The sequence below is a fragment of the Rhipicephalus microplus genome, unplaced genomic scaffold, assembly GCF_043290135.1.
Source record: "Rhipicephalus microplus isolate Deutch F79 unplaced genomic scaffold, USDA_Rmic scaffold_21, whole genome shotgun sequence".
In the NCBI taxonomy this organism is placed as follows: Eukaryota; Metazoa; Arthropoda; class Arachnida; order Ixodida; family Ixodidae; genus Rhipicephalus; species Rhipicephalus microplus.
This window is the reverse complement of record NW_027464594.1, coordinates 4778490-4850578: the sequence shown is the minus strand read 5'-3', so window position 1 is coordinate 4850578 and position 72089 is coordinate 4778490. Positions and strand designations below refer to the sequence as shown.

Genomic DNA, 72089 nt, shown 5'->3' with positions numbered 1-72089 from the left:
CCCCGTGGGAGAGGTGCACGTACATTGAACACGCAATTTTTTGCAGTAGAGCTTAGACTTTCTCTTTTTCGTAGGGCAGGGCTCGAGTTTTGTAATTATCGAGTGAGACAAGTCATAGAACAATTGGTGTGGGAAAGACATTGTTAAAAAGACTGTGAAGAGTTCAGGACGTAGGGTTGGTTTTAAAGTGGACCCAAGTGTAGAAGCGGAAAGAGAAGAGGCCGACGTGCCGTGTAGGCAATGTGAGGTCGAGGAAAAAATGGAGAAAATGATGGTTACCCAGAGTGACATCTTGATGAGAATCCCCGAGCTCGAGACTGCGTTGGCGACAAAGTAAGAGAAAACGAGGGCTATGGGAAAAAAGCTGAAGTCCGCCGAGGAAGCACTAGCCAAGGTAAACAGAAGAGCGGCCTACGGAGAGAACAGTAGGGAACCGGCAACCAGAACGGCGGAGAAGAAGGAGCAAGCAAGTTTGGAAAAAACAGGTTCAGCCGGTTCATTTGTCGCAAGGCCCAGCTTCAGCGAAGTAGTGGTGGGGCTGGGAGGGGACAAAGCAGCCGGCGTCACAGGTGCAAGTAACCCCCAGGTGCAGGACGCTCCAGCTCAAAAGTCACAGCATGTGATAATCGCCGGGGACTCGAATTTAAATCGATGCACAGAAGCCATCAAAGAGAAGGTAAGAGGTGACAAGAGGGTTGCAGTAGGGGCGTTCTCAAGTCGCAAGCTGGAAGCAGTCATGAGGCAAGCGAGCTTAAAACTCAAAACAACAGCTGATAGACGAAATCTCGTGATAATTTCAGGCGGTTTAAACGATGTCCCTAATGAATATACAGCAGGACAAGCAACTACACTGGCGAAAGGCGTCGATGACATGCGCGCCACTTCTCCTAAGGTACAGGTAGCGATGTGCACAATACCGGAGGTACCAGTGCGTGATAGCAACCAGCAAAGAGCGGTTGTCAACGCAAACCAAGAGATATGGCGGATGAGTCGAGAGAAAGGCTTTGAGGTGGTGGAAATAAACAGAGAGGTGCATAGGTGGGGTGGTTTTCAACGAGACAGAATTCACTTCGATGGGCGGCTAGGTCATGAGGTGGGTTGGCGACTTGCAGGACGCGCAGTAGCTTTTTTGGGGGGTAAGCGGGCCCTTCGGGGTGCAGGATAGCTAGTAACGAGGAAAACAACCAGGGAGACTCTTTGACAGGTGGTATGGACAGATACGATTCCAAATTGTCACCAGTATCTAAGATAGGTAGACTCCGGGGCAGAAATAAACATAGCCACGAGCGCCGAGCCAATTCAGACATAAGGTATATTAACATGCAGGGTTGTAAAAACAGGCTGAAGTGGGAAGAGATAGAAGAACAGCTAAGGAAGTAGAGGCCGATGGTATACGGTTTTGTAGAAACACATCTCAGGGACATGTAACAATCTCCCAACAATGCGGACTACGCGTGGGAATATTGTAATAGAACAGAAGGCAGCAGAAAGGGGGGTGGTATTTGGGAATTCATTCATAAAAGTACAGACTGGCAAAGGGTCAAGCAGGAGTGCAAGGAACATTTATGGCTAAAAGGAAAAGTGGCAGGGCAAATGACACTCCTTGGTTTCGTGTACTTGTGGACGGGAGCAAAGACAGAGAGGAAAACTAGGCAATGGTAGAGTGTATATCAAAGGACATTCAGGAGTTAGGAGGAGAGTGGGAGATAATTATACTAGGAGATATGAATGCACACATAGAAGATATACATGGGTATACCGACCCGACAGGCAAAATCATCATGGATATCTGTGAAAGGCTGGATTTGATTATTTGCAACAGTACCGAGAAGTGTGAAGGGCAAATTACATGGGAGGTAGGAAGGCTGCAGTCGACGATAGATTACGCAGTGAGGTCACATAGGATGTATGACAAGCTCAGGGGAATGCGCATAGATGAAGGTGGCTCCAGAAGTCTGGGTAGTGATCACGAACGTATCAAGCTAAGTTTTGGAAGAGCAGTGAAAGTGGGAAGGAGACAAGATGAGCAACTACAGGAAAAATTTTATTCAGAAAGGCAAATAGAAACAGCCACTAAACAAAATGAGAAAGTAGTCACTGAGGATAATAAAACAGTGTGGACATACACGAATCTAATTTGAATGTTTGAGCTAGAGCTTGCTAAGGCACGTGACAAGTCACCCCGGAAAAGAAGACACAAACCCAAAAGTTGGTGGGATGAGGAAGTTAAGAGAGCCATAGCAAAACGTCAGGAAGCCTCTAGGGAACACAGACATGCTAAGCAGCGGGGTGAACCAACAGATGATGTTGAAAGAAAATGGGAAATCTTTCTAAGCTGTATAAGGGATGCATCCCTTCTGATCAATGAAAAGATTAGAAGAAAGGGAGCCTAGTGGCTGGCAGAAGTACATAAAAAAATAGAAAGGCAGCTGCGAAATTTTGGAACCGTCTAAACTCCATAAAGAAGAATACGAACCTAGAGCAGAGGTTTATAACTACACCTCAAGGTGCTAGGCTAGAAGGGGACGAAGCTATTGAATATATAAGAACAAGGGTGACAGAAAAAATTTCGCCAAAGAAGTGCTTTATGCACCACAATAGACAAGGATGAATCAAGTGGCGCAATGGCTCCATTTTCACAACAAGAGTGGGAAAGGGCTGAGAAAAGGGTTCCTAGTAGTACATCAACAGGCCCAGATGGCATTCCAATTATGCTGATAAAGACATTAGGTCCGAAGTCTAAGCAGGCTTTGAGAGAGGCAGTGAGCAAAATAATAATCGATGGAGAAGTTCCCGATGGATGGAAACTTAGCAGGATGAGGGGGGGGGGGGGGGAGGTAAACAACAACAGGGAAGGCAGGGAGGTTAACCAGGCACATGCCCGGTTTGCTACCCTACGCTGTGGGAATACGAAGGGGGCATAAAGATGAGAGAGAGAGGAAAGATAAGAGAAAGAAAGAGAGAGAGAGAGAGAGAGAGAGAGAGAGAGAAAAGGAGGATTGTAAGTCAATCGGCTGGCGCGTATGCAGCGGTGGCACTACACAAAAGTTAAAGGTGGTCACATAGGCCTGTAGTCCTCAAAAAGCACAAGACAGCTTTGACTGCTTTTTGAGCCGACGAGAGGCGATGACGGTGTTCCAGTAGCATCTGCACAGAGAGTGGCCGATCGTTCAATTGTCGCAATGCGTCCGAAAGCTTCTGTCTTTCAGAGGCAAATCGAGGGCAATGACATATCAGATGGTCGATGTCTTCTTTGGTGCAGCAGACGTCGCATTCCGCATTGTCGGTCAATCCGATGAGGGTTCTATATGCTTTTGTGAAGGCAACCCCCAAACATAGGCGACAAAAAAGTGACGCTTCACGTCGACAAAGTCCGGATGGAGGTCGAAGTTCCCGTCGAGGGTTTATTTGGTATAGTCTCGTATGTCTTATGCTTGGGGTGTTCCACTCCTGCAGCCTCAGACTACGTGCCAGGTGACGAAGTTGATTTGCAGCGTCAGCCCTTGACAAAGGAATCGGAAGGGTGTGTTCTTCTTGGTGCGATGTACGAGCCGCGTTGTCTGCGGAATCATTGCCACTGATTCCACAATGGCCAGGAAGCCACTGAAACTTGACCTCGTGGCCTGTTTCTGTGACGTGGTGAACGAGCTTGACAACTTCGTAAGTTAATTGTTCATGGCAACCTCGTCGAAGGACTGACTGCATGCTCTGTAGGGCTGGTTTTGAGTCGGAAAACACAGCCCATTTACTAGGTCTTTGGGATTTGATGTACTCTATGGCGCCACGCAAAGCCGCAAGTTCTGCCGCTGTGGACGTAGTGACATGTGACAGTTTGATTCGCAGAGTGATTTAGCTGGAATCACCACCGCACCACCAGAACCAGACGCTGTGGTTGAACCATCGGTGTATATGTGCACGTGGTTGTTGTACATTTCGTGCAGATGGCTCAAGCTCAATTGTTTTTGGGCTGATCAAGGCAATTTTGATTTTTTCTGTATTCCTGGAATTGAAACACGTACTTGTGGATGTGTCAGGCACCACGGAAGATACGCCAGTTTCTCAGCAGGCGTAAAACCTGACGTAAACGACGCACGATGAGCGCAGACAATTGCACTAAATTTCGTGCGAGGCCTCTCAGTAGCGAGGGTTGCCAAGTGGTGGGAAGGATACCTAGCATGCTGCCTGAGGTACGTACGCATCGTTTCAATGGTGATGTGCGTCATGATCGAGTAGTCCTGTGCAATGGCAATTGTTTCAGCTGCCGATGCGCAGCGGGGTAAACTAAGGCATATCCTAAGCGCTTGGGCTTGAATATTTTGGATTGTGCGCAGGTTCGTTTTGCATGTGCAAGATATAACAGGTAGGCTATACCGCAGGAATCCAGTAAATAATACCTTGTACAGCTGTAACATACACTCGACAGACATGATCTATAAACGAAAGGGGGACAAAGCTGACATAAACAACTACCGTCCTGTAACAGTGACATGAGTGGTCTACAGGCTGGCGATGCAGATTATAAAGGAAAGACTGCAGGCATGGATAGAGGATGAGGGGGTGCTGGGGGAAAAGCAGAATGGGTTTCGGAAAAACAGGAGGTTGGAAGACAATCTGTTCTCACTGACGCAGTGCATCGAAATAGCAGAAAAGAAACACAGGCCCCTGTGGCTATTCTTGGATATCAAGGGAGCGTACGAAAGCGTGATTCAAGAGGAATTGTGGGGAATACTGGACACACTTGGTGTGGAAGATGGAGTTACTAATCTTTTAAAGGCTATCTATAAAGGTAACGAGGCAGTTATAAAGTGGGAAAAACAGGTATCCAAGCCTGCAGAGGTAAAACAGGGGCTTAAGCAGGGGTCTCTTCTGTCATCCTTGTTATTCATGATGTACCTACAAGGATTAGAGGCCAAATTACAGGGAAGTGGACTGGGCTTCAACCTGTCTTTCGTCAAACAAGCAAAAACTCATTCAACAGGCACTACCAGCATTGATGTACGCAGATGATATAGTGCTAATGACCGACAACAAGGAAAATTTGCACAGATTGATGGACAACTGCGGTAATGAGGGAGATAGGTTAAATTTCAGATTCAGTAATGAAAAATCAGCAGACATGATCTTTAATAATAATGAAGGTTGTGAGCTTAGGATACAGGGAGTCACGCTAGAAATAACAGATAAATACAAATATCTGGGCGTATGGATAAGCAATGGGACCGAGTACCTAAGGGAACATGAAATATACGTGTCGAATGTAGCAGGAATGCAGCGGTAATGAAAAACAGGGCACTGTGGAATTACAATAGGTATGATGTTGTGAGAGGAATATGGAAAGGGGTCATGGTTCCTGGTCTGACGTTCGGCAATGCGGTCTTGTGCGTGAGATCCGAAGTTCAATGAAGATTAGAAATTAAGCAACGTGGAATAGGTAGGCTTGCCTTAGGAGCTCACGGGAATACACCGAATCAGGGAGTACAAGGTGATATGGGATGGACATCATTTGAGGTCAGGGAAGCTAGCAGCAAGACAAAATTTGAGAAGCGATTGAGAGAAATGGGGGAGGAGCCTTGGGCTAGGAACGTATTCAGCTACTTGTACATGAAGAATGTCGATACAAAATGGCGGAAGTGAACCAGAAAATTGACTGGTAAATACTTGGAAAACAGCAGGGGCCAAACCAAAAAAAAAAAACTATCGGTTAAGAAGAAAGTGAAGGAAGCTGAGAGCGATATGTGGAGAATTGGCATGATTAAGAAGTCCGCACTAGAGATCTATCGAACTTTTAAGCATGAATAGCCAAGGAAAGGATCTATAATAATACTCGGGGTAGTTCTCTACTGTTTGAGGCCAGGACGGGAGTATTGCGAACAAAGACATATCGGGCCAAGTACGAAGGGGTAGACACGGTATGCAGTGCGTGTGGAGAGGAAGAAGAAACTGCCGAACACTTGATAATGTTCTGTAAAGGGCTTCACCCTTTAGTTCAGGTTGATGGCGCAGAGTTTTTCAAAGCACTGGGTTTTAGGGACAGTGAGGGCAAAATAGACTTTAAGCAGGTAGAATTAACTAGGAGGTTATCTGATTGGTGGCTAAAGTCAAGGCACGAGTGAAAATTGAACCCTTCGCTGGAAAGTACGAATCCTCGACCTCACTATTTAAGGGAAAAAAATAAATCTAGTTTTTGGTTCATTAAGTATTACGGCTTAGAGGCGCTAGCCACCGGCCGTTCTAAAGGGTACAGCCATATCCACCCATCCATCCATCCATGATCGGACGAGCCTATGTGGTTCACAATGTCTGGTGGTAGTGATCGGTGATCGCTCCCCCCACACACGTGTCACACCCTCACAGCACATGTGTCAGCGTTGCCAGTTCTCGCGCACAGATACTGCGCTTCGCACTTTCGTGGAGTCCGGGGCACACGTGTCGGGCCAGGGTGGACGTGAGCACCGTGCCGCTCTGTAGTTGTGCCAGGAGGACCCCCTCACGCAGCCCCAGCCTCGGGTGAGCCCCGGGAAGCCCTCGGCGGCGCTCTCGGTACCATTCAAGAATGCTGGCGTAGTCGAGCGGCGGGTCCGAGTCTGGGGGTTCGGCTTCTTCCACGTTTGAGGGGGGGGGGGGGGCGCCGCACGGTGTGCGAGCTCGCGTGCGACGGCGTCCGCCCTTTTGTTGCGGTTGGCCGCTCCACCCGGAACGGCTCCGACTTGGGTCGGGAACCACCATAGATGTGTCGCCGCCGACTTGCTTCTCGGCAGCAGGCTTGCTGCCGGAGTCCCGATGGACGAACAGAAAAAGAAGGGCACGTTGGGTCAAAATGCACACAGATGGAAGGGAGCAGTCAACCTTCCACAGTTCTATCCACGGCACGTTTGATGGGACGTGGGTTTGCAAGGTCGCTGGCTTGCAAGAAGTGGCCGAGCCAGGGAGACAATGCAGGACGCCAGCGAGGGGCTTAGTGGGGTTCGGAGGCGAAGCAAATTGCTTTCGCGATTGTTGTAGTCCCCATTCAATAAGAAAGGCCCAGAGAGTGTGACCACCACGTGTATGGCTGAAAAATGAGCGAACAGCCCTTAGCTTTGTAGAGACGGTCGCTCGCGGATTTCTTTGTTTTAGGGGCGAAGCTCCTTATAGCGGCACCTGTTCATCCCTCGTAGCCTTTGTAGTGTGTAACAAGTGTACCATTTTGACCTCCAAGGTGGTGCTGGTGAGAGATTTCTTCTGTGCATTGTTGAACAATAAAAAATAGTGCTCAACGTACATGCCAATGGCTGCTAATGGGGAATGAGAGACAGGAGCATTCGGCTTTTAGTTTACGCGCACGCGGCGATCCCCATTAGCAGCCATTGGCTTGTACATTAGGCACTATCTGACAAGAAAGGGTTGCTACGTTACACTCGCTTGGTGTAAACTCCTTAGTTTTAAAAAGGTTAAACAAGCGTTGAGCCGCAGTGCCGTGATTACAATGAACTAGTATATACCATGAACTCAAGGTGGTTAAAGGTGGGAAGGAGATACGAAGCGCAAGCCGTAAGAAAGTAAAAGCCGAATACTCCTGTCTCTCATTCCTCATTAACAGCCATTAGCATGTACATTGAGCACTATCTGACAGGAACAAGTTGCTACGTTATACTCGCTGGGCGTAACCTGCTTGGTTTTAGAAAGGTTTAGTGAGCGTTCGGCCGTAGTGCCAGGAATACAGTGAACTAGTATATACCATGAACTCGAAGTGGTTAAAGGTGGGAAGTAGACCCGAAGCGAAAGCCGTAAGAAAATGTGCGTGTGCCACCTCTCGTTTAGTCCTTGGAATGTCCGCTGGATGGCGGTGCTTCTATATGGGGAATATATGATGAAAAGATGCGAAATGGTGGTACTTGGAGTGTTGAATACATGGACGAACGGACACACAGACAGATGCATGAATGGACGCCTGAACGGACGCAGGGGTGGATGCATAGACGAATGCAGGGATGGACGCACGAACAGACGCACGCACGGACGGCGGATGGACGCATGGGTGATCCCACAGATGGAAGCATGGACGGACGGAAGCAAGAACGAATGGACGGACAAATGCTTCACCCCACTCTCCATCACTCACTCCGTGGATATGCTGTAAATTTTTTCGTTTGGAAGTTCTTTTCTGAATGTATAAGTAGGTTTTCCTTTTGGGGGAGTGTTCTGTAAGTATTTCGGCTACGAGCTAGCGTATAGTTAACAAGTTCTAGGTTTTGTTTATTTATTAAGCAGTGTAAGTCAAGGTTTGAAAGGTGAGCGCTGTGCGGTTGCATAACGACACGCCTAGGAGTGTTTGATGAGTAAGAGCGACATTAGAAACTACTTTTGAGTGAGCGCGTAGACGCAAGAATATTTTTTGTGAGATTTTTAGAATTCATGCAAAAGTTTTTCTTGTTATTTTTTGTTTTGTTCGCATGTGTCCGGTGTGGACATAAAGAAAGTGAGTTCGTTGGTTCGGGAGCAAATGTGTAGCCCTTATGAAGACGGTAACCGCTAGGCAGAATTAGTAGTTAATACACGCAGGGGCACTATGACGTCCGTTTGCGTACGTGTAATGTGGATGCTCCTGATGCAGGCGCAGCACGGGAGTTATTTTTTCGTCTGCTCAAATGAAATCGACGACTAGATTTGGTGGCACAAAATTTTAGAGACTAAAAGACAATGTGAAGCAAAAGTATTTATTTTAGGAGTACGAGGCCTGGTAGGTTATAGCGCATTGCTAACGCTGGCACACATGTATGTCACGGAGAGCGCATGACTTGGGAGTTTATTTTTCTGAGAGCAGTTTAATAGAACAATTATTTTCGAATAGAGATTGGGAGCTTCGGCGAAAGCTCGAAGAAACGCTTTGATTGCGGCTTTGTGCTTTAGTTTTACTATTTAGTAATGTTATTTTGACATCAATTTTTAGGACTCGATGTGTCTCAGTGCGGGCAGGGCGCTCTTCCGTGCTTGTGGTTGTGTGTACTTCTGTGAAATTCTAGGGAGGAAAGGCCCATGGATGATTGAAGATTACCAAATTGCGTCATCGCCAGTGGCCTAGATCATGCCACCAAACAACGACGCTTTGGGCAACCTGTACAGCTGGTCACTTTCAGGACGCTAGTTTCCCACCGGTGGACGAGCTGTTGCGTTTGGCGGGCCACCCTTTTGCCGCGGCCGTGAAAACGGAAGAAAGGCAGCCGCCTCATTATGTGGAGGTAAGGAGCAGTGCCAAGACGCCCTGCTGTTTCCATGTGCTTTGCGCTGCGTGGCTGAAATTACTCTATGGAGCACCGCTGTCCTTCGAGTAGGCGCAGAGATGCGACACGTGGCGTCTTGGTGCCCCGGTAAAAGCCACATTGGCGAGCTTCCGCCGATCACGGACGTCGGACCATCACGCTGTGCGTCGCTGACTGATGAGCCGCTGACGCTCGAATCAGCACCAGATGTCCAGGCATGGCCCCTCAGAGGAGCCAAGACCACGATTGCCGTTCGACAAAGCATGGGTGGTCGGCCCGAGCGGCGAGATGACAGACTCGTTTCACCCCGCTCAAGCACGATTCGCCGAAGGAGGCAGCATCGCCGGGACCATACACGTGTATGTCACGTACATGTGTATGTGTGTTTGTTGGGGGCGGTGCCGGCATGACACTGGTGTGTGCTGCAGGACATGTTATTAGACAGTGCCGTATGGACCTAATCCCCAATTTAGGGATCTGTGGAGATGAGACTGTGTTTAATCAGCACTCGCGGGCTGCTTAGGGTGGTTCACAGAGCTTGTTCAATAGACAGCCTTTTTCAATGTAGAGCTTCGGGCCAGAGAGCCCTTGCCATGTAAATAATGTAAATAACTGTAAATAAACTCTCTCTACGAGCTTCAACCTCCTTCTGCCTCGACATCTTGATCCCGGATCGCCGGTGCCGCCAACCCCGGTCGCAACAACTGTGAGGAGGTTTATTAGCCGTTAAAGACAGCGACGAGACAACGTCAAGAACCGTCCAGCGATCGGCACAGCAACGAACCGAAGCACGAGCCGAGAGAGCCAGGCGTTGGCGATGCTGCTCGCTGCAGGTACATCTTCTTCTTCACAATCGCCCCCGCTGAAAAAGGAGCCATCCTGGTGACTTAAGAAGTTTCAGGCAAAGGCTCATGGTACGGTTTCAGTCGGGAAACATGGACTATGTCACGTGCACGCCGGCGCATGTCGTCCGATCGGGAAACTGGTTCAATTAGGAAATTAACCGGAGAGGTTTTCTCCAAAACGGTGTAAGGCCCCTCGTACCGCGGGACAAGTTTCGAGGAGAGTCCCGGTGTTTGGTATGGGATGGCAAGCCACACAAGAGACCCTGGGGCATAGTTGGGATCCGGAAGAGAGGTGCTACAAGTTTCTTTCTGGCGTTGTTGTTCTTCCGAGGTGAACGCACGGGCGAGCTGGCGGCACTCTTCGGCTTGTCTAGCAGCATCGGAGATAGGTGGACACTCGGAAGCATCAGGACGGTAAGGAAGTAGGGTATCAATTGTATGGGAAGGCTCACGTCCGTAAAGAAGAAAGAAAGGTGAGAATCCCGTGGTGGATTGTATTGCGGTGTTATATGCGAACGTGACGTATGGGAGAACACGGTCCCAGTTGCTGTGATCAGATGCCACGTACATTGAGAGCATATCACCATTTCGTTAGTCCGTTAGTCTGCGGGTGGTATGCTGTCGTTTTCCGATGAATGACGTGGCATTCCGAAAGCAGAGTTTTGACGACCTCGGAAAGAAAAGCGTGGCCTCTGTCACTAAGGAGCTCTCGAGGTGCACCATGTCGAAGGATAAAGCGTTGCAAAATGAAAGAGGCGACATCCTGAGCTGTAGCGCTCGGCAAAGCGGCTGTTTCGGCGTAGCGTGTCAGGTGGTCGACCGCCACTATAATCCACCGATTACCATCTGGTGTCAATGGAAGGGGACCGTAGAGGTCAACGCCGACGCGATCAAATGGCTTGGCAGGGCATGGAAGTGGCTGCAATGCGCCAGTCGCACGTGGCAGTGTTGATTTACGTCGCTGGCAGTCAGGACAGCACTGCACGAATTTACGTACAAAATTGTACATGCCGCGCCAGTAATAGCGATGGCGAAGGCGTTCATATGTTTTGAACACTCCGGCGTGGCCACATTGCGGATCGTCGTGAAGGGAGGCGCATACTTGCGATCGTAAAGTGCGTGGAATGACCAGCAACCACCGGCGGCCATCGGGAGCGTAGTTGCGTCGATGAAGAAGTTGATCGCGGATGGCGAAATGGAGAGCTTGACGTCGGAGGGATCGAGATACTGGAAGGTTGGGCGTGCCAGATAAATATTCGATAAGAGAGGCGATCCACGGGTCACGACGTTGTTCGGTGGCAATTGATTCAAGATTTAACGATGACAAGTACTGGAGGCACGTGTTTCCGCACGTCGGATCTGGTGGCAAAGGTGAGCGGGACAGGGCATCAGCGTCAGAGTGTTTGCGTCCGCAGCGGTATACGACGCGAATGTCGTACTCCTGGATGCGGAGTGCCCATCGCGCAAGGCGGCCAGAAGGGTCTTTCAATGTGGAAAGCCAGCAAAGCGCGTGGTGATCAGTTACTAGATCGAACGGGCGGCCGTATAAGTACGGCCGAAACTTTCCAAGCGCCCACACCAGAGCCAAACACTCTTTTTCTGTCACGCTGTAATTAGTTTCGGCTTTCGTCAGAGTGCGGCTAGCGTAGGCTACAACGTATTCTGAATAGCCGGGCTTTCGTTGAGCGAGGACCGCGCCTAGCCCGACGCCGCTGGCGTCGGTGTGCACTTCGGTAGGAGCCGTCGGGTCGAAGTGGCGAAGAATAGGTGGGGAAGTAAGCAGACGGCGCAGAGTAGCGAAGGCAACGTCACATGCAGGGGACCAGGAGGTGAGGTTCACGTCACCGCGAAGAAGCTGCGTTAACGGTGACATGATAGATGCAAAATTGCGAACAAAGCGCCGGAAATAGGAGCATAGGCCTACAAAACTGCGAAGTTCTTTCATGGTCGTCGGCTTGGGAAATTCTGCGACTGCTCGAAGTTTTGCTGGGTCTGGTAATACGCCGTGCTTGGACACGATGTGGCCTAGGATGACGAGCTCGCGTGCAGCGAAGCGGCATTTTTTTAGGTTAAGCTGCAAACCAGCGTTGTTCAGACCACTTAAAACGTGCCTGAGGCGAAGGAGGTGCGTAGGAAAGTCATGGGAGAAAACCACGACATCGTCGAGGTAACACAGGCACATATTCCATTTGAGGCCACGTAGCGTATTATCCATAAGACGTTCAAACGTGGCAGGCGCGTTACAAAGCCCAAAGGGCATGACGTTAAATTCATATAGTCCGTCTGGTGTAATAAATGCCGTTTTTGGGCGATCGGCTTCTGCCATTGGGACCTGCCAGTAGCCAGACCGCAAATCTAGCGACGAGAAAAATTCCGCTCCGTGAAGGGTGTCAATGGCGTCATCAATGCGCGGCAAAGGATAGACGTCCTTGCGGGTTATCTTATTCAAACGACGATAGTCCACGCAAAATCGGATAGATCCGTCTTTCTTACGCACCAGGACGACGGGAGACGCCCAGGGACTGTGAGATGGTCGAATGACGTCCCTACGAAGCATATCTTCAACTTGATCGTTGATGACGCGGCGCTCTTCAGCGGAGACACGGTATGGTCTTTGACGCAGTGGCTGGTGTAGGCCGGTGTCAACATGATGTTTGACTTGTGATGTGCGGCCCAGTTGAGGTTGCGACACATCGAACGAACTCCTGAACTCATGGAGAAGATCCAGCAGGTCGGCATGTTCGGTAGGAGTGAGAGTGTCAGCGATGGCGCTGGAAAACGTATCATTGGACGACTCCCCAAGTGCTGACAGTGCTTTTGGGTGGTCGCAGTAGTCGTCCGGGACATCAAACAAAAACGAAGGGTCGAGATCCTGCACGCGGCCGAGACATTCCCCCGCAAGCAATGTGACAGGTGTGGAAAGCGGATTGCTTACGAACATGTTGCTTCTTCCGGCGGCAAGGTCAATTGTTGCGAAAGGCAGCGGCAAAGCTCGACGACATTTGAAGATATTGGAAGGCATAAAAAGAACTGTAGCGTCAGTGTAGGCGTTGCATGAAACGGGAACAAGGGCGAAATTTCCAGGCGGAATATCGGTATCTTCAAGAACGAGCAACTTCGGCGGCTGATGAGGAGCGTCCAGTAATGGGACATCACACAAGGGCGAAAACTCAACTTCGGCGCGTGCGCAGTCAATGACGGCATTATGGCGGGATAGGAAGTCCGACCCGAGGATGACGTCATGCGAACAGACAGGAAGAACAATAAACTCCACGATGTAAAGAATGCCTTCGATGGAGACTCTTGCAGTGCAGGCTGCGAGAGGCGTTACTTGCTGTGCGCTTGCGGTGTGAAGCGACAGTCCCGAAAGCGGCGTCGTTACTTTGCGTAATAAACGGCAGAGATTAGCGGCAATAACAGAAACAGCGGCGCCAGTGTCCACAAGGGCGAAAGTACAATAACCTTCAACAGTTACTGCGACCACGTTAGCAGGAGAGGAGCGAGGGCTTAGACAGTTCTAAAACGGCGCAGTTCTTGCCTCTTGAACTGCGTTGCTTAGTTTTCCTGGTCGGAGGGTCCGGGCCGGCGACGCATGGGGGAGGGCGATCGCCGACGAGGAGAGGGTGCGCGTTGCGGCTGAAAGTCTAGGTGGTCAGTAGGCGCATAGCGAGGTGGCGAGACCGGCCCGTATTGGACGAAGGGTTGGCTGCCGGGATGCGACGACCGGGCATAGTTGCCGAACGTCTGAGGTCGACGGCGGCAGTAGCGAACAACGTGTCCGGGAGTGAAGCAAGCGTAGCAAATCGGTCGGTTATCGGGCGTCCTCCAGGAATTGGCGACTGGTGCTGCCGCCCAAGGTGCAGTATAAGCAGCCGGGTGTGCGGGCTGTGAGCGCGTGGTGTAGGGTGGTTGTGGGAGCCTACGTAGAGCGTCTGCATATGTGAGCGGCGCGGCTACGGGCTGCATCTCTTGTGAAAAGGCGACAGGCGGAGCCACAGGCTGCGTTGCATAGGTTAGGGGCGCGGCCACAGGCTGAACGGCTGGCGGATAGGCGACAGGGGCGCCTACCGGCTGTGCGACACCCGGGCAGTGACCACGGCTTGATAGAGGTGGCTCGTAGTGCGCACGAGGAACAGCTTGTGCAACCTCTTCCGATATAGCCGTGCGAAGCGGGGCAGGTAGACGGGTGGTGGTCTCGTGAGTAAAGGGCACTAGGGAAAGTTGGCGGGCGACTTCCTCACGGACGAAGACTCGGTCTTGCTGAAGCAATGGTGAATTGTCGGGCATGGAGTCGAAGCTGGACAGCGACTCACCACCAGGCTGAGGCTGCCTAGTCAGAGTGCGTTGCTTTTTCAACTCGTCGTAGCTCTGACACAAGCTGACGACTTCAGAAACTGTGCTTGGATTCCTTGCCAAAAGCATTTGAAATGCGCCGTCGTCGATGCCCTTCAGTATGTTTTTGACCTTGTCGGATTCGGGCATGGTGTCATTCACACGTCGACAAAGGTCGACGACGTCCTCAATATAACTGGTAAAGGTCTCGCCAGTCTGCTGAGAGCGGACGCGCAAGCGCTGTTCTGCCCTCTGCCTGCGGACAGCCGGCCGACCGAACACTTCAGCACATGACGTCTTGAAGACGCTCCATGTGGGGATGTTGTGTTTGTGGTTATTAAACCACAATTCGGCGACGCCAGTGAGATAAAATATCACGTGGCCCAGCTTGTCGGCTTCATCCCACTTATTGTTGGCGCTCACCAGTTCATAGTGCTCGAGCCAGTCTTCGACGTCGGTCCCATCCGCACCACTGAAGACCTTCGGCTCCCGTAGTTTAGGATGGCCAGGGCAGTTGAACTGGAGCGAAGGCGTCGATGTAGTGGCGTTGGCAGTCATGACAGGTGGTAGCGTGCGGCTTCGCAGCTCCAGGGTGTAGCAACGGGGATTAACAGCACCTTCCACCAAATGTGAGGAGGTTTATTAGCCGTTAAAGACAGCGACGAGACAACGTCAAGAACCGTCCAGCGATCGGCACAGCAACGAACCGAAGCACGAGCCGAGAGAGCCAGGCGTTGGCGATGCTGCTCGCTGCAGGTACATCTTCTTCTTCACACAACAGTCATAGTGCGGCTGAGCGCGATCATGCTAAGGCAGTCATGGGGTGTCCTGCGAAAGCGTGCGCTCTGTGGACGGAAGCCAGGCATCTCAAAGCTAGACGTGTCAGTCGACGGAGAGTATATTTGATCGCCATTGCGCCCGTGCTCATGCTTCGCTGAGTCAATCTTTGCGAGGCTTAGAGCGAACTGCCGGATGTTTATTTACCTGTAAGAGATAATTTGCAAAAAAGATTTCATTGCAGAACAATTTGGGGTCAACCGCACGAGATACAGTGTTTGGGCAAGTGTGAACTATCTTTTGTGTCCAACAATCTCCTATGTTCTTTCTGACACATCTTCTCGTTTGGCCTACGTAGATGTGACCACAAGGCAATTGTACCAAATGTACACCTATTTCACACCTATTTCAACTTGTGCCCAAGCATTGCACCTCGGGTGGTTGGAAACCCTTTTTTTGTGAGTGCTATTGTTCTTTCAAAACGCCCAGATCGCACCACCAGAGAGCTGATAAAGGTGTTTCACATATAGCGAAGCATGGGAACAAATGCATAAGCACACCCTCCATCAATTTAACAGAAAAAGAATTTCCATACCTCATCAGCTCTTTGAGTCTGATATGAGGCACATGTTTCTATAGCCCATTTATGTTTTTGATGTTTCACTTGCCAGGTCAAGTCACAGAAGTAGTATACATACCTTTCTTTCCAATTGACTTTAGTTGCGACTGTTGCTTACGTTGTGTACATTTTCTTGTTTTAGTATCCGTGTCTGTGTGCACGCCCTTATTTAGTTAAACGATTAACCATTACCAACTATCCCAATTATCCGTGCTAGAGCAGGAAAAGTTGTTTCGCCAAAGTCGACCGATTTGACCAGAACTCGGTGTGGCACCACTGCAGACGCATGTTTTGTGAGAGCTTTGAGTCGGAGAGCTTCAGTTCCTCCTCGAGCAATTCATCGAATCGTGTCACCAACAGAGAAACCGCTATGTGCGAGCAGCCATTCACCAGAATTCAACCGCGGAATGAGCGGTAATAAATAACTTCACACAAGTCATTCTGGCAACTAAAGGACTTTCGCTTCTATGCTTGCTACGAAGGTGCGAATTATTTATTTATTTATTTATTTATTATCTTCCAATCGCGCGTTCGGAGGCGTTGTTCTACGCCAGAGTTTAGTGCTCGTTCGCGGAGTCTATCCGCGGCTCCGACTCTATTGAAATTCAACATTCGTAGTCTGCCAGCTTGAGCTAGTTGATGTGACATGACGATAGTAATAACACAAGAACAGAACGACGACACAGAGACAAGAAGGACATGAAGGACATGGCGCTCGTGTCCTTCGTGTCATTTTTGTCTCCGTGTCGTCGTTCTGTTCTCGCGCTATAACTATCGCCATGTCAACATTAGGGCCGTTTTCCAGCGTGGCTTGTATTTAGCAACTCGTCTATATCATCATCACCATCAGCCTGACTACACCCACTACAAAAAGGAGGCCACCTCCATGATTCGCATATCAATTTGGTCTTGTGCTTTCTGCTGCCACGTTATACCTGCGAATTGTTTAATCTCATTGGCCCACCTAACCTTCTGCCTCCCCGCTGTGCATTTGCCTTCTCTGGATTTGAGTAAGTTACTATTATTGACCAGCGGTTATCCTGCCTACGCACTAGGTGGCCTACCAATGTCCATTTCTTCTTTATTTCCACTGTGACATCCTTAACCCAGGTTTGTTTCCTGACCCCCTCTGCTCTCTTCTTCTCTCTTAAGGTCGCACCTATCATTTTTGTTTCTATCGCTCACTTATTTTTGTTTCTATCGTTCTCAATTTAAGCTGAACCCTCTTTGTGTGCTTCCAGGTTTCTGCTTCGTAAATGAGTAACGGCAAGATGCAGCTGCTATACAGCTTTCTTTTGAGGGTTATGGGTAAATTACCATTTATGATTTGGGAATGCTTGCCAATCCACCCCATTCATATTCTTCCAGTTATTTCAATATCATGGTTCGCCACCACGGTTACTATAGCTGTCCCAAGTAGAATATAACTTTACAACTACACAGTACCAGTGCCATGCAACTAGAGTCGTATGTTGAGCGCCATTTACCGATGTGACAGCTCATGCGAGGTTAGTTTAAACGTATGACTATAAATTATTTGTGATACTGCTTACTTTTTCGTCATATGACCTTTGATGGCTGTGTGTTATATATGATCACTTGGCTCGACCGGAATATATAGCACTAGCTCACGGCGTGAGATCTGTCTTGCATTCAACAAATAGTGTTATAAGTCGAAAAACACCAAATCTTTTTCCAGAATAGCCGGATAGTGTCTGCACATAAGAACGGTACAAAAAAGGAACTTCGCCCCTTCATACATGTCAGCTGTCATAGTTCCATGGCCTTGTGTTTTCAAACACCTAGCATATTGCATGGGGTCATGACTGACAGCCTCAGTTATGATAGTTATGATGGTGAACAAAAAACGCTTTAATGATTCAGAAGGGATGGAAGCGATTCTTAGTGAGCTCTTATTCTAAAACTTCAGTGGCCACCACAATCTGTGACGCTTCTTCAAGGGGTCTTTCTGGACCTCGGTGTTTGGAAGAATGAGTTCCGTCGTGGTGGTCTTCATTATCCAGGCCTGGTACTCCTGTTGGACTATCCTGCGTAAAAATTAACAATTCAGCATACATACTTGCCGTGTGCCCATTACTTTATTCGTTTCAACCCTTATTCCCCAACCCAAGTGCAAGGTAGCATACCGGATCCTAGGATCTGGTTAATCTTCCCGCCTTCTTTCACATGCGGAGCATGTTATGCTAGGGGATAGTCATGCGCCGTCGCCGTCCGCAGCCTCCCCTCCTCCGCCAGCCATCTGTGCATCCCTTCCTCCGCTCAACACAGCGCGCGCTGCACTCGCTTCTCCCCTCCGCGCGCCGCGCGACCTTTAGTTTTACGTGCGCCAGCGGTATGCTAACGCGCGCATGCGCAGGCCGGGGCCGGCGCTCGCTATAAATAACGAAATGTCGGGGCGCGCCGCTTTTCGTCGGTTGGTTTGTGTGGTCGCCCCACGTCCGACGTCACTGGGGAAAATGTATGCCAACGAATTCGCAAACACACTTACTGACGTCCCTTCCAATAGCGTCAGCCAATGTGTTGGCGGAACCGCAAGCAATTCCGAAGACACTTTGTCCGTGGACAAGGCCGCGCAGAGAAGAGCTCGCGATGCGGAACGCAAACGTCGACGTCGAGCGGAAGATCCTTAGCTCCGAGAACGTGAAGCAGCTGCGAGACGTCAGCGTCGAGCGGAGGATCCCCATCGCGAAGCAGCTGCGATACGTCAACGTCGAGCGGAAGATTCCCAGCTTCGAGAAGACGAAGCCGCTGTGAGGCGTAAGCATTGGTAAGAGAATCCGGACGGTGAAGCCGCGTGCAAGCGTCGACGTCGCGAGGCCGATCTCGATGCCACCCGCGAGCGCGCCGCGATAGCGGCGTGGTGAGCCAAGCAGTACGCCACGCCCAACGCTCGCTTCAAGCGCGACTTCCTCGACCGGAGCTTCGGCCACAACTGCAAGGTGTGTGATCGACTTTGGTTCGACAACAACTTGACGCGGATCGGCAACATTGAGTATGAACTGCATTGTTCCAAAGTGTTGTCGGTCCTTTGCGATGCGTTTGGAAGCGACGCCGACCATAAAGCCATCTTGCTCAAAATACCCAAGGCGTCTCATCAATAAACATCGTCTTTCGCAGCATACGTGCGTGCGTGTTAACTCATGTTCGCTGATAACACACACGCATGTCGCAAATTACAAACCACATTTATCGCAGTTCAATATGCTCCGCATGCTAACCAGTGTTCCCACCAGGGAAACTGCGGTCATTTTTTTTCTCTTTCTCTATATTAATTCACTTAGATGTGTTTCACCTGCAAACACTGCGATGGTATAGGTAAGCGGCTCAGTGGGCCGAAGGGCCCATCGAATGAACGGAGATGCCAAGTGCGCATGCACACCACGCGCTGGCACAGCCAGCGTTTACAGGGAACGAGCCGAGCCGCTCGTCCTTTCATGTTGTCTTCTCGATGAAGCGTGCGGATGAGTGTGCGGGTGTTTTCCAAACAAAACCTCTCCTCGACTGGTATCAACTTGAGCCTTGTTAAACAGGCCACGAAGCATTAAATTCTGCTAAGACAAGCGGGGCACCCTCTGCTATTCCGTTTGTCTTGCGCTCAGCTGGCCCCTACACACCACCGCTGCGGTCCGCTGGCCCGCTGCATGCTTGAGAAGTTTGGCGATTGCTTATTAAGATCATTCTGCTAAGATTACTAGATCATTACTGCAGGTTATTACCGACGGCTGACGGCCTCATCAGGGCTATCAGCGTACAGCGGGAACTGCTTGCACCTGACCTCTGCATTTTCCGGACATAGTTTAAGGTGCGCCCAAATAACAAGTCAAGTCTTGAACACGCCGATCGTTGCCTTCGTGAACATCTCTACCACGTTAGAGTGTTCACACACTGCTTGCAGCAACCCGACCAGGCGAGCATAAACGCGAGAAATACTGAGTTAGGGGCCAACGTGAATGGTATATGCAAATTCAGGCACCAAGCCAGAGGCACTTTCATTAAAAAGAAGACTAAAGAAAACCTTCATATATTGAACAGGTAATAAATGCGAAGCATTTCTTAGCGACCTTCGGCAACTTTGAGCGTATCTATCTATCTATCTATCTATCTATCCATCTATCTGTCTAGCTGCCTACGACCTTTAGCTTTCCTCACCGTTTCAATAATGGTATCGATACCAAATTTGGTATGGCATAACATGACTGTATGAAGAACATATATGACAAGTCATAACATGAAAATCATGACATGTATGACATGATATACATTTCATGGTCCTGCAGCTCTTGCGGTGGTTTCGTTCACATGACATGTTGCAAAACTGGTATCTTATGACATGATTGCATGACGAACACAAGCGACAGACCCTGACGTGAAAATCATGACATCATGTAACATGTAACAACATGACTACATGCCACGCTCCGATGCGCTCGCGGCCATTTTGCTAGCGTAACATATACCAAATTTGGTATTACGGAACATGAGTGCATGACCAAGGTATGTGACTGGTGCAAACATGATAATCATGAGATGCGTGTCATGTAACAACATGACTACATGCCACGCTCATGATGCACTGGCGGTCGTTTCGCTAGCTTCACTTATACTAAATTTGGTATTACGGGACGCCAATGGATGACGAAGGTATTATACTGGTATTAGATTTACCGTTCGACCCTGAATCCGCCGTCCGCGGTGCGCCTCCTCCTCTCCCCTAGCAACGGCGCGAGAAGCGGAGAGGAGCGTATGCAGCAACGGCGCAGTGATGTCACACACCACGTGATTGTGCGCGCTCCGCCCTCCGCTCCGTGACTTGCTCGAGATCGGCAAGTCGTCATAGGTATGGATCCATCGCAGGCATCAACCTCGACTGCGATACCTCCAACAACGAGTACAACGCAATCGAATGCGAGCATTGCACGCGTCGTTGAAGATGTCGCGCCGGTTGGAGACAAGGCAGCGCGGCGAAGGGCCCGTGATGCCAAGCGCAAGCGGGCGAAGCGGGCCGCGGACATAGACATCATTATAGTGCGAATTGACTCTCACATATACGCGTAAGCTCACTAAGATTTCCCGAGAGGGTCTAATGGTTCCTAGGAATCGCAATGGGGTCACACGGGGGAGTTTACGTTAGCTCACTGGCGAATGCCAACGGCATTACTCCCCCTCATAGCATCACCCTGTGCATTGGCACTTAACCATGTTCACCCTCGGGGAAACGCTTGGGAGTTTTATCATTCATTCATTCATTCATTCATTCAGGACGCATGTGTTTGTGAAGCGTGAAAGCTACTTTCACTGCATTTTCAAGCAGAGGAAGTTCTTTTCGCTGTTTTCACAATCAGAGGCGTGGCCGTTTGGTAGAACATTCGCTTGCCACGCAGACGACCCGCGTTATATCTCAACTTGGGCATAAACAACCCTGATTCAGTCACCACCTTGCTCCAGGACTTTTTTATCGCGTAGTTATTTTGTCAGCGTTCTCGATTTTTTGGTAACGCATAAGATGATGATTTTTCGCTGACAACCAACGACGCCGACACCGGCATTTCTGCGAAATGAGCTCTTTAACGCTGCCTCTTTGAAATCCACATGCATATATGGAAGTAGCGTTACCGCCATTGTGCCCTTGTCATACTGTAGGCAGTTTCACGTGCTCGTCGATAATAATATTAGATGCGGAGCATCTTATACTCGCGCCTTGTAGTGCGCCGTCCGCGCCGTCCGCACCGCTTCTCGAACATTCGACAGCTGACGCGCGCGCATGCGCCGTCGCGCCGTCGCCCACTCTTCCACCATCTGTGCATCCCTTCCTCCTCTAGACACCGCGCGCGCTTCACTCCTCCACCATCTGTGCACCCTTCCTCCTCTACACACCGCGTTCGACATCTACAATTCTCCTGATTCTCCAGTGGACGCGCATGTGGCGTCGCGCTTCGAGAACATTCAACAGCTGACAGTGCATGCGCCGTCGTGCTGTATATATACTCAAGGTCGGCGCTCGCTCGCTCAGTTGCCGCTCGTCGGTTGGTTTGTACGGCGCGTCGACGTCCAAGGTCGCGGTGAAATGAATTCCAACGAATCCACAAACACAATGATCGACGTCCCTTCGACCAGCGCCGCCCTTTCGCATACGTGTGTACGTGTTCACTCATTTAACACCCCCTCCTACAACCACGTTAACCAATTTAGCCATCGACCCAAGTAAGTCGCAATTTAACACCCCATTTCACAACCACGTTAACCAATTTAGCCATCGACCCAAGTAAGTCGCACTTTAACACCCCGTTAACCAATTATATGGTCCGCATCCTCCTCAGTGTTCCCCCGAGGGAAGCTGCGGGCAATTTTTTTGGCAGAATTGTACCCAGAAAATGAAGAACGTGCATTCTACAGCAGTAATGGCGCACACAGCTACTTGTAGGCCATTTAACGTGGTCATTTGGGAGTGGCGTCGGTTTTCGAAAAATACAGCGTTATCGTTGTCACCCGTGTTAGTTTTAAAATAAGCTCGACGAGGTGTGTCACAGGCAACATTATCAGACCAGTCTAAAAGAATCGGCAAGCTTCTTAGATGTTTCACTATGGTTTCCGCCGAGCGGTGGTTACACGAACAATATTCCGGTAACGTGTGCCTGCATAAATAAAGCGCGCGTGGCAGCATTCGCTCTTCAAGACTAATAGGGTTACAATGAACGGTAAATATTAACAGTAGAGTAAAATTGCATAGTCTAGGTAAACCCTATGCAGAGGAACATGGCAATGAAATAAACGTGCGAGTAGTTCACACTGAATCTGTCAATTTGTTATCTGCGAACATGTGCCTTTTAATGTGAAACGCGTGGCAACGCTTCCACTTCACGTCATAGTGCCTGGAGAGGTAGATGTCGGATGCTGTTTCCAAAAGTAGTTTTTACTGTCAGGCTTCGCACATAGCACAAACAAGAGTACGACTTGTAAACGGGCTAGCGTAGTTTGTGCCTATACACCACATGAGAGCTGTGATGTCTCAGAAGCAGTACACTACGAATTATTCTTTGTACGGTTCCAAACTAAAGCGTGCCCTATAAACCAATCGTCCTAGGCTGGGGCAGGGTTCATTGCAGGGTTTAATGGCGGCGACGGTTTATTGTTATCACCTCTCCCCCCCCTCCCCCATTTAACATAGTCAATCTAAGCCTTTGCATCCCATTCTCTTACGGGAGTAAAAAAAAAGCGCCCCCTTCAGCCCACCATCACTTCCCGAGCGCACGCCCACGCTTGTTGTGGAGCAAGTGAAGTCACGGAATTTTCACCAGCGTGTAAGCAACCTTTCCCCTTCTTATTCCCTCATTTCTGGAGTTTGCTGCGTCATTGCTTACCTGTGAGAAAGCAGCGCTATACATGTCATCGATGTCATCTCATCTCATATGACTGCTGTTAACCGATTTTCATGCGCCAATTCTTTGTATTCCATGCATGCATAGTCAATATGTAGGCATACTAGGCACCGTCTTCGCCGATTGAATAAAGTTTTCTTATATACGGGTTTTCCTGGGTTTAAAAATATTCACAACAGCTGCACCATGTGTATGCATCTGTATATGTGAGCTTGTTATGCTCATATTGAATAAAGTCCAGTAGTCACCGAGGCAGACTCTACGGAAGCCGCGTAGTGTAAGCATTATAGGTGACTGCCCTACGGACATGTTGACGACTCATCGACCGAAAAGTTGTCATACCATGTGAAAATATGCCAGTATTAAAATGTACACTATAATATATATAATAAGTCCTCTCTAAAGTACAGCAAATATATATTGACTCTGAAAAGCACGAACATACTTCCAGTGACGTGCACTACCGAAACTTATGCTAAAAGAAACTTTAAACATGCCTACTAACACTCGGCTGAACGCACTGCTCAAACAACGGAATAGTGGGGCTTCCCGTTGATATATAGAATATTACAAACACTGTGTCAACCGTATGTACCGAACGCAAATACGATGTTTTCATAACATATCGATAACAAGGCACAAATGATCCATAGATACCTTTCAACATACATAACTATCAGCTCTATGCTTAATCGATCAAATATAATGGGTATCGGAACAACTAGAAATGTCCAAGAAAGCAGAAAAAGTTTCGCAATGCTGCTTGCGTCAAGTAGGACAATCATTGCTTGCCACCCGCTGAATGTAACTCAGAGTGAATATCTGCTTACGATTGTTTATCATACTTACGACCATTCCACAATCAGTACCACGGACGCGAACACCACGCAGAGGATGAACCCCGCGATGGCAAGCACGTTGCTGATCCAGTCCTGCGTGTACCGAGACTGCACGACGCATACGCAGGTGGCCACCAGGAGGGACACTGGGCATGCGAAACTGACCACACTGCAGGCAATCGCTGACATGTTTTCCCAGTTGAAGTCACTGAAGAAGTGCCACAATGGCTGCAATATGGAAACAAAAATTACTAAAACTCTTTAGCTATATACCTGACTGCATGACTGCGAAGAAAACTGTAATAATACGGTGCATTACACTTCGCAGATGACTGGCACTTTAGTCACAATACATTCATGCACCGAAATTCCCAACAAACCTTTGTGCAGTCATTTTTATCACACTTATTTATATTAGCTATCAAGTACACTTCTGTTGAAATAAGCACTCCGAGAAAATAAAAGGAGTAGTACGTCAGGTTGCCGCACACACCGTATGATTGAGCCCAGCAAACAAGCATTATCACCCATATAATTGCAGGGAAGCCACGTGTGACTCGGATCCCCAAATTTCATCTCTGTCAACAGAACAATTGACAGAAAGAGGTGTTTTGTACGCCGTCGTAGTGTAGCAGATTGGTGTCCGCCTGCTAACCCTAATGTCGTGGGTTCGGCCCCTGTCAAGGAGGACGCATTCAAATGGAGGTGAAATCCTTGATGACCGCGTACTGGACGTTCTCAGGGCTCGTTAAGGCGCGTTTACGCTAGAGAAACACGACACCAAGTTGGGTCTGCGGGCTGTCTTTACGAATGTCTTTTCCCTTGTCGTAGACCTATGTGCACTGCAAAGACACAAACAGTCCACGGGTGGTCTTTAGAAGACCCCGCCCACGCCTTGTCGTGCTCACAGTCTTTCTTTGACCAATTCTGTAGTCACATTGGAGGCGCACTGACTAAACTTGGACACCTGCATTTCATTTTCAGCCATGCTCTCTGTTCTGCCATTGTTATTTTCCAGCTACGTGGTGCAGCCTCCGCCATAATTCATGGTAAAGGGAGACGGGGGTCGTGGACGCAATTAGGAAGCGAAGAAAAGACACTTATGGGTGCTCGAGCTGCCTATTCAGACAACGCGGAAGCCTCGGAGAGAGCTTTGTTAACTCCCCCGGCTTCGTGGTCGCTTAAAGCAAAGACATGGGCCAAATTTTCGCTCAGCAGACGATGCCTGAAGACACGCCGACGACAGGTCTGCCGATGCGTTTTGCTGATGCTTTCCGTCTCTCATCATGTTACACAACGATGAAATGCTGTCTTTTGTGGCGGCGTCGTCGTCGTCTGCCCAGTGTGACCATGGGGTCTGGTGACTTCGTCGGCGGGCGACTCGTCGGCCGATGGTTTGCGTCTGCCTCATGTCTTCGGCGGGCTCATGTCAGTGTCGTGTCGCTCTAGTGTAAACGCGCCTTTAGATGCTCTAGCTGCCTATTCATACGACGCGGTAGCCTTGGAGAGGACATTGTTAACTCCCCCAAGATTGCCCGCTTCGTGGTCGTTTGAAGTAAAGACATTGGGCAAATTTTCGCTCAGCCGCAGATCTCCCGAAGACACGCTGACGAAAGGTATGCGGATGCGTTTTGCTGGTGTTTTTGGTGTCTCATTATGTTTACACTACGATTAAATACTGCCTTTTGAGGTGGCGGCGTCGGCCTAGTGAGGTCCGGCGACTTCAAATGCGGGCGACTCGTCGGTCAATGGCTTGCGTCTGCCTCGTGTTTTCGTCGGGGTCATGTTAGTGTCGTGTTTCGCTAGTGTAAACGCGCCTTTAAAGAACACCAGATGCTGAAAGTTTCAAAAACATTAAACTACAGCGTTCCTCACTATCGTACAGTGATTGTGAAATGTAAAAGCACAGCTATTATTGAATTATTGTTATTTTCACGTTCGGCATTAACTTAGATGCTGCCCAGTGCGTAACCTGTTGCGAGAAAGGATCGTGTAGTTTTACATTGACATGGTGGGTACTGCAACTTTCGTAGGCAGAAACTGATTTCAGATAGCGAAAACCTTCTCATCATACCAAACAGCTTGACCCAATTCTCACCTCGCGATACCGTCTTGCATGAGCAATGATTTACCACAAAAGGCATAGGAAAAAAGCACCGATCTGGAATGGAAAAATTTAGACTTACGTCCTTTGTGGAAGTTTAGTTTATTGTTAGTATCTATGTGTTTTATTTTTAGAGCTTTGCGTCAGTGCTGCCTGCCACGACATTACAAACAGGCAAATTTTATTGTGCACACTACTGTTTCTTTTGGACGCTCTGTAGCCCAACTTCCGCGGAATGTTTGCTTTGTTTGAAAAAATGATAGCAGTGGTCTGAATTCAAGAGGACGCAGGACACATTAATAAGGCGGGTCGTGACGTCTTACCCCATTCCTCAAGTTTTCAAGCTGGGGTACGCAGCTTGATAACATTTGGAGATAATGTTACAATCGATTGAATATCACAAATATGAAGCCATCTTAAAAAGAAAAAAAACTTGGTTGATCCCCCTGTATGGAGCCGGTAAAATACGAAAGTGTAACGTGTCTTCACAGAAGTAGGTGAGCGTTTATTGTGTTGTTTCAGCAACAGCGACAAACTGAAAATTAACGTTAGGAATGGTAAGTAGCTCTAAACTTGCAGCGCACACCTCAAGAAGAAATCACGCACGAAATAAGCATATACAGGGCAAGCCCGAACTAGCAACTATCACAGCTCGACACTTAAAGCACGCTGTTCAAACAAAAAAAAATAAGATGCACGAAAAGAGCGCAAAAGACACACAAGACAATTGCGAACAGCTGCCACCATTTTTCCTGTGTCCGAAGTGAGCTCCTTACGTAAACGCGGCCCTGGCAGCGTGCGAAGTGACCTTCGTCATCTCTCAAATTACGAGTCTGATAAGCACGCGCGCAGGAGAAACCCTGCTCCATGGAGACAACACTTAAAGCGTGCGCAATGCGAGCCTGAGGACTGTCAAACGATTTATGGTGTACATAAATGGCTAGCCATTAGCAAACCGAATAACGTTCTCTTTGTGGCGTTGTGATCAGCGCCGTACACTAAGAACCGAGAGGTTCCTGCTTCAATTTCCCGCGACATATTCTTGCAATCTGTTTTAAATGGGAAGCATTTCTTAGCAAACTTCGGTAACTTTGGGCATATCTATCTATCTATCTATCTATCTATCTATCTATCTATCTATCTATCTATTTATCTATCTATCCATCTATCTATCCATCTATCTATCCATCTATCTATCTATCTATCTATCTATCTATCTATCTATCTAGCTATCTATCTAGCTATCTATCTAGCTATCTATCTAGCTATCCGCCTACGACATTTAGCTTTCCTGGCCGTTTCGATAATGGTATTAATACCAAACTTGGTATGGCATAACATGACTGTATGAAGAACATATTTGATTAGTCATCACATGAAAATCATGATAAGTATGTCATGAATGTCATGATTTACATTTCCTGGTCCGGCAGCTCTTGCGGTGGTTTCGTTCACATGGCATGCTGCAAAACTGGTATGGTATGGCATGATTGCATGGCGAACACAAGTGACAGACCCTAACATGAAAATCATTACACGCGTGTCATGTAACAACATAACTACATGCCACGCCCATTAGGTGCTCGCGTCCATTTCGCTAGCGTCCCATATACCGAATCCGGTATTACAGTGTGTGAATGGATGACGAAGGTATGTGACTTGTACAAACATCATAGTCATGAGATGCGTGTCATGTAGCAACATGACTACATGCCACGCTCATGATGCGCGGTGAATTTTTGTGGGTTGCCTTGTGTCACATTCATCTGGCATGTTTTGCCGCAAAGCTTGTTAGAGTAGCTGCAGATGTTACGACAATCGTAGTGACTCGTTACGCGGTTAGTCAAACCTATGTAGAAAACAGCGTTAATCTAAACTGCTCAGCGAACACTTGGTTCTGTCACTCATTTGGAAGAATTTTCGGTCCTCCTCGTTTACGTTCTGCGCACGACAGGCGCAGTAGGTCACTATAGCCGAAACGACCTTTAGGCTGAGGGCCGTACTCTGTAGGCTGCGGTTGCTGTGAAGATTGTAGATACTCAGTTAGAAAGAGTCTAATAACCGTTAAAATGTAGTTCCAAACATAACTGACCCATGAGTGCTCACATTTTCACCTTCGACTACACAAATTAGATGCTAAAACACCGATATTGGACATTGCAGCGGATAACAGCTGCCGGGGACGTGCGGCTTTCTGCGTTACGAGCCGGAACGGCTCACTGCTAGAGTAGGTTGATCTTGATTATCAGACAGATAAAACTGTCATGCTGTGTAGCGAATTATCAGTTCTATCGATGCCGTTTATGAAATGCATTGGCGAAACTTAATCAAACTTCAAGGAAAGCGCACCTGCGCAAAGTGGGTGGGGCATTTGCGGGTGGGCTGGGGCATTTTCTCCAAAAATTGTCGCATGCCCCCCCCCCCCCCCCCCCAAAAAAAAAGCAAGCATAGTCCAAACACGACGCATAAGTTCTGTGCCTCCCTGCCTCCGTGCAGGAACACAATTGTTGTTGGTGCCCCCCACCCCAGCAAAATCCTGGCGGCAACCCTGACGCGTGCCTTCGACATATGATTGCTTCATCGTACTCGCACATACATCGACTGCCTAACTAAAACTAAAGCTATAGATGTGTAGCACATAGATGAGAGTACCATCTTGTTCGGTATATTTTACTCTCCACATCTTCTGATGAAATATGAAGTCTTACAGAAAGTGTGCCGATCGCGCCTAGTTTCTTCCAATGTGCCGCTAATGTTCCCAGTGTGCGGTAGAGACAGCAGAGCGTGACCAGTGCCTCCCAGTGCGCTTTAGAAGAAAGTTGAAGCACTTAAAAAAATGACTTAGCGTGTAACAACAGTCTGATCCCTGCTTTTTTGTGTGTGTGTGTGTGTGAAAAAGCAGTGGCTGTGGCCACCGGGCATCTTGAGACGCCGAGTGAACACAGTGACGTCATTTTGGGCATGTCACGTCATCTGCAACAGCAGTGCTGCTGAAGTGTGGCCTCTTCGATTAGTTCCGGCAACGGCACGCCATGGATTAGTCACGGAGGCCGTGGTTGAAGATAAAAAAAAGAACACCTTCTCTGGGCCGGAGGAAACGAAGATGGCGTATGTTTCTACGCCCACACTTTCAGCGCGCCGTGGGGGTGGGGCAAGACAAGCTTTTGTTTCGCCTGTTCTAAAGCTTCTGCTGCTACAGCAGCAAAAAGAATTATGTCATCGTCCACAATAATGTCGATCCTTTCTAAACACGAAGTTTGAATAAATTCTCAAATCCCTTCAGCGTCCCTTTAAGACACTCGGATACGCTGTACCGTGTGCCCCAGAGCGTTTCAGCACGCTGTAGTACACTTGCACACACTGTAGAGCGTTTCCAGTGTCATCCAGCGTGCTGAAACCCACTGGGACACTGAAAACGCAGTTTTTTTTTTCATTAGGGTATCTCAGTAAAAATAAAACGATTGTCCTAACAAGATGTGTCTTCCTCTCCCCCTTCACCCTTGCAATTATTCTCGATTTGCACCACTTTTAGCTATGCATGGTCTCTTTTCGGCCCTTAACACTATACGTCTTATGGTCTTAACACTATACGTTATGGCTCGAGGTCGCGGTTATACTTTGTACATTTAACTTGGTGGACGATGATTGCATGATGAAAAACCACATGGCAGTATGTGAAATCACTTATTTGTGGTGTATCACTCTGGAATGCGCAGCGAAATATGTTTACGATCGAAAGAAACCAACGCCAGTTATTACGCTTGCAAGCACGTTTTTTTTATTATTCCTGTGGTGTCAGAAATGCTTCAATTTTTACGGAGCGTAGAATGCCGCCGCGAATTTCTACATTTCGTGCACGTACTTACATCAGTTTGACATGTGCGGTGTGTTGCTTTGTTGCGATACTTAGAGACTAGAGGTGTCGCTGTTAACAGCGAGCGTAAATGTGTTACAGTTGTCGAAAAATAGATGAGCTTCAGTTCGCAATTACCCCTTTCAACAGTAGACAAAAATACAGCACTCACTTGATGTCGCCACACTAGAAACGCAACTCTGGCAATTCTTACACACTCAATTACTTGAGCCGCACGTTTAATTTTAAAAAGTGCATTTGTATTGAGCCCCGCAAGAAAAAAAAATGGAATTCACAAGTTCCTATGACGAACTTTTTTTTTTTAAGGAGCACTGACATCAAATTTTAAGATTGAGATGTGCCCATCATTCGATCGCTTGGTATGCATAGGTCTTCTTGGCCAAATTTGAACTGCAGCCAACACGTGGAAGTTATTTTCATTCGATGTCAACCAGCGTAGAAAATTTAAGGAGAAAAAAAAACGGAAAGTAGACTGCCCTGCGACATCGAGACTAGTGCTACGTGTTCGGTGTGATACATTCCACAAATACCATCCTGAGTGACGATGCCCTTGTAGCGATCAGAGTGTTCTTATCGTGGCGCCGACTGGCGCCGAAACGCAGAAACGCACTAGCTCGTCGCGTCTGAACTTCGTCGCACCGGTTCGAATGATTCAGTGAAATTATTGAGATAAAAACCGCCTTTAAAAGAACGGCGAAAGAAAAAAGCATGATTAAACGTGTGCTTATCGGTCAGCATGTCAGAGAATCATTGTTAGTTGCAGGTGAGTTACAGTCGTCTAGTTCGAAGCATGGAAAAAGTGATATGATGATGTCTTTTCATTCCACGTGTTCATATAAACGTGTTGATGAGGGGGAAGGGGGGTCGAGATCATTCGGCGGAGGAAATTTTTCCGATCGCTTTTTGCAGAGCTGTTAAAAGAAGCTATCTTGACAATGAGTTCTCACTTATCGTATAAGGCCACGCAAGTATCCAAAGTGATATTGACGATGAATGATCAGCTACTAACTCACAAAGAGCGATTCACACTTCACGCCTCTTCGTGCAGTAATGTTTTATTATGCTTGAAAATCACTTTGATTGCAATTAACGGTTTTGAGCAATAGCACAATGAAATCTAAGTTTTTCTTCTGCACTGCCAATATTCTGGATATTTTCGAGCGCCCTATTGCGGCGACACGCCCGTCCTTGACCAGCGCAGCGATATGTTTAGGACGGCCCCGCCGCGGTGGTCTTGTGGCTAAAGTACTCGGCTGCTGACCCGCAGGTCGTGGGATCGAATCCCGGCTGCGGCGGCTGCATTTCCGATGGAGGCGGAAATGTTGTAGGCCCATGTGCTCAGATTTCGGTGCACGTTAAAGAACCCCAGGTGGTCGAAATTTCCGGAGCCCTCCACTACGGCGTCTCTCATAATCATATGGTGGTTTTGGGACGTTAAACCCCACAAATCAATATGTTTAGGACTACGCACAGTCACGACCGCATTGCACGCCTCTCGGCTAACTTCTGTACTGTACAGTTACTTTACAAAAATGACATTTCCACAAATTTTCGCAACTTGGCGATAAATTTTCTATAGGAGGATTATCTATAGGTTTCAGAGAATGTTTCGTATGTCTTAACGTTAGCAGCCTCGAGAACACTTTTTCTGGGCCAGAGGAAACAAACGACGATTCGGGACAGGATGTGGCGATACGGGCTCCTTACAATGGTTGGGCGCTTAATCATAGCGTACGCAGTAATATCGGTGACGTGAACAAGGCGTGAGTCACACAAACATAAAGAACCGATGAGGACTTCCTTGTCCTTGTGTGTCTCACGGACTGACCATGTCACCGTGCAATCCCAACTAGCCCGGTCACATGCCTTGCTTCAGTGATATCGGCTAAATCATGGGTCACAGTCACGTCAGTTTTGGACTCATTGAGGAATGAGCTTCAAAACAATAAAATTTACGCAGTACATGTGCACGTACTAATTCTTAACATCTTAGGAATCTTCAAGTACTTCTCTGAGAAGAAGTCTTTGCTTTTCCTGGTATTACCGCATACTGTGAAACATGAATGGGCCATCGCGTTTATTTGAATGCCCATACGTGACTTTCCAAGTAAGTGTCAAAATATTTGGGCTGCTCATGACAAGTGTTTTTTGGTCATAGTGTATTGAGTCAAGTGCCAGCGGTCGTGCAAGTTCCGGCAGCCGTGCAAGGGGTTTCAGGGTTTTCTAGGTGTTCTGTGTCCTTTATTACGCTAAAATATATCGTCACATGTTTGAAAAACGAAGCGACATAGCGTACCTAGCATAATTTCTTACGTAGCGTTTCGGCCGAAATTTTATATGTATACCCCAGAAGAGACACTGCCATTGTTAGAAAGTACTCATGCACTTCCATTCACTATCGAGTCTTCTTGCAGTTTTTGTATGAATGTTTTCAATCACCGTTTTTCCTTGCAATTGAGTAACACACGCATAATATTGTCTTTTGCAACACTCACCGGTCGTTTGCGACGGCACTTGATGCGCGTGAGGCAGATTGAGCACAAGTCGCCCGACTTGTTCAGGCAGGCCTCAATGCACCGCTTGTGCCCGAACCCTATTGTTCCCCTGCAGGAGCAGGGTTGGAACAGGGGCCCGTTTTCGAGGTCAGCCTCACAGTAGCAGACGCGGCACACCTTCTCAGCATTGTCCTCCTGTTTCTCAAGAGACCGTGGCGCCACCGCTGCTTCCTCAGCTGCAGCGTCCCCCTCAGTCCTCTCTTGTGCTGCACGGACCTCCTCCATGGCTGTGGTTTAATCATGATATAAATACACTCACATATAGGCATTGTAATTAGCAAGTTTGGGGCTGAATGATATACTAGCACTAATGTTACGTTATATATACGTCACAACAAACCACACAAAAAAGTCATAGTAATGGGGTAAACATCATCTGGTACAATGTGCCAGTAAAGCGATGATTTCGAAGAAGTCTGTAGACATTCTAAAACATGTTAATCAACACGTGCTTTCCTGGCTGAGAACAAAAACCGAAATTGCCGACATCTACAACACGGGCGCCTCGTACATCGTAAATGGTGCCCTTGTGTTTTTGTTCTGAACTTGCATGGAGTTAATTTCCCACTGCTGGAGTATATAGCTTCACACTAGCTAAGGAGAGAACGTGTTTGACGCTCCGAATGGGCGCCCATCGATGACCGGAGTGCATGGTGGCAGCGCGAAAAAAGAGCCACTGTCCGGTGAAGAGATGCTTTATTGCAGCACTCAAGTGTCTGCCCGGGTCCGAACCTCGGCTCTCATTTCACATCCAAACACCCTCTTTTGAACCCTTGGTCAAACAAAGGGTCTGCACACAAGCCAATCACACGTGGGGGCTCGCATTCTCACAACGAATTGCAGAAACACTTTCATAGCAGACACTGAATTGGTAAAAATCCCGTTACGAAATATTCGCACTGCCCGCGGCCTATAGGTGGCGCGCAAGGTAAACCAACATGGTAAACCACAACGTGTGGAGAGGAGGAGGAAACTGCCGAACATTTCATAATGTTCTGTAAAGGGCTTCACCCTATAGTTCAGGATGATGGCTCAGAGTTCTTCAAAGCATTGTGGTTTAGGGACAGGGAGGGCCAAGTAGACCTTAAGCGGGTAGAATTAACTAGAAGGACGTTATCTGATGGGTGATTAGAGTCAAGGCACGAGTGAAAATTAAACCCTTCACTGCAAAGTATCAGTCCTCAACTACACTATTTAAAGAAAAAAAGTTTAATCTAGTTTTTAGTTCACTAAGTCTGATAGCTAGGTGGCGTTAGCCGCCATCCGACCTATAGGTACAGCTATATCAATTCATTCATCCATGGTGGTCCAGAGGATGATGGCGAGTGAGTAGGAGGGCATAGAAGCGTGTTGCTTAACTTGTTTTGACAAATGTAATCGTGCCAGGCCGCTTTGATGACGCGGCACCAAGTTCCTCGTTCAAATAAATAGCAACTACACGCAAAACGAAATATAAATGAGTACCAGTTTACAAACCAACCATTTATACGGTGACAAAGCGCAACCTCAGCACAATTTACAAGCATCGATTTCCGCTTCTCGCTCCGCTGCACTGTTCCGCTTTTGTCCGCGGATGTCATCATGGCTTCCCATGAATAAACGTTGCGACGATGCGCACCATATGTGGCTGCCATTTGTAACAGCCGCTGCCTTATGATATGTAGTGTGACCCATCTCGCGCACTTGCTGTCTTGAAAGGCTTCGTGCGCAGTTCACAAAGGCGAAAGGGGTAAAAATGCACCATCTATGCCATACGCGATGCTTTGTCGCTCACGAAAACAAATTGGTTCAAGCTGTAATGTTGTGAAGGAATACGGTTATCTCTTGACAATTGGAAGCGTTTGGAACTTGAATTATTTCGACCACGACAATACAAAGCTAAAATTTATTTAATTTATCATGAGCGCTAAGCTCGTCAAACACTGGTGTCGCCAATTTCGTAAGGAAGTTTTTGTAGTTGTGTTAGGGAAGACATGGTTATTGGATGAATGCTTGGGCGGTTAGCGGCAATCAGGAAGCGCTCAGGCGATACCCACATATATAAGCTTATAATGACAATAATACCACAGCACGTAAACTTCAAACAATGGGGCTTTGCAACATCGCGCAGCTGATTTCGGAATGGTGCTCAGAACAGAAAAATTGCACTAAAACTGATATCAATATAGCGCGCATGCGTGGGTATTGCCGCGTGCCAAGTTCGTGCTTTCTTTTTTTCCCACCTCTCCTTCTTGGAACAACATACAACTAAGTTATTGAGTGAGAGAGTGAAAAAGAAGATTACTGACGACACTACGATGTCGTTGACTTCATGTTACCGGTGGTTCGAATGGTGGAGGCCAAAAGCTTGCATGGTGTCGGTCAACAACAGGAGCGACTCCCACACCTCGAGGGAGGAAGCTGACAATATTGCTTTGGAACCTGCCTGAAGGCTTACCCAATATCACATTTTGGTATTGCGAGGGGAACCCACTACTAAAGCGTATTGGAGCGGCACAGAATTGCCAACAGATTACTACACATCCGAGAAGCAAGAATTTTACATATAATTCACTAGAAAGAATGAATATTTCCGATGCGAATCTGGTTTGCGCTCCGTGGCACGGCGCCCGTATGTTGGATATTGCCACTCATTCGTGAAAATGGCTAACGAAAGCTCCCTGCCTGCATGTCAGGTGTTGGCCGGGCCCACACTAGCCACGTAAAAGGGCTGCGTCGTCGGTTGGTCCTCCCTGAGGCGTTTTTCTCTTTTTCCGCTGTGCGGCGCGTCATTCTATGGACAGTGCAATTATGAATGTGTGGTGGAAAGAAAGGAAAAAGGCCCTATCTTTTGCCGCCCTTGCGGCAGCACGGCTTAGTGCGAATATAACACGCGAGAAGATAGGTTTTCTGCGCGAAGTGCGTCGTCACACTCTCTCCCATGTTAGCTGGTGTGTCGGCTGACGTCCGCCGGTAGCCGTTCCTAGGCTCGAACTCCCTCAGCTCGCGCACTTAACATCGCTTCGTAGAAGCTGCCCCAAACGCAGTGATCTGTGCGCTGAGAATCGCTGAGACAGCAAGGCGCCCCGCCACCCCAAGAACACTCCGTAATATATATGGTATACGTACAGCAGGGGAGGCGGGTCGCTTGCATGCTCGAAAAGCCGTATTGTTACCGAAGGCTGCATGCATATCACAACTATATGTCTCCATCGGCCCAGTGGTCGGGTCCGCGCCGCATTCCCAAGCGGCAAACGCGAATGCCGAACGACAAACTTAAAGCCAGACGACAGCGCTTAACTTGGTTCTTCCTAGACGCACTTCCCGGTAGGCTTTTCCCATTTTGTCCCAAACTAGGGGTGACTTTGACGACTCTGCTCGTGAACGGCGTGAACAAGGGAGTCGCCTTTGTTCCCATGCGTTGGTCTTCCGCGTTTTCTTTCGGGGAACCGATCCGCGTCGTTTGTTGACGGGTCCAAAACTCGCTCGGCGCTCTGCAGCACCCGAGTACTTTCCGCACACCACGTCGGTGTGGCGTGCCGCATGCGACGTTTCGGGACATACGGGGGTGAAGGAGCTGTCAAAGGCAGGCTCCACCCCCATGCGTCGCCTCGGCATGCGCGGTCGGACGACTTCGTATCCTCGTAATGAAGCTCAAAACAAACATTGCAGAGCCATAATTTCTTCCATTAAAAAATGAATAAAACGCCTTCGTGGACGACAAGCACGGCGCAACAGCTGGTTATTCATGACTCCGACAGGTAGGCCTACCATGGCGAGCGCCGGCCGTCGCCTACGACGTTCACACGCGAGCTCATCATCGAGCGCTTGTTCTTGACAACACTAATTAAGCTTTGCACTCGTATGTAATGCGTTAGAATACGCTATTACTTTCTAGATGTCATCGATGTGAAGAGCAAAGGCGGAAGCAAAGTGAGCCGGCCCACAGAGACGCTGGTGTAGCCATGTTTACCTGAGAAATGACCTTGCATCACTGCTCACAATCTTCGATCTCGCTATCGGTTTCGAAACGGGCGTTGTCTTGCAGAAATGGAACACATGAAACATCACTTTATTTGATCCGGAATAATTTCACGTCTCAAGGGAAATGTACTCAACGTTTGTCACGCCACCGCAAGCGGCGATGTCAGCAAATGCAGGCTCGCGCCACTCCAGCGACTGACCTGAACCAACACTCTACCAACATCCACCTAGACTACAGTATTTAGCTGGTGCTTCCTAGACATAATAAACAATTGTATCGGGCCAGTTGGTAAGGATCCATCTTGCTATGAAGCGCAGCCACTATTACACAGAACACACAACACAAGCGCTTAACTTCAACTAAACGTTTATTGCAAACGTCAGAGTTTATAAAGGGGGTGAAAAGAGAAAAAGAATAAAAAATGATAGACAACAAAAAAGCACACGTGCAAGTCCCGTACATTGCTATCCGTTATTGTCTATCACCCCATCCAAAAACATATTTTTTTCCACGTGAGCGAGGTAGAGAGTGAGCGAGTCTTGTTTATGTGGGAACAACTGAAAGATGCATTAATGAGAGGCTAAAAGAGCACCACAATAAAGTGCAGAAGGGTACCGATGGTCACTTGACGATCCACTCTAAGGAGTGCGGTTGTGTGCCTTATTTCGATAACACGTGCGTGTTATATCGGGACAGAAATTTGTTAACCCGTTTGATAGTAGAAGCGGAAGAAATGACACGCGATGATTTTGAGTGTGTTAGTGCACCCTCTATCTCGCTCACGCGGAAAGAACCATGTTTTTGGATGGAGTGATAGACAATAGCGAATAGTAATGTACGGGACTGGCACGGGTGCTTTTTGTTGTCTACCTTTTATTATTCTTTTTCTCTTTTCACCCTCTTTATAAACTCTGACGTTTGCAATAAACGTTTAGTTGAAGTTAGGCGCTTGTGTTGTGTGTTCTGTGTAATAGTGACTGCGCTTTCTAGCAAGATGCCTCCTAAACTGGCTTGGACAAAGAGTGATTGGACTGGCGACAGCGAGATGGCGCCACCAGCGGCATGACGCCATTCGCCTGCTCGAGCTGTGATTGGTTGTCGCGATGCGGTGGTGAGATGCAATGACGAAACTCTCTGGCCTGTTTGATGCTCGCCGCACCGGCTATGCATGCGGTGGTGCGATGCGATGATACGTCATGAAACGTCATCACTATACGACTGCCGCATCGTCACGCCGCATCGCACGGCAAATCGCACCGTCTGTCTTGCGGTTAACTCCTGGGTTCTTCCGGCGGTAAAATATTGCTGCTCCGTGTAGACCGTCGTTCTTTATGGCAAAGAACACGCCAGAACGTGTCCTTCGATCTGCGGCGGCCGGGGACAGCCGCATTGATCGGCAGTTAAAGAAAAGACGTCCGCTTTTGGTGGCATCACACGTCGCGGGACCGTCATCTAGCAGCGTATGTTTAACCGCAATGACTGGTTCACTTTTTTCTTTTTTTGGCAATGGATAACGCCAAAAGAGGATAGGACGGGCTTTTTTTTTTTTTTTGCGTGTTCGTTGATGGCACTCTAGCGGTCGCAGAGCACAGAACATGCCCTCGCGTGTTTCCTTCTATTTAAAAACAAACAGGAACGATAAGACGACAGTGTTAGTGTACTCGAGAAGCGTGTGTTTGGGAGATATTTGGTGAGGCATCTGAAAAACTTCAACCTGCGCCAGAGACGGGTTAGAATAGAATAAAATATTACGGGATGAACGCAGCTCAGTTGATAGCCTGCGTTCCTCCTATATTTTTCTATTCTGTTGCCCCTTCTTACCGCAGTTGAAGTTTTTCAAGTGTAAATGTGTTCGCTTAATGTGCACCCTGCTGATTTGCCTTAAGAAAATGCTGACGTCATTTCCACTTCTTTCACTTTTCGACAGCCCATTTTAGCACCAATCTACAAAAATCCTTCAATGATCATGTTTGTAATCCCGGAAATAGTGCATTGTTTTCCCGATGCCTGCTTTTCGGCCGATACGGCTGTTCATACCTTGGCCTTTGTCCACGTATTTCTGCTGGGTGGCGATCCAGAGAATGACGAGTAATGGCATAGTGCCGGCTCCCCTTCATCGCGAAATGGGCGTTGCCTTCTGGACCTTGCTGCGAAAGTTGACACGGTACAGAGTCATTCGTCGTTGTTATAAGCAGCGTTTGCCTTATTTTCAGTTCGACGCTTCCAGCTGACGTTCTTTTTCATCAACAGCTACACTCTTACTAACACCGTTTTAGCAGAGCTGAAGAAAAACAGCGCGCCAACATTTCAGCATACTGTGGACAACCTCTACGGGGCACTACTGGGGTGACACTATTGCTGGAACGTTGTTTGCACAACTCTCCAAAACACAAAAGCCGATACCAAAGCTATCGGTGTGTGGATCTGGCGATAAACTCCCTATAATTACTCAGGACTCGTGCTCCACGATAATGCAGCGATTAGGGAAGCGATCTTCCAAATACAAAGTGATTGTCAACTGCTACAAATTAAAATAGGAGATGGTCGTTTAATGCTCAGTGAAACCAGTACCTAAAGCAGTCGATGCACTAGAAAAAGACACGAGTCAGCTTACCGATCTATGAATATGTGCGACAATTAACATACACGGGACATAAGCAGAGTATATACTTCCACTATTGGTTTCGGTTTGATAAAGTATTTGTATACTATTAGCACGAGCACTATAAGATGACACAGCACAGGCAGGCATTGAGAATCCTACGAGCCATCGAATAATGTTCTTTACGTTGTTGCTAAAAAGCGAGGACTGATATAACTATATTCGGTTACCTGTATTCGGTTAGCTCTGATTCGATAATTGAATACAAATAAATGCGTTATTTATTTCTTATAATATTTACACTTAGAAAATTTGTAGAACAAGGAAAAAACAAAGAACAATAATTTGTTAATTTGCGTCCCTAGAACCTTCTGACAATAAATAAGATGCACGCCAGCCCAATTTATTGTTGGTCCCTCAACCACTGAATTCAGTGACCAGATGGATTGTAATGTTATTTGAAATGCTATTTCTAAAATATGGGACGACCCTATTTGCAGAGCTGTATACGCAGAATATATTACCCCAGAATATGTTCTTCAGTGTTAATATAAATTGCGCTTTTATTATCTTTATATACTCATTACATCAATATGCCTCATTCCTATGCTACACAAACAAATAGGTAATCTACAAATAGGTACCTACCTACAAATTGGTAATCTTCACACCTGTGATATTTGATGAATAATTATTGCATGTTATTAAGAGTTAAGTTTTAATGTAATTCTGAATTGAAGCTATTTTATTGACTAGTATTCGCCGTATTTGTATCTCATTTTTTTAAATTTTGTTATTACATGTCTCTGCTTTCGCAACCCTTTTGAGGATGCGGAAGCTTGCGAGGGTGTCTTACAGTGCAGCTTTGTTCCCACCAATAAGACATGAAAATAGGATTCAGTTCAGTTCATTACGGCGACTAAAGTCTACTGAAGTCAGCCTATAGAATGAGGCAGTCGTAAAAAGAAGCAGTAGTATAAAGTTCTCAGGAAGCAGGCTTGATTCCAAACTACGGCGGTCGCCTTTGATGAGGATGCAACGCAGTAAACACCCACCTACTTAAATTAGGTGCACGTCAAGGGACTCCACGGGGCCAAAAACAATCTCCGAGTCACTCACTGTAGCGTGCCTCATAGTCCTATTGTTATTATGGCATGTAGAACCTCAGCACTTATTGAATGATTGTTAGTATTAGCAATGAATGGTTAAAAGGTGTAGTGAAAAGTTTTCGAACGAAACAGGCATACCTCTTTCCGAACAGCAACGAGAGTTCAGTAACCACAACGACCCACGAAGAGTAAGTCTTGAAAGAAGACAGCCCCTGCGGGGAAGGTGCTTGACTCTGGACTGAATGCTGCGCTGGAAGCTGTGCTAGCCAAGGGTTACTTGGCGGAGTTTCTGACAAAGCAGTGGGACGAAGAAATTTAGTGGCGCCTCCACGCATAGTCATCCTTGTGGCGTGCTAAGCCCTGACTCCGCTAGCAGTCTCGTTTATCGCTATTCAACGGAGGCCTTCGTTGCGTTCTTTATCACTTTTTCTATCGATCTTCCTGCTAAGATATTGATACCGCCTTGACACAGACAGCGTATTATATGCCAAACAACTGTTTTGGTAAGTTATATTTCTTCTTGGGCGTTCAACAGCGCCGTAACATCAGTTGTCGTCTGCTGCCTCTTCGCATAACCATACCTTTCACGTACTAACCTCCATGACTACGCTAGCTGTCTCTTTTATCGCTATTCAACGGAACCCTTCGCTGCGTTCTTTATCGCTTTTCCTATCAAACTGACTGCTAAGATATTGATATCGCTCTGACACACACAGCGTATGATATGCCAAAAACAGCTGTTCAGGAAAGTTATCTTCCTTGTTGGGCCTCGGACAGCGTCGTAACTTCAGTAGACTTCTGCTGCAGTCACAAGACCTCGAGGCTGGTTGCACTAATTTGTGAATACATGAAGCTCTTTTTGTTATAAAACGTACTTCATAGCAATCTTGGAGTGAAGAAACGCACGTGTGTTGTAGGAATGGCATGGATCGTGGCACTTGATGCCTTGCAGGTTCTCAGTCGCGAAAAGCCTCTGGGCTTACAAAAAAGAATGTTATGCTTATGTTCAGCAGACACTGGCCATATAGACGGTAAATTTGCTTAAATGTTATGCTCGACTTAATCAATTAAAACTTTTCTGTAAATATAATGACGCTCAGATACATGATTGACGCCTAAATTCTTGAATTATTTGAGCTAGAATGTTAAGCAAGATCCACGACTGTGATGCAGCGGCGAGTATATTACGAGTTGCAGTGATTGTCGTGTGGTGGTGTGTTCTGGAGTCCCAAATAACGCCGCGAACTCAAAGCATTTGACCTCTGTCTTATTTCACATGGCTCATTTGTTTATGTCCTGAAGCCAACCTTGGCAAGGGATTTCTCCTGAATCACATTTCTAGCGTATTAGCGTTAGAGAGCTCGTTTCGCAGAAGTTGTGGCGTCGGCGTTACAAAAAAAAATCAACGTTGTCTTCTGCTAGAAAACAGCCGAGAAAGATGCAAGTAAAGCGATAATGACAATTAGAAAAGTTTGGTTCAATCGCGACCATTGTTTGAAAATGTAGCCCTTGCTTCATAGCACGACGTGTTCAGCCAATCGCTTTTAGCCCTCTAACACTACCGAAGCAAATGGAGATATTTATAGCATAGGTCTAGGCGCTGCTATCAGAAGATTTAGCATTTTAATCCCACAATAATGTCACTACATCGCTACCAGCCATATGAGCACACAGTAGCACTCGCTAGAACTTTGCGCGTGGAGATGACGCTGGAAGGTTGCCGCCATATGATTGGGTAATCATAACGTTGGAACTGATCGTGTTGTTGGATCAAAACTCAGACTACTAATCTGTTTCATTTCTCTGCTGTGTGCTTTCTTATCGAACCCCGAACAGACGCCGCCACAACAACAGAGATAACTGCGCCTACAAAACACGACACAGACGCTGGCTGCCATTCCGAAACTGGATTTCTGGCTTGCGTGGGTCGCATGTAGGAAAGACCTCTCTTTCTTTCTTCCCTCTTCTTTGCTTTCGGAAGTTTGCGAGCGGTCTCTTTCCGCAAGTGCGCTGTTGAAGGGGTGTAGTGTACCATTGTTGTTCGTCGGGCGGCTCACCGAAGAACGCGTGAAGGATTAACAGCACTTCAGAGGCCTGGTCATTCCACAATGTCCTTTCTGAGAATAAGAAGAGGGAGTTACTCTGAATGTTGTAAAAAACAGCAGAAAATAGCTCGTTCTGACACAATGGTTCCCGCTCACGTTCTGACAAGCCAAGCGTCCCGCGCCACGTTATAGGCACTGCACCGTGCTCCCGTCCGGGCTGCAGAAATTGGGTGCCTTTCTCCTCTTCTAACCACTACCACCACCACTCCGACGAGAAGGTCAACAATACTTTGAAAGAAAAACAAACAGCTGGGAGCGAGGTTCCCCTACCTTGCTGCTTCCGGCTTATTTCGTTGGGGCAGGCCTCCAACGTCACAATAACTAGGAGGAGGCTAACTGATTGGTGGCTACATTCGAGGCGCGAGTGAAAATCAATTCTTCAGCACATAGTGATAGTACTTAACTCTATGGCTAGGTGGCGAGAACCACCGTTCGATATCAAGGGCACAGCCGAAAACATGCATGCATTTATTTATCCATTCATTCATCCAACTAGTGAAATGTGGTCAAGCGACCCCACAAAAATTGAGTGGAGGTTCGGCATTTTTTTTTTCTTGTTTTTTGAATTTTCGAAGACGAATGAATTCTGACCGTTAACACCGTCAAAAATGGCTGTTATCTCTGCCATTTTTGCTGCATTAGTCTCTCTATACATCAGTCTGCACCATCCACGAATAAGTGTTTGCGCGCCCCTTTAATGGGCGCACCTTACACCAGAGTTTTTTTTTTTTTTGGCAAAGCTCCTAATGTACAAACTTGTCCATTGGTGTTGTCCGCTGTAGCCGCCGCTCACGATGACGTTATTAGAGGTGACGATAGTTATAGCGCGAGAACAGAACGACGACGCAGAGACAAGAAAGACACGAATGACACGAGCACTTGTGTCCTTCTTGTCTCTGCGTCGTCGTTCTGTTCTCGCGCTATAACTATCGTCATGTCATACAAACTAGCCCAAGCTGCCACACTTCGAAGTTATTAGAGAGTTTTAGCTGGGCAGGTTTACGAGCGAGCGGGCAAACGGAGAGGGCAGTGGAGCGCGACCCGATAAGATTTCTTGGGGTCGCAGTCTGCTGCCCTTTCCGCTCGCCCGCTCACTCGTAAAGCCGCCCAGCTGCTGATGATGGTGAAGAACAAGCGCATTCTTCATCACAGATTTTCTTTCTGCCTTCAAGGCGCAGCACATGCAAGGCAGCCACTATACGTCATGACAACGATGATGATGCTAATGACGATGAAGAACAAGAGCGTTCCAGATCGCACAATCTCTGATACTGAAACAGTGGCAGCGCAAACTAACGGGGCGCAAAACAGTGCTCGTTTGTGGCTTGCTTTGCGTCCTGTTAGTTCGCGTTGCTAATATTTCAGTATAAATCTATACCAACTATCCCGAATTTCAAACCGCCTGCAATATCCCCCATTATCTTTCGGCCATCACGGCACAGCACATTCAAGGTACCCACTAAACGCCATGGCGACCATGCTGATGACGATGATGATCACGGACAACGACTGGTTTGTGCCGTAGGTTAGATCAACTTTAGTGTAGATCTGTTACCGCAAAGCAGTAATGAGGACGGTAAAACGAAATTCACAGCTCACCACAGCATACATGTTATGGCCAATAAACATGTATATAACAGTACACCGCTATGCACTTATTTACATGCGTCCATGGTCAATGTCACACATGATTTTCTGTGACACCAAACGATCCACCCACTTCGCCCACTGATCAATTTTTACTTCGCGGTTATGCCCCATTCTTTTTTCCGCATCATAGCAACTCGAAACTCAGCAATGGTTAAAATCGCGGTGGCCTAGTGGCTAAGGTACTCGGCTGCTGACCCACAGGTCGCAGGATAGAATCCCGGCTGCGGCGGCTGCATTTCCGATGGAGGCGGAAATGTTGTAGGCCCATGTGCTCAGATTTGGGTGCACGTTAAAGGACCCCTGGTGATCGAAATTTCCGGAGCCCTCCTTTATGGCGTCTCTCATAATTATATGGTGGTTTTGGTACGTTAAACCCCACATATCAATCAACATTGGCCAAAACCATGAGGAGGGGGGGGGGGGTATGCTGTTTGTAGCGTCATCTGTTGACCAAAAATTAAACAAATATACGCAGCTAAAGTGGTTGCTTGGGGCACGTTGCTATGACCTATTGAAGGGAAACAGCGGGCAAAACGAGACACCATCAAAGAAAGACACATACAACAGCGCTGATGTATGTTGTAACATCCCGCGACAAGCGCGCATAGACCCGAAGCACGACCTCCGTCTTTCCCCTGTTCCCACCAAATCTGTCCTTCGTAGTACCGGTCCACTTCACTCTCCCAGCATTTATCTAATTCCTACACTACGAATGAGGGATGACGTTGGAAATGGCTGATATTTTCATCCCACCGTTTTTTGTCGTGTAGCCGATGGTCTTTAACACTCCTTCTTTCGTGGCCGGTTCAGGAAGACACCCGCAAAACGATCGCTGCCCTCCCCCTCTCTCGCCTTGCAAGGCCAACGCAAGCAACGTCTGCTAGTTAAAAAAAAAAAAACGACTGCTCACGCTGCACAACCATTCACTGGCCAACCCGCATATGTTGGCACTGAATCGCGTGTTCGGCATTCAGTCAAGGGCATCTTTATTTGACTTTCGCTTGACGTTGAAGGCAATGCTTCTCCTTTATTCAGTAAATAAGATTAATAAAGAGAAAATAACAATTAGGCATTCGCAAACCATACTCAACTACGCAACATTGACGCGACATCCCCAACAGTCTGCGGCGCATTTACTTGTCGCCTCCCCCCTTCCCGTGGGAAGATACGGGCGCCATTTTTCTACTAAACGCACGCCCTTGCTACTTATTTGCTAGGCTTCCAGGGCCACCTGTTTCTGCTGGCTCTGCCACCGAAGCCAAATGCAGTGAACTCTGGTGTCAGCCCAACAACTTGAGGCTTGCGTACTAGAAACCCGAAACACAGAACTCACACAGGAACTCTCTGAACGCAGCTTGTGAAGTGAAAACGAGAACATTCCCTGGGTATACTATCAAAGCCCGGCTGTATACAGGGAAACATTTAAGATGTTGTTTGGCGCTTCGGATGTGGTGTTCTGACAGCAGTAGACAGGATGTACAAGCGTAATTTCGTAAAATCTGAGCAGTGTGAACTGCTGAACGCACGAAAGACAACAAGCACGCATTGCTGTCGTGCTGCGTGGTCACAGCATTCTGGCCCCTCATAGACAGAGCTTACCACTGACTGGATATATAGAGAGGTTTACTATGAGGAGCCGGTGCCCCAACGGTGCGGTAGCACGTCTGGTCCTGACCGCTGGACCTTTTGCATTGTTGGATAACAGATCTGGGCTATCAGTGAACCAATGTATGGCCTGCAGAAACCAGTGGCCAATCTTGACTCGAATGTATAACATTTGTGTAGACTAGTTAGAAACAGAGTTGTTCTCGCGAGTGGAGGAGAAGTATTTGAAGAAGCGCTCTTGCGCGTTCGTGCAAGTTGGTTATAGTAGAGTTCGACTGTCGTGTGGCCCAATACAAGGCCCACGCGCAACGTGAATGTTTCTTTTGTGAATACCATTGCCATGACCATGTCAATAAGTAATTGTTAATATACTCTGTGGAACCTGTTGATATCTAAAGTGTACTATCGGATGTAAACTTGTGGTGCAAATAAAATTCCTTTTTAGGCAGACACGACTTTTAGAGTGAGGAGACAGCGTACTCTGAATGATGTGTGCTGTATATTAACCAAGAAGTAAGTCAGCTAAAGTAGCAAAATTGAGACGGTGGACAGCTCTACCAGATTGTCAGATTAAAGTGTGTACAATATGTTGGTGTTGATTTTGAAAGGAAATTGGGGAGGAGAGGCTACCACATTACCACACGGAAGGTTAAAATACGCCTGACAAAACATCTGGAAAATTGAGATGCTTATGTTATTTGGTAGCATGAATTTAAAATGGCGTAACAAAGCAGATAAAAATACAAATGGTACATTACGGCGTAAATGTAGCGCAAAAAAAAAAAGACGAAGACAAGAAAGACGGATACGCTGACAACATGGTGAGTCAGTACCACGGTGTAAGAACTACTCTTACACCGTGGTCAGTACCAACTCGCTCGCCTCTCCATTTTGCGTGACAAATGATCACACAATACACAAGCGCCATTCACTTGTTTTACAGCGGACGTGAGCACTTCTCAGTAATTATGACTAACCAATGTTCTCTTTAAAATAATTTATTTTATTTCAAAGAAGGCGTGAATGCTCATCCGAGTTTTAGGCAGCTCCGCGACATCACCACAGTTATGACGTCCAATAAAGCCCCTTGTGACGTTCCAAATAAAAAGAAAACAAACTTGTGTTTTAGATTAGTAGAGTATGTATAGTAGAACTAAATGTTAGTTACATAAAATAACCAGAAAGCAGCAGCATTGCATGCTTGAGTGGCTAGCCCCTATTTCGGGACGTCAATGAAACTAGCCGCTGTCTGAGCGCGCGTTATTAAGGAGCGCTGAGCAGCCATGGTGGAGCATTCGAACAAGTATTCCTCCCAAGCCTCTGTAGTTGGAATACAAGATGTGGTTGAATCATCACCGTATATCCACGAAGTGAATGATGATGAGTACGCGAAGCAGTAAGATCGTTCGCTCTTCTGTAAATCCCACGTGACGTTAACCCCTCACGCATATAAATGAGTGCCCGTCGATGTACAGTTATACATGATGTTTATAGGTGATAACTAGTACCTTGCGTTAAGTTGTGCATTTCGTTTTGCCTTCTTTATTACTGCTTTGTGGTATTGGATCAAGTCTGAAGCCCGGCAAAAGACGACGTCTGGGAATATTATCCTGCATGGTCGTTGTTGGTTGTTTCCAATCACACAAAATGCACCGTAGACCATATCCACACGTCATCTACTATACAAACCAGTCATACGCGATCATAATCGTCATTAGCGTCATCGTCCTGACGTACAGAGGGTACTTTCCATGGGCTGTGCCGTGATGGCAGAAAGATAATGTATGGTCTGGAGCGTGCGTGTTTCGTCATCGTCAGCGGCATCATCGTCAGCGGCGGCTACGGAGCACAACGCCAACGACAACAGACATGGCTAGAGCACATGAAGCTTCACCCCTAAAACATCGCGCGATATCTATACGAAATGAATGACGATGATTGGGTGAAGCAGTGGGATCATTCGGTAAATGATCCGTGGCATTGCGTACTCACGCATGTGCATGACTTGGAAAGGGATGTACTATCCTGCGCCAAAGGAAACGCGAACAGCGGCTATCCTCCGTGATGGTATAGTACCTGCCGTCCACGTATCGCCATGCACGCATATATGCGCAGAAATGCCAAACAGGATGCGCGCGCCTGTCAATCGTGATAACTGAATGGCGCGCACTACACTATCGCGAAGGCTTGCCACTGTTTGGGTTTCGGTTGGCGCTGGTAGTACAGTTATATACAATGTTTATTCGTAATAACTTGTATGTTGGGTTGCTTGTGCGTTTCGTTTTGCCTTCAATATTACTACTTTGTTGTATTGGATGATGCCCGAAGTTGGCAAAGATGAGGTTGCACGTTCCCCCGGTGGTTGGGGTTGTTTCCAGTCATACGAATTGCATCGTTTAGCAAATCGAGACGTCGCCTTGTGCCTATCGTTGTCTGTGATCAGTATCGTCATCCTCTTTATTGTCATTAGCGTCATCGTCATGGCGTATAGTGGGTACCTTGCATGTGCTGTGCCGTGACGACAGAAGGAAAATTTGTGGTCTGGAACGCGCTTACTTTTGATCGTCATCAGCATCAGCCTCATCGTCATCGTCAGCGGCGGCTACGGAGAACAACGTTAAGGCCCACGGACAAGCCTCGACATCAAGGAGCTTCGCCCCTAAAAGGAAGTGCGTTTACGGGCCACAAAGCCACGACATGATAGGTGTCGGCCAGTAACTCGCAAGTCAAGCAAGTGCCACTGATACCGGCATAAAATACCTATTGACCACCCGACTGACGTAGGTGTTCGTCCAGAAGAGACGTAGTATTCGTTCGTCCGTTTTCTCCAGACCACTTGCGGAATCCCGGTAGAGGCGGCGAAAAGCCCGGTGATAGCCCAGAGTTTCGCGTCAGGCTCGTATGGCCACATTCCTTTTGAACCACGGAGGGCAAAGGCGTCAATGAGAGAAACGCGGTTAGCGGCATTCACCGCCTCGTTGCCGGGCAGGCCTGAGTCCATACTGTGCGAGAGGCTACCAAAAGTAGGCAAGCCGCCAGCGGGTCACTATAGAAACCTGAAGGCATTGCGAAAAGGCCGACAGCTATTTGTCACTGCGCGGGTTTTGTCACTGTGCGGGTTTTGCCCTCGATGTCGCCGTCACCGTTATGTATGGTGTCAAGTACAAATGGATAACATACCCCCGCGCATCATATGTTCCACCAACGGGTAGAGCGATGGTGATGAACGCGGCTGAAGCAGATAATAAAGTGATCGGCCATTGTCGTCACTCTGAGGGTGAATGCGATGGTTTCAACCCGCATGTGAGACCTACCGTCGAATGCTCCAGCAAATAGGCAACGCCCCACCCGTCTTTAACGAGCATGAACGTATGCGGGAAGGGAGTGATTCTCACTCGAGCAGCAACTGTGAACTTTGCTTCCAAGGGTGCCGCCGCAATAGACCTCTACCAGGGTACGTCACAGCATGACGTCACTGGCGCATGTGCAAGGTGTGGTTGGCAAAACACCCCCGTTTGTGTCTCAGCGCATGCAGTACAGTCGTGCTGTGTTCGGGGCAAGTTCTTTTTTTTTTCAAAGCTTAAAGTTTACGTTACAGAGGCGACATTAGCTGTAGCTTAGAAGTGTGGCAGCTTGGGCTAGTTGGTATGGCATGACGATAGTTATAGCGCGAGAACAAAACGGCGACACAGAGACAAGAAGGACCTTCGTGTCCTTGTCTCTGTGTCGTCGTTTTGTTATCGCGCTATAACTATCGTCATTAGCTGTAGTATCTGTCAGACAGCACCTAGCTGTGTGATGAACTGCATGATGAAACATTTACCATGCCGGCTGGCTGTTTATCTGGAAGAAGTGAACGCACGTGGTGGCCTGTGAGAGAAACGGTGGCATCACCTTCGAAAATGGGCCGTGTTTATTGTGGCGTGTAGAGTGCGTTGGACGTCATTGACCGTAATTGTTCACCTTTTACCGACGGTGAAACTGAGAATATTGCGCTTGGTGTGTGCAGTGTGAATAACGATACGTCTTCTTTGCGAAAACATTGGCACTCGTTGTGGCCCGGTGGCAGCAACCGTTTGTCGACGGACTTTCACGATTCAGCATTTTTGTCAAGGTAAATATGCAATTGACGTGACCATCTGTGAGTGAGTACATCTCAGCGCATGCGCGGCGTGTAGAAAAGAAAATACGTGATCTTCGGGCTGAACGATACGACTACGCATGAACTATAATCGTGCTTACCATTGCCGAAGCTGCATATAAGCATCGCCCCGGCGAGTACGCAAACCCAATGAAGGCAAAACTATATTATTATCGGAGGCTTCATATGTATTCACGTAAAGAGCGGAGACTCTTGTTAGACATATACTTCGTACTTTTAAGGCTCGATATTTATGAAATGACGATGCACACTACAAGTTTGCGTGTCAGGTCTTAAAGGAGTAATGTAAGTATGCAAATACGTCGTAGGTGTCTGATGCAGCGATGTAACTGCGCAAAAGATTACGTGTATCAATAGGTAACTGAACTTAAAATAGCATACATTTTCAGTGGGCTATGAGGAACGTCACTCACTACTTTGCGTTAATTTTCATGAGAATTCGTTAGCCTCGGCTGAAAGAACGACAAAAAGCGCTTTCTTGTTTGTTTTTTTCATTCATATATGATCAGAATTTGGCGACGTGAGTGAGGATCTCGTCCCTGACCTCTGGCAAGGCAGCTCAAAACTATAAGCTGCCACCAATGATGTGCCTCGTTTTAAACTGCAGTACACTTGTCGAGACTAAAATTGAGTACGTTTACGTTCTATACCAAGCCAATATTCCTCAAAGCAACCGTCACCGTTAAAATGCCAAACGTTTGCTTTCGAAGAGGAAGCTATATTTTTTTAGTGGCTACCATTTACGACAAGTAAATCACCACGTGTTAACCGAACAGAATTGTGCATTACAGGCAGTGACCCTTCCTTTAAGTGGCTTTAAAAAAACAACAATTCGGCGAAATTTCTGTCGGAGCAATGGCGACGCACGCAGCCCTGCTATGCAGAAAGATCCCGTCGGCGGGACTTTCTTGCCAACTATAGCCCATGCACCGAGGTGGGGAACGTTCACAAAGGTTCATGGGAGGTGCCGTCTGCATCGACTTCCAGTTCAACATATCCGTGGCGCGCAGTTTCACTGGTCGTGTTTTTGGAGCTGTGGACACGTCGTTCCTTTCGATTGCGTCTAAATCTAATTGCTCGAGCAATCTTGATTGGTTGTGCAGCTGTCGGTTGCTGGAGTTCGAGCATCGAAGAAAAATGCCCTTGGAACGAAGATAGAAAATTGATGTGGGTCTTGGGGCAATGAACCACGGTAAGTGGTATAGCCTTTGAATGCCTGGCGTCAGGCGGCATTCAAGGGCTCCTTGACTCGCTTGCTGGATTCCGTGCCAACCAGTTGTGCCATCGCGATCTCCGACGTCAGCGTAGCTCTGGCCGACTGGGCTGGCCCTATGTCATCTCCTGACGCCGACGACCTTCGACGACAGTGTAGCTCTGACCGACTGGACTTGCTCTACGCCATCTACTGACGCCGACAAGAGCTCTCTCAAGTGGTGCCCCGTCCTCGGACTCCTGTGACTGTGTTTCCATCTTTCCTATCTCTCCTATCCCCTCGATATGTCGTCGCGCTCGCCCTGTGGCATACTGTTTCTCTCTCTCTCTACACCTTCATTCCTATCCTTTTATTCCCTCCTCACCCCCATCTCTTGTGAGCTACTGTTGAGGTGTCGCTCCCTGAAGCAGACAGTTACGGGACTCACTTTTCTCTTCCTTTCTCTCTTAGAACCACTTAGTGGTAGTCAGGCGGGGGATATTTGTCCGAAACCCTGCATGGATCGTTTCGTTTGTGTGGCACATTTGGTAATTACGTACAGTCGCTCCCAGCAAAGATCCACGGAGGTTGACTAAGTGGCGTCGACATTTTGGCACGACGAAAGAAAAAACTGAGGCATCAAGACGGAAGCTTGAAAAACAATTGGATGTATCGTTTTTGATCAGCACGATCACAATCATTATATACGCAGTTGTGATGGACAGGCATGCGTCGTTTACGCTGAAAGACATGGCCACCGCGCAACGTGCCGCCAGCTCTGAGCCTGTTACCGAAAACAGCGTGACACAGCAGCCAACAGCCGCACGACATCCAGCCAGCTGTGACGCTACAGAATCCACGGACACAGCCTTTGTCAATGACATCAACTTCAACGATGTGTACACAATCAGCTGGTGGTTATGATTCATTGATATGTGGGGCTTAACGTCCCAAAACCACCATATGATTATGAGAGACGCCGTAGTGGAGCGCTAAGGAAATTTTGACCAGCTGGGGTTCTTTAACGTGCACCCAAATCTGAGCACAAAGGCGTGTACAGCATTTCCGCCTCCATCGGAAATGCAGCCGCCGCAGCCGGGATTCGATCCCGCTAACTGCGGGTCAGCAGCCAAGTACCTTAGCCACTAGGCCACCGCGGCGGGGCTGGTGGTTCTGAAGGCGACGACCTCGTGCCAGTGGGAGAAAGGATGTCGCTATGTAGACAAGAAAAGGCGCCCCACTCTTCTATTTATAAAACAGGTATACAATGCCTTGCTAGTCATTTTAACTGTACCTCTAAACATTTATTTTGTAGTAGTCAATTTATTCATACCTGATCTGGTGCACATGCGAGCAGAACAGGTAACTATACACATAACAAACATGCACGGCGCCTGACGGTGAGCGTCGTCTCGACCAGCTTGTCCCCCGACGCGATGCAGTACGGAAACGCCAACCACTTCGACTTTACAAAAAAAAAGATTTCCCCTGACAGATTTCGCTTTCGAAGCATTGTCAGCGCTGCATTATAGTACAGGTCATTCGCGAACGAATGATTGAGCATTTTGCGAGGCCGTTGCCGCAGAACGCGTAGTTTTATTAACATAGTATATCACTTGCACGCGGTGAAGCGATGTATACACAGCTGCGGTGCGAATGCGAATGTAAAAAACAGCTGAGCGCAACCACAGATAGAAACGCGTAAAAAATAAGCACGTTATTGGGTGACTGCGTTAATATGTAAGCGTAAAATTAGTTGACAGACGTGTGAACCAACGCCACGCCACTTATCGCGATAGCGCGTATACAGTTCAGTGTTTGCCACCAATTATTAGGGGCGAAGCACATTAAGCCATGGGTCTGTACACATGCAAGTCTCTTTGGAACGTGACCGCCTAGTTCTAGGACTCACTCAGTAGGTGCGGGCAGACGGACAGACAGACATACAGGCAGACGAAGGATTCACGGTTTATCGACCAAACCCTCCGAACCTTTGCCCCAATCATCATCATTTACTCCATAAATATGCTGCTAGTTTTAAATGCGAACCGCTTCTTCGCGAAATTTGGTGACATTCCGCGTATCTATCTATCTATCTATCTATCTATCTATCTATCTATCTATCTATCTATCTATCTATCTATCTATCTATCTATCTATCTATATATCTATCTATCAATCTATCCATCTATCCGCTTACTTTTGGGTGTTCTCGTGGCCACCCCTTTAACTTATCGTGAACCAAAATTAGCATGGGGAGGGTAGGATAGTTTGACGAATATGGCGTGCTGGTCAAGAGATGAATAATGTCACAATCCCGCCCCGTAGGTCGTCAAACACTTCCCGGCAGACATTGGCACATACGCACGGGCGGGTATATGCCACTGGAATGCGGGTATGTGCCACAGCTGATTTATTACTTAGTATCTACCCAGGAGCAATGACAACATACATGGGCGCGAGCGTTAAGGCGCTAGCGTTAAGAAATACTCGACATCGGTAGCCAATGTCAGGGTCCCAGATGGAATCGAATGCAAACCTTCTGCGTGACAACGAAACATTTTACCACAGAGCTATGCCACGCCTAAAAACTACTTTTCAGATGGACGCTAATATTCGTGAAAAGTCAATAGTGGTTGCAGTGCAGCCTACCTAATTTTACAAACAGTACATATCTACTACTTTGATACAGCCATCATGTCAGGTTAATGTCGATTGTGGTTAGTTGCCCTGCATTGAAGTTTGTTTAGGTAGCAGTGTCCAGGGCAAGTATTTTCGCGAGCATCAGTGCTTCATATTAGCTTTTCAAGTTTTGGTGTTGTTCATGTTCCAGTTGGCATCGTTTCCCAAGTGCAAACAACTGGATATATAAATCTGCAACTCTTCAACATATGTCTGTGCGTGCAAGATTTGTACACATATTTAGCGTCATTTCAAGACGTGTCGCTCAACTAAAAAATTTTCAACACAGTCACTTTCCCTCCGCATGCTTCGCATAACGTTGATTCCCATGCACGTGGAATCTGCCGATTTTTTTCGCAATGGCAGCACATGCTTTTCTTTCACGGTCAGTCGTAGGTGCGGCTACACCAACGTGCGCTGGAAATTCACAGCATGCGCTTTGGGTTACCGTCACACACTTCTGACGAGGCCCCGCCGACCTAACATCGGCGAGCGGCCGACTCGTAGGCTTCAACTTTACGCTTCTGCGTGCGACGACTGAGAGACCTACAAGTGGTACATTTCAAATTATTTGCAGGCCGGTCGACCCACGCAGGCTTGCACGTGTAGTAACGTTTGGGGTTCACCGACGAACTCATAGTGGAGACACGGACATTCGATTAAACACAGACAAGCATTTAGTTAAAACGAGAGCAATGGCGAGAGTTAACTGAGAGGCAAAACACAAATACACGTGACGAAAACCACAGCTACATAAGAAACTAAGTTTTAATAGAATTTTACAACTAAAAGAGATACAAAGAAAAAATACGGGAACGATAACGGTCGCGCTTTTGAGTCGCAACGTGCGACGCGCGAACACTAAAGCAATATTTAAAAGCTGGAGATAATGAAATAACGATTGGAAAGAATTACCATAAAAAGTTTCATACGGACCATTCCAGCTCGTGGCTCACGCAAGGGAGCTGACGGGGTTGCTCTGAAGGTCTCGCCAGCTCAGTAGGTGTCCGGACGAGGGTGCCCGGTGTTGCAGCAGTCCATGCTTGCTGCCCGCTAGACTCGAGACACCAACGACCGCGTTTCTGGCTGGTTGAACGCCAACTGCCGAAGCAGTGCAAATCTCTTCGGGTCATTTTCCCCGAACAACTACTTGCCCCTTTTCGGTACAGGTGCAGGGAAGACATGCTGGCGCCGTTGCAGAGTGGTTAGTGCCCGGAAGTCTCTTACCAGTACAAAGGCACCCTCCCCTCGACGAAGCGGTGCGCTTCCGAGAAAACGGTGCGGCTTCTGCTACTACACTTACAGTTCGAGGCCTATACCTTCGCTGCTTCAAGGTGCCTGCTGCGCAGTATAATCGGAGAGGAAACACGTTTCATTCTTTGTCGCTTTTGCTTTCGCTTGTTCAATCATTGTGTTCTTTCACTTTTAAATCTGAAGCATCTCTTAGCGAGCTTCGGCGACCTTGAGCGTATCTATCTATCTATCTATCTATCTATCTATCTATCTATCTATCTATCTATCTATCTATCTATCTAGCTGCCTACGACTTTTAGCTCTCCTGGCCGTTTCGATAATGGTATCGATACCATGCTTGGTATGGCGTTACATGACTGTATGAAGCACATGTTTGACTAGTCATAACATGAAAATCATGATATGTATGTCATGAATGTCATGATTTACATTTCATGCTCCAGCAGCTGTTGCGGTGGTTTCGTTCACATGGCATGTTGCAAAATTGGTATGGCATGGCATGATTGCACGGCGAACACAAACTTCAGGCCCTAACATCAAAATCATGACATATCGTGTCATGTAACGACATGATTTCATGCCACGCTCATGATGCGCTCATGACCGTTTCGCTAGCGTCACATATACCAAATTCGGCATTACGGTGCGTGAATGAATGACGAAGGTATGTGACTGGTGCAAACATGATATTCATGAGATGCGTGTCATGTAACAGCATGACTACATGCCACGCTCATGAAGCGCTGGCGGCCGTTTCGCTAGCTTTACATGTACCAAACTCAGTATTACGTGACGCGAACGGATGACACTGGTAAATGACACATACAAACATGATAATCACGACATGCGTGTCATGTAACAACATGACTACATGCCACATTCATGATGCGCTCGCGGCCTAAACGCTAGCTTCACATATGCCAAATTTGGTATAACGGGACGTCAATGGATGACGAAGGTATGTGGCTGGTGCAAACATGATAATCATGGGATGCGTGTCATGTGAGAACATGACTACATGCCTAAGTCAAGGCGCCAATACATCTCGACGTGACGTGGTGCGCGTGCTCGCCGGCGTACATTTCGTTGCGTCACACCGGCGTTGCCACGCCAGACGCCGGTTCTGCCATATATATATACTCCCAGGCGCGCGCCGCGCTGCATTGCTTTGACGCGTGTGCGTTTCAGCGCATCCGGCGTTCCTCGGTAACGAAAAGAGGGAGACGCAGTGTTGTCTGGGTTGGTTGCGAAACTTTATTGAGGTCCTGCAAGGCGCGCGTCAGCGCGCAGCGGGCGGGTAACTCATCGGTACGAAATGCAGCATGTCGCATTTCGCGCCCGTTGCCGTCGGACGCTGGTCGTGCCGTTCACGCCTGGCGTCAGACTATAGAGTACTCGCGTTTTGCTAACGTATACCGTCGCTGTGCCTAGCGTGCGCGCACGTCAACGCTACATTGAAGTATATTGAACCCTTCATGATGCGTTCGCAGCCGTTTTGCTAGCTCCACTTATACTAAATTTGGTGTTACGTGACGTCAATAGATGACGAAATATATGACTGGTGCAAACATGATAATCCTGCCACGAATGTCATGTAAGAACATGACAATAAACCACGCTCATAGCGTGCTCGCGGCCGTTTCGCAAGCTCCACAATACTAAATTTGGTATCACGTGACGTGAATAGATGAGGAAGGGAAACGACCCATCCAAACATGATTATCATGACACGGAAGTCATGTACAGCATCAATTACCTCCACCTGGTATTGTTGTGATAATTTTAAACTGGCATATCCACCTTTCTCATTCGTGCTTCGCATATTATTGATTCCCACTGTACGTGGGATCTGCTAATTTTTTTGTGTGTGAATGGATATATGATAATTCGTGCATTTCAGGGAACGAAGTGAGACGTGGACATGTGCAAAGACGAGGAACGTTGAGAGATGAGTTTCAAGCACAGCGTGTGGTCATGCTTTGACACACGTTGCAATCTTTTGCAGAATCACCTCTATTTAGTATTTTCGAGCGCATACACATACCGAGACCACTTCAAGGTCCCTCATGCATCTGCACACATGCTCTCAAATGTCAATATAAGTCGATGTCTACATATGTGCGCGTACTTTGTGTGATCAAGTATGCCGATATAATATATTTCTATTGCATAATCGTCATCGTTTACTGTCTGTCAAATTTATGAAAACAGGTGAGCATGTAAAAGGTCCACCACACAAAACAGCTTCTCAAGTAATGGTATCGTGGAAAACGATCGAAGTCACTTTTGAAGCAACGAGTTGCATGCTATGACGTCTCTGTTACGCCAGACTTGCAAGCGTGAAGTGACGATATGTTTTGTTATACTCCGACTCATAACCCTAAAGGCTATGTTACACGACTGTATGCTGAGTGCGGATAATTTTGCATGCATTGAAAACCAACGTTTGAGTGTATGAAGGACACCTCATGAAAAGTGATAATGAAAAGCGTAAAAAAAACAGAGAACCATGAGCGCGTTCTACTTATAGTGTTCGAAACACCTTACTACTGCCATTCGCTGCATGGAACCCAAAATGATAGTGTCGCCTTCGTCTTTCTTGTGGGTTGATTGTCGCCACCGATTACTTGTCTCGCTACGCAGAAACTAAAGCCATGCCGAGGGCCACAACAACCGAAGCGGCTCATTTCTTCATAGAAAACTTTGTCCTTCGGCACGGTGCTCCAACAGTTCTCATCACGGATAGAGGAACTGCGTTCGTGGGAGAACTTTTGGGGTCGGTTCTCAGGCTCAGCGGTATCTCACCGGAGAACAACGGCGTACCACCCACAAACGAACGGACTAACAGAGCGGCTTAATAAGACCCTCGCAGACATGCTCTGCATGTATGTCGACACAGAACACAAGAACTGGGACGAAATCTTGCCTTGTGCGACATTCGCCTATAATACCGCCCGGCAGGAAACTACCGGAATGGCGACGTTTAGTTTAATACACGGTGGCGAAGTCACTACAACGTTGGACGCTATGCCGCCACACGATTGTGACGACACTCATGCTGACGCCGAAGAATTTGGTCAGCGCGCCGAAGAAGCCCGACAGCTAGCCCGCGACCGTATTTGTCACCAGCAACACAAAGATGCGAAACGGTATGACCTACGACATAAATTGGTAACCTACACACCGGGCGACAAGGTATGGGTCTCCTGGTTCCCAATACGTCGACGCGAATTTTCAGAGAAGATATTACGACGATACTTCGGCCCATATCGAGTCACCCAACGATTGAACGATATCAACTACAAAGTTACTCCCGACGGCAATTGCAGTTCCAGTCGCCGAAACTGCTCACCCGAGATCGTGCATGTCATCCGGATGAAACCCTACTTGTCCAGCTAACTCTCGTTTGTCCTGTTGGTGCCGGTGCATATGTGCGTTTTTATAAGTAGAGCGCCTTGGCTGCGCATCGGGACGATGCCATTTATGGGGGGAGGCAAATGTCACGTGAATCCCGCGAAAAAGACGAAGGCGACAGCGCATACGCGCATCTGCATGCTTTTATGCAGAACGCAGCAACCAGAAAGACGAGGAACTCTCTGGCGCGCGGTTAATAAAAAGACCGACCCACTGCTGTTTTCTCAGCGTCTTCAAATACGACCTCTGTCTTCACGTCGCGACAATATCTTTGCAACCCGAAAGCAAATAGATCATTTTACGGGTGCATCGGAAACATGAAGACAAATTAACGAACATTTCGTGATCCTATGATGTGCAGAAAATCTTCGTATGTGACAAAACATGTGCGATAGTAACGTTTGCTGCAAAACAACAAGCATGTGTCCGGAGGTGCAAGCCACTTCAATGAAAAAAGAAAGACCACTCGCGCCACTATTTCTATATCGTAGTGATTGCATTTGTTATTCAACCATGCTGCATAGCACTTCAATGTACTCTGCAGTAATTTTTAATAAAATGGCACCAAGCCGGTGCAAGGCGGAACACGCAAAAAGCTCCGGCACTGGCAAGGATGCCCTCACGGCGTCTCGAACCGGAAGTCGGTGCAGACGAGTGCCGTAGCCCACAATCTATTGCGTGAGCCACAATTTCGCTATCCACCTATTCCAGACATTTCCGACAGTTGCCGTGAAGAAAGCGACCGATACCCATAGAGTGACGAAGCTGACGAACGAAGGGCCGTTGAACCAGACGCCGGTGCAGAGCACCTGCATCCCAGGAGTCTTTGCGAGTATGGGAGACCTGCGCTGAATAGGTGGCGCGCCGAAACAGAGCGCTGTAGGAAGCCTAGAGTGCTGCTGTGCTCAAGGGCACGGAATATATTCTCGACGACGGCGGCCGCATATCAATGAGGATGAGATGAAAAGAACACATGTGAACTAAGATATATGTGCGCATTGGAGAACCCAGATTGGTCACAATGAATGATGGCATACCCACACTACAGTGTGCCTCACAATGGCATCTTGTTTGGCACATAAAAACCTAGCAGTAATTGATGTTGAACACACATCTTTATTTTCAGTGGACACAAGCAAGCGAAAAAACTGAAGCTGTGCGTTAGGCCAACTAAACGACGAGTGAAAATTGAAAGACATTTGCTCTAGCAAGGCATAAATTCCGGTGTTGCTTAGCCACGGTAGCCACTGAAAAACAAGCTTACCGCATCGGCTGACTTCTGAAAGCTAACCTTCGAGTTGTCCGCTGCTCTGATCGCGACAGAAACCCTGTGTTTAGCGCAATTTAAGTTGAACACGGGCATCTCAGCATCGAGTATCACGTGCGAACATGACCTGCGCAACGCAGATTGAGGGCAGTACACAGCGATGCCCACTTAACAATCATAAGACAATAGCGCATTTGTGCGGCAAGCAAATAAGCGCAAGAAACATGGTCGTTTTTCACAGCTGGGCAAACATCTAAACACTTAGAAGTGTGGCAGCTTGGGCTAGTTGGTATGGCACGACGATAGTTATTGCGCGAGAACAAAACGACGACACAGAGACAAGAAGACGAAAGACAAGAAGGACACGTGTCTTTTGTGTCCTTCTTGTCTCTGTGTCGTCGTTTTGTTCTCGCGCTATAACTATCGTCATCTAAACACTGCCAGCAATCGTTGGTCTGAAGCTTATGAGTGAAAGTTAGTTTGCTAGAATTTTTCTTAAAGGCACCTAAAATTAAATATATACCGTTTGATGCCCATAGTGGGTGTCGTACAAAATGAAAACACACAAGAGAAGAAAGCAGGACAAGCAAGACTTGTTCTGTTTTCTTCTCTTGTGTGTTTTCATTTTGTGCACTGCCCACTATGGATAAGTTCCAACCTCGCCCACCCTTTGATTCTACTACCATTTCATAATAAGGCACATGGCATATCTCACATTAAACAATCAAAATATCGTCAACATACACCTAAAACAGCAAATGGATGAAATGAAGTAGAAAAACATCCTAGTGTCTGGTCAATACGAGATAAAAAGATGTACTGAAATTGGTGCTGCACTGAACCAGATACAAATATCTTTTTTTTGTACATAGATGCCACCGTTAAAAGAAAATAAGGTGCTGATGAGATAAATTATTGATGGGAGTGGTGATGATGATGATATATGATATGTGGGCTTTAACGTCCGAAAACCACCATATGATTATAAGAGACGCCGTAGTGGAGGGCTCCGGAAATTTCGACCACCTGGGGTTCTTTAACGTGCACCCAAATCTGAGCACATGGGGCTACAACATTTCCGCCTCCATCGGAAATGCAGCCGCCGCAGCCGAGAATAAATCCCGCGACCCGCGGGTCACCAGCCGAGGACCTTAGCCACTAGACCACCGCGGTGGGGCTGAGATAATTTTTTAACGCAGTCATCGAAATAGATACCGACATTTCTACCCTAGCTACAAAATTAGCCTCGCACTTTCTTCAATGCACTGCTTAACTGCGAAAAAATATTCAAAGTGAAACAGCATAAAAAAAAGATAATTCACATCTACTGAAAAGATATTCTGCATTATCTTTGCAACGAAAAAGTTGAACATATGTTCCCCGCTCACTGATAATTGATCGGAAAGGTATATCAACCTTGTGGGTTTCAGCGCTAAAATACTACAGCCAGCTATGTGATTTGGAATTGGAAATCTGCTGAGACAAACGCTTACCCCCAGCTTCTTCCCACAGTTTGCCTACGTTCTTCTCGATTTTCGCCAAGCTCACTTTCACACACTTGAAATTCTTACTAACAGCCTGCAAGGGTCTTTCATGAAAGGCACATCGAGAAAATGTCACAAAACCATCTTCTCTGTTCAATTCCATTATGAATAACTCGTTGTCTCTGCCAAATTGCATTACATGATTCAAAGCGAGCACCTGGCGTCCAGTTTTTTGGGCGAACATTTCTGGAGACTGTCACCACCGTCCAGTAAGCACCACTCACGCTTCCCCAAAGACGGTTTCTTTTTTCATGTTTTAGCTTTGCGCCAAAGTTAACATGCTGAGCAAATTCAAGTGCCAACTTGCCCACCAACAACTGCTTTTTTAGCACCTTTCGGCGAAGACGAGTGCATGACCAGTCTAGCTGCATGCGGTATTTCAACTCGCGCGAACTGATCACCACCAGCGCAAAGCACAACAAGGTCACCAATATATAACCGTAGTCCAGTTCATGAGTATTCTTTGAATACTAGCTGCAACCGTCTGAGTTTTTTTCTGGGCGAATTGCATGACAACACGCATTATAAATTTATCCTTGTGTTTCATAACACGCTCTCGGTGCACACTCATTATACAAAGGCCGTCCAACTTGTCAATTGTCATTGTTGAGCGTAGCCTTGTTCTGGCTCTCCTCATTGTACTGAAGGAGTGTTCGACGGTGCAGGTGGTGACTGGCAATGCAAGAGCTACCTCAATGGCTTTTAGGACAGTGGGGAAAAATGTCTTGGCCTGGAGCAAAAGTTCAGAATAAGTCAATTCTGATGTTTCCCTAGTTTTGAGGTGTCCCTAGCATATCTCGTACCAAAATATGTTCACTTCCTTGAAGTTTTCGATGCTATAAAATTCTTAGAGTTCATCAGCGAGGACAGCAAACTCAACAAGGCTCAAAGACTTCATTTTTGTTGGACGAAGCTGGAGAAGCTTTAAGCTCTTCTCATTAGTGTCAGAAAAGCGGCGAACCAAGGTGAGAGAGTTCAAGTAAGGTACATATTGTCACGAGTCGGGACGGGCCGAAGACAGGAGCCTTCGTGTTGGCATTTAACTGTTTATTTGGGCGAACCTGTGCCCGGTAAAAGGAAAGTCCAATTACAGCAGCAGTCTCGCACAGATAGCAGTCTCGGACTGATAGCGGCGAACAGAGCGTCGGCCTTCGATCAACAACTACTGACAAGTGGCGAAGCGCGTCGGCATTTATACTCTTGCCATCGAATGTTCTAGCGTTATCGCTGGCGGTGGCGTAGGTTCCAGAACAATCTGTACCGTTCGCACAGTGGGCGTGATCTTATCGAAATGATCTACTACAGTCCGGAACCTTCTGGAAAACTGCAGGCGCGGTTTGCGCTGAGAATCGTGTGGTGTTTTGGGACGATAACGAAAACTTAGGAAATGGAACGTGGCATTGCCCCCTCTGAAAAAAGGCATCGTCTCGATGCTTTAACTAAAGATGAAGGTACAATAATAATGCAAGAAAATACAATGAATAAATTACGATGAAACAGTAATACAAAAAAAAACACTGTTTCAGTTTGTTAACGCGCATGAAACGGCTTGAGGCGCGCTACATGTACGACTTCAGGTCGCGATCGGCGTCGTTGAGAGTTCGTGATGCCGTCGGGGACAACCTCGTAATCAAGTGGGCCGAGACGTCGAACCACCCTGTACGGTCCGAAGTAGCGTCGCAGAAGCTTTTCACTTAGTCCACGTCGGCGTATCGGCGTCCACACCCAAACACGTTCACCGGGCTGGTATTCCACGAAGCGTCGTCGAAGGTTGTAACGGTGGCTGTCTATCGTCTGTTGATTCTTGATACTGAGACGCGCAAGTTGTCGGGCTTCTTCGGCACGTTGAAGGTACTCGCTCACATCGAGGCTTTCTTCGTCGGTGACGTTGGGTAACATGGCATCGAGCGTTGTTGCCGGGCTCCTTCCGTAGACCAATTTGTATGGAGATATCTGCGTCGTCTCCTGCACCGCCGTAATGTATGCGAAGGTCACATACGGAAGAATGGCGTCCCATGTCTTGTGTTCGACATCGACGTACATTGACAGCATGTCGGCGATCGTCTTGTTAAGCCGCTCGGTGAGGCCGTTGGTCTGTGGGTGGTACGCTGTCGTCCGGCGGTGGTTTGTTTGGCTGTATGCCAAGATCGCTTGAGTTAAGTCGGCAGTGAATGTAGTTCCTCTGTCGGTGATAAGAACCTCCGGAGCGCCGTGACGTAGGACGATATTTTTGACGAAGAACTTAGCTACCTCGGATGCACTGCCTTTTGGCAGGGCTTTTGTCTCGGCGTAGTGGGTGAGGTAGTCGGTAGCTACCACGATCCACTTGTTTCCGAAAGCTGACGTCGGGAACGGCCGTAGTAGGTCCATACCAATCTGCTGGAAAGGTCGACAAGGTGGATCAATTGGCTGCAGAAGTCCCGCTGGCCTTGTCGGCGGTGTCTTGCGTCGCTGACAGTCCCGGCATGTCCTCACATAACGAGTGACGTCGGTGGTAAGACGTGGCCAGTAGTACCTTTCTTGTATCCTCGCGAGCGTGCGAGAAACACCGAGGTGCCCTGCCGTCAGATCGTCGTGTAGGGCCTGCAGGAGTTCTGGTCGCAGAGCTGAAGGCACCACAAGGAGGTACTTAGCCCGAAGCGGTGACAAGTTTTTCTTTTGTAGAAGACCGTTTCGTAGGAAGAACGAAGCAAGTGCGCGCTTGAATACCTTCGGGACTTCGGCGGTCCTGCCTTCGAGGTATTCTATTAGGGCCTTAAGTTCCGGGTCGGCCCGCTGTCGTTCAGCGAAGTCGTCTGTAGTTATCGTTCCCAAGAAGTAGTCGTCATCCGGGTCGTCAGGTAGCGGTTGGTCGACAGGCGCACGAGAGAGACAGTCGGCGTCGGAGTGTTTTTTGCCGGACTTGTAAATGACAGTAATGTCATATTCTTGAAGTCTCAGGCTCCATCGTGCGAGGCGACCTGAAGGGTCCTTCAAGGTGGCTAGCCAACACAAGGCGTGGTGGTCGCTCACAACTTTAAAGGGCCTGCCGTAGAGGTAGGGGCGAAATTTCGACGTAGCCCAGATGATGGCGAGGCACTCCTTTTCTGTTGTGGAATAATTTGCTTCTGCTTTGGATAGCGATCGGCTGGCGTAACCAATAACCCTTTCAAGTCCGTCAGCCCTCTGCACAAGAACGGCGCCAAGACCTACGCTGCTTGCGTCAGTATGTATTTCTGTCTCGGCGAATTCGTCGAAATGGGCAAGTAACGGAGGCGTCTGGAGGCGATGTTTAAGCTCCTGGAAAGCGTGTTCCTGTGGCGTTTCCCACTTGAATTCCATGTCGGCCTTGGTAAGGTTAGTGAGAGGATCGGCGATGCGGGCGAAGTTTTTCACGAACCGCCTATAATAGGCGCACAGGCCCAGAAATCGGCGCACGGCCTTCTTGTCAGTGGGCGGCGGGAAGTTGGCGATGGCGGCTGTTTTCCGCGGATCGGGACGAACTCCAGACTTGCTGATAACGTGCCCCAGAAACAAGAGCTCCTCATACGCAAATCTGCACTTTTCTGGCTTCAGTGTGAGTCCGGACGTCTTGATGGCTTGAAGTACAGCTTCAAGGCGCCGAAGATGCTCGTCGAAACTCGAGGAAAACACGACGACGTCGTCCAAGTACACAAGGCAAGTCTGCCACTTCAATCCTGCCAGTACTGTATCCATAACGCGTTGAAAAGTTGCAGGCGCTGAGCGAAGGCCGAAGGGCATCACCTTAAACTCGAAGAGGCCGTCCGGTGTTATAAACGCCGTCTTCTCTCGGTCTCTTTCGTCGATTTCGATTTGCGAATAGCCAGTCTTGAGGTCCATTGACGAAAAGTAATTGGCGTTATGGAGCCGATCAAGTGCGTCGTCTATTCGTGGGAGAGGATACACGTCCTTTCTTGTGATTTTGTTCAGGCGGCGATAATCGACGCAGAAACGTAGGGTCCCATCCTTTTTCTTCACTAACACCACGGGGGACGCCCATGGGCTCTTGGACGGCTGGATAATGTCATCCCGCAGCATTTCATCAACTTGTCTCTTCATGGCCTCACGTTCTCGCGTCGAAACCCTGTACGGACTCTGACGGAGTGGTCTGGCATTTTCTTCGGTTATGATGCGATGTTTCGTGATTGGGGTCTGCCGAATTTTCGATGACGACGAAAAGCAATCTTCGTATTGCAGGAGCAGGGCCTTGAGCTGTGCTTGCTTATCGTTCGGAAGTCTGGGATTGACGTCGAAAGCTATGGGAGGGGCTTGGTTCTTCTGAGCAGGTTCCGCAGAATCGGCGAGGGCGAAAGCACTGGTGGCCTCGACAATTTCTTCGATGTATGCGACCGTTGTTCCTTTGTTCACATGTTTGTACTCATTGCTGAAATTCGTGAGCATAACCGTTGCTTTGCCTCCCCGCAGCTCTGCAATTCCCCTTGCGACGCAAATATTTCGGGTGACCAACAGATGCTGACTGCCTTCAACGACGCCTTCCAAGTCAGGTGATTTAGGAGCGCCGACTGAAATAATGACGCTTGAGCGAGGCGGAATGGTGGCTTGTTCTTCCAGCACATTCAAGGCATGGTGTCCTGACGGCGTGCGCGGCGGTAGTGCTTCTTCTGTGGATAACGTTATCGACTTTGTTTTTAGGTTGATGACAGCACCATGGAGGCATAAGAAGTCCATGCCAAGGATGACATCTCTCGAGCAACGCTGTAGGACTACGAAGTCTGTAGGATAAATACGGCCGTTAATGGTGACTCTCGCTGTGCAGATTCCTGCAGGCGTTACGAGATGATCTCCAGCTGTGCGGATTTCAGGGCCTTTCCAAGCTGTCCTAACTTTCTTTAACTTCGCGGCGAACGACCCACTGATGACAGAATAGTCAGCTCCAGTATCGACGAGAGCAGTCACACTGTGGCCGTCAATAAGAACGTCGAGGTCACTAGTTCGTCGTCTCGCATTACAGTTAGGGCGTGGCGTCGGGTCACGGCTGCGTCGGCTTGTTCCGCTGCTTCCATGTTGCATCATCAGGCCACCTTCGGTAACTGAGCTTTCGCCGTCAGGGCTTTGCCTGGTTGGCGTTGTGTTCGGAAAGCTCCGTCGCGGCGTCGTCGTCGTCGTCGGATCTTCGGTAGTTCGTCGCACAGCAACCGCACCTCCACCGGTTGCTGCCCTTAGTTTCCCGGATACGGGCTAGGAGACCGGCCCCGCGTTGGGCCGGAGTACTGCCGGGGGTGCGGTGACATGCGGCGGCTGGGCGACGGCGAACGGGAAGGACTTCGTGGTCTCCATTGAGTTTCTGTCAGGTAGTCGGCGATGTCACGTGGCCGTTCCCCTGGCTGCGGACGTGGCGCATCGACGGCGAAGCCACGCAGTCCCATCTGTCGGTACTGGCAACGGCGGTAAGTGTGCCCAGCCTCGCCGCAGTGGTAGCACAGTGGGCGGTGGTCAGGGGTGCGCCAGACGTCGGTTTTCCTCGGCGCACTGCGCTGGCCCGCTGGCGAACGGTAGGTCGTCGGTGGGGGTGGTGGCGGCGGTGGTGTCTGGCGACGGAAGTGCGACGGGGCGACGTTTCGGCGTGGACGGGGAGGAGCGTTGTGGCGCACTGCAGCGGCGTAGCTCATAGTTTCTGGCTCGGGCAGTGGTGTTTGGGGAATTCGAAGCGATTGACAAACTTCTTCTCGCACAATGTCGGCGATCGAATCCACTTGAGGTTGTGCCGAAGGCAACAGTTTGCGCAGCTCTTCCCGCACGATCGCTCGGATCGTTTCACGCAGGTTGTCGGAGTCACTGGCTTGAGCTGCAGCGCATTCTGGAGTCAGGCGACGATTATACTGTCTGGTGCGCATGTCCAGGGTTTTTTCGATGGTGGTCGCTTCGGCTACAAATTCTTGTACGGTTTTCTGTGGGTTTCTCATCAGTCCCGCAAAGAGCTCCTGTTTGACCCCTCGCATGAGGAAATGAACTTTCTTCTCCTCAGGCATGTCTGGGTCAGCGTGACGGAATAGTCGGGTCATTTCTTCTGTGAAAATGGCGACATTTTCATTTGGTAGCTGAACCCGGGTCTCTAATACAGCAGCGGCTCTCTCTTTGCGAGCGACACTCGCGAACGTTTGCAGGAATGCGCCGCAGAAAACATCCCACGTTCGAAGCGTGGACTCCCGATTTTCGAGCCAGGTCCTTGCGGTGTCTTCCAAATAGAAGAACACACGACGCAGCTTTTCGTCATGGTCCCAGTGGTTGAGGGCGGCCACACGGTCGTATGTTTTTAGCCAGGACTCCGGGTCTTCGAACGATGACCCATAGAAAATTGGTGGTTCCCTGGGTTGATGCATGACCATCGTGGGCTGGGACGCTGCGGTTGTCATTGTCGCTGCAGTCGCGGTCATGGCCTTGGTCTTCCGCGCCTTGTCTTGCAGAAGCCCGTACTCCGGTGGTAGCCCTTGCTGTCGGCGGCTTGTTCGCTGCTCCTGGTTGGCGTCAGTATCTTCTCCGCGACGTGGGCTGGGTTCACGGCTTGACAGGGGCGTCCGGTACATGAACGAAGCAGCACCTCCACCAGATGTCACGGGGTCGGGACGTGGCCGAAGACAGGAGACTTAGTGTTGGGATTTAACTGTTTATTTGGGCGAACCTATGTCCGGTAAAAGGAAAGTCCAATTACAGCAGCAGTCTGGCACAGATAGCAGTCTCGGACTGATAGCGGCGAACGGAGCGTCGGCCTTCGATCAACAACTACTGACAAGTGGCGAAGCGCGTCGGCATTTATACTCTTGCCATCGAATGTTCTAGCGTTATCGCTGGCGGTGGCGTAGGTTCCAGAACAATTTGTACCGTTCGCACAGTGGGCGTGATCTTATCGAAATGATCTACTACAGTCCGGAACCTTCTGGAAAACTGCAGGCGCGGTTTGCGCTGAGAATCATGTGGTGTTTTGGGACGATAACGAAAACTTAGGAAATGGAACGTGGCAATATATTGCCACGCGGTAATATGTATCCAGCGACTGTATCCCGTAGTTGTCTCGGTGGGTCTGAAGAGAGGCTGGCCTTGGCGCAGATATCAAAATGTTTAAGCGATTGGCTGCCTCGCTCGCTGTTCTCATGATGTCAGAGAACTGCTCTTCAGCGTTAATCCGGGGGTCGCGAAATATATTCTGCAGCTCAGTGATGTGGTGTGGTCATGTACCAAATGAAAGTTCATGGTTACACTCTGCGGAGCGTTCGTAACAGTTTGTCATGCGCTGTACCTCACTACGATGTGCAAACAGACAGTGAAAGATGAGCATGTCTTTGCACAGTAGAGGATGTGAGCTCGTTGCCTTGTTGCAGCATTCGAGGTTCATTTCATTGATGAGAGCTCCTTAAGTGCTTCAACAATGGCCACGTAATGTTGACAGAAGATCCTGATTGACTTGTATTTTGCAGACCACTTTGTTTCACACAGCATCGCAATGTTGGGAACCGATTTTCTTCGAAGTACGCTCTCACGGAAGAAGTTTATTGTTTGCTTGATGCTCCTTATCGTGTTGCGAATTCCAGGAATTTGGTTGGTCACGAGATTCAGTTTGTGGCTCGCCCAGTAGAAAAATATAGCCTATGGAACACTTTCGAAATTTGGGCTTGTTGGTGCATTGTGACGACAGAAAATAGCGCAAAGAAACGGAGACACAAGACGAAGACACACGGCACAGGCGCTAGCGCCTGTGCCGTGTGTCCTCGTTTTGTGTCCCCGTTTCTTTGCGCTATTTTCTGTCGTCAGCCTATGGAAGTTCTTTCTGTATTATTCTGTTAACTCCAGATTCTCTTCCAGCCATTGTCGATAATTCACCATACCCCTGTCCAACGAGGTTTGAAATACTAATCCCAGCATCCTTTAAAAACTTCAAGATTGCGGTGGCGATGAAAGCTGAGCGCAGCTGATTTGACTCTACAAATCCTATAAAATGCCCTCGAACGCAGGCATCTGTTCCTCTCTTGTCAACGAAGCAGATGCCTATAGACATCTGCTCTGTTCCAGCAATATCTGCACTTTCGTCCACAAGGACGGAAAAAGCAAACGCTGTGTCAACTTCAGTCACTATATCCTCCCTCAGGATTTCACCACATATTGTGATGATCTCGTTATGGACTCGGACTGTAGTGTACTTTGCATTACCAGGAGGAGATGGAAAGTGTTCTTGAGGCCTAGTATCTCCTGCTTCAACACGAAAGCCAAGGAGATCATTGAAACCTCCACTGTCAGATTGCTTCCCCCGTACTGGCAAGCCATGCGTTGCACAAAATATAATAATGGAAATTATTGGAATTAGTTTCTGATGGTTCCTTTCTACTTGCTCGTGCAGGGCTTTGTCTAGCTGCTGTACAACGGGTAATTGTTTGCCTGACATCACACCCATAAAGTTATAAAGAACCCCAGGTGGTCGAAATTTCCGGAGCCCTTCACTACGGCGTCTCTCATAATCATATGGTGGTTTTGGGACGTTAAACCCCACAAATCTATCAATCAATCACCCATAAAGGTATGTGAGGCGGCCGTTGCCTCCTGGTGCCATTGGGATTTCACAGGATCCCTGTACGCCTCGTGCATTTTATGTATAGTTACTGAAAGTGCGCACAATAAAGCTACCCTGAGTGCCCCGATGAATATTTGAAGGAAGGAAGGAAGGAAGGAAGGAAGGAAGGAAGGAAGGAAGGAAGGAAGGAAGGAAGGAAGGAAGGAAGGAAGGAAGGAAGGAAGGAAGGAAGGAAGGAAGGAAGGAAGGAAGGAAGGAAGGAAGGAAGGAAGGAAGGAAGGAAGGAAGGAAGGAAGGAAGGAAGGAAGGAAGGAAGGAAGGAAGGAAGGAAGGAAGGAAGGAAGGAAGGAAGGAAGGAAGGAAGGAAGGAAGGAAGGAAGGAAGGAAGGAAGGAAGGAAGGAAGGAAGGAAGGAAGGAAGGAAGGAAGGAAGGAAGGAAGGAAGGAAGGAAGGAAGGAAGGAAGGAAGGAAGGAAGGAAGGAAGGAAGGAAGGAAGGAAGGAAGGAAGGAAGGAAGGAAGGAAGGAAGGAAGGAAGGAAGGAAGGAAGGAAGGAAGGAAGGAAGGAAGGAAGGAAGGAAGGAAGGAAGGAAGGAAGGAAGGAAGGAAGGAAGGAAGGAAGGAAGGAAGGAAGGAAGGAAGGAAGGAAGGAAGGAAGGAAGGAAGGAAGGAAGGAAGGAAGGAAGGAAGGAAGGAAGGAAGGAAGGAAGGAAGGAAGGAAGGAAGGAAGGAAGGAAGGAAGGAAGGAAGGAAGGAAGGAAGGAAGGAAGGAAGGAAGGAAGGAAGGAAGGAAGGAAGGAAGGAAGGAAGGAAGGAAGGAAGGAAGGAAGGAAGGAAGGAAGGAAGGAAGGAAGGAAGGAAGGAAGGAAGGAAGGAAGGAAGGAAGGAAGGAAGGAAGGAAGGAAGGAAGGAAGGAAGGAAGGAAGGAAGGAAGGAAGGAAGGAAGGAAGGAAGGAAGGAAGGAAGGAAGCTGACGCAGAAACGACCAAGGGCGCCGTTCAGTGCCGCTGAGTACGCAAGCCAAGAGGCGTAATCTGCCAGCTATTGGTAGCGAAAAGTCATCTTGTCTGGTGTTATATCTTTCTTACAGTCATACGTAGCATTTGGCGACCATGGATTAGTCAGAAGGCGTAACTTCAAGTTGTCTGGAATGGCCGCGTGCTTAGCTTTGTCTAGAAACACTCCCAAGTCATATTCTCGAGAAATGTTAGTTGCTTGCTTACTGTTGTCACTGTTATTTATTCTCAAGCACGAGAACTATCATCGAGGCTTACTGTGTCATGGTAGCTCACTGATGGTGGAACCTCTTTTATGGTGGCGGAGACCTCATGCACTGTCCGTTGGTGAAAGTTCGCACCACTAGGTTGGTGCGGACTGGAGCCCCCTCCCCCTCAAGGCACTGAGCAGTGCTCCCGCACGGGCTGCAGAAAATAGTGTCTTGTCCTCTCCTTCAACCACACAATCATTCACCATCGGTGGAAAGTTCCAGAGAAGACTCGACGTGCCCGTAGCTTCCACTCTGCTTTACGCAAGCGAACGCACCAGAACCTCTGGAATCCGGGCACGAGTCCAAAAAGCGTGCAGCGGCGGCAGGCAGTCCCAGTACGTTGCTGCCAGTGAGTGCTGCCCGGCCAGTTTGTGGGCTAAACCAGAACTTCAATCTTTTTCGAAAGCAAAAGTTTTGAATGTACACGGTGACTGGCACTTTGAGAAATACTTGCATGGCATCAGTATAAACCTATTCAATTTCCATCGTGGCATGTGCAATGTAGTTTTAAACGAGGTTCATCATTGGCAGCCGCATGGTTTTGAGCTGCTGTGTGCGACGTCACCGATAAGATTCTCACTCATTGCGCAATATTCTGATCCGAGATGATGGAAAAAAAGAAACACTTCTTGCCGTGCATTAGACTGAGGCTAACATATCCTCATGAAAACTAAAGAGAAATTGTGCCGCGGCGTTTCTCAATAACTTAGTGAAAGTTCATGTGACGTAAAACCTGACAACTTAATAATATAGAATATTATCTGGCACAGTTACCTTGCAGCATTCGACACCTATAACGTGTTTTCGTACCTATATTGCTCCTTTAGGCCTGATACACAAATTTCTAATGCGCATTGTCACTTCTTAAGGATTGAGCCGTAAAGTACAAAGTAGATAAGAAATGAAAATCTCCGCTGTTTCCATTAACGCGCACCAGGTATCCGATAATGCGAGTTATAGCCGTGGTGAAGTGAATATGCAGATTCTGCTACGCTACAACATGCTTATAGCTCATGCGTAGTCGTATATATCACCCGGACATTATGCAATTTTATTTTTCTGCACGCCGCGCATACGCTGAAATATACCCCCTCGCAGATGATCGCGTCCAATGCATATTTACCTTGACTAAAATTTCAGTTCATAAAGTTCCATCGACAACCGGTTACTGC

At 48.0% G+C, this 72089-nt stretch overlaps 1 protein-coding gene across 1 annotated transcript; it reads right to left on the bottom strand.

Moving 5' to 3' along the window:
* Nucleotides 1–17666: 17666 nt before the first annotated feature.
* Nucleotides 17667–38679, bottom strand: LOC119159890 (E3 ubiquitin-protein ligase MARCHF2). Its single transcript, XM_037412701.2, has 4 exons — nt 38583–38679; nt 32522–32808; nt 24059–24276; nt 17667–17860 (listed from the first exon to the last, which is right to left on the bottom strand). The coding sequence occupies exons 1-4, from the start codon at nt 38641–38643 to the stop codon at nt 17731–17733; spliced, it is 696 nt and encodes a 231-aa protein (XP_037268598.2). The 5' UTR covers nt 38644–38679; the 3' UTR covers nt 17667–17730.
* Nucleotides 38680–72089: the final 33410 nt, after the last annotated feature.

Excerpts from the sequence above, each read along its gene's own strand:
- LOC119159890 (XM_037412701.2), bottom strand. The coding sequence starts at position 38,643 with ATGCCATTACTCGTCATTCTCTGGATCGCCACCCAGCAGAAATACGTG. Across the intron at positions 24,277-32,521 it reads AGTGCCGTCGCAAACGACCG|CCATTGTGGCACTTCTTCAG; the intron begins GTGAGTGTTGCA and ends TCCATATTGCAG. Across the intron at positions 17,861-24,058 it reads GTACTGATTGTGGAATGGTC|GATAGTCCAACAGGAGTACC; the intron begins GTAAGTATGATA and ends ATTTTTACGCAG.